General features: G+C 33.4%; 3 protein-coding genes and 1 non-coding gene across 4 annotated transcripts; 2 read left to right on the forward strand and 2 right to left on the reverse strand.

Moving 5' to 3' along the window:
* Window positions 1–2,500: 2,500 nt before the first annotated feature.
* Window positions 2,501–24,161, forward strand: LOC110697052 (tripeptidyl-peptidase 2-like). Its single transcript, XM_021874387.1, has 34 exons — window positions 2,501–2,882; window positions 4,000–4,078; window positions 4,409–4,482; window positions 5,381–5,490; window positions 5,596–5,676; window positions 6,245–6,331; window positions 6,472–6,614; window positions 7,981–8,131; window positions 8,209–8,331; window positions 8,684–8,767; window positions 8,918–9,105; window positions 9,249–9,423; window positions 9,517–9,638; window positions 9,728–9,807; window positions 10,992–11,050; window positions 11,447–11,601; window positions 12,383–12,561; window positions 14,593–14,705; window positions 14,801–14,971; window positions 15,886–16,014; window positions 16,103–16,203; window positions 16,293–16,410; window positions 16,701–16,780; window positions 16,926–16,998; window positions 17,142–17,227; window positions 17,312–17,363; window positions 17,439–17,573; window positions 17,711–17,782; window positions 17,868–17,960; window positions 18,099–18,194; window positions 20,418–20,516; window positions 20,859–20,951; window positions 21,160–21,342; window positions 23,740–24,161. The coding sequence occupies exons 1-34, from the start codon at window positions 2,531–2,533 to the stop codon at window positions 23,896–23,898; spliced, it is 4,095 nt and encodes a 1,364-aa protein (XP_021730079.1). The 5' UTR covers window positions 2,501–2,530; the 3' UTR covers window positions 23,899–24,161.
* A 558-nt stretch (window positions 24,162–24,719) lies between these two features.
* LOC110697402 (cytokinin hydroxylase-like) lies at window positions 24,720–28,314 on the reverse strand. The gene is made up of 4 exons (XM_021874778.1): window positions 27,615–28,314; window positions 26,782–27,014; window positions 26,049–26,666; window positions 24,720–25,258 (listed from the first exon to the last, which is right to left on the reverse strand). Exons 1-4 carry the CDS (start codon window positions 27,898–27,900, stop codon window positions 24,830–24,832), a joined length of 1,566 nt encoding a protein of 521 aa, XP_021730470.1. The 5' UTR covers window positions 27,901–28,314; the 3' UTR covers window positions 24,720–24,829.
* Window positions 28,315–62,521: 34,207 nt separating this feature from the next.
* LOC110697053 (DNA-directed RNA polymerase III subunit RPC3-like) lies at window positions 62,522–71,596 on the reverse strand. Its single transcript, XM_021874388.1, has 14 exons — window positions 71,449–71,596; window positions 71,189–71,336; window positions 69,809–69,927; window positions 69,623–69,710; window positions 69,165–69,304; window positions 68,137–68,289; window positions 67,959–68,069; window positions 67,630–67,723; window positions 66,272–66,406; window positions 66,123–66,160; window positions 65,938–66,027; window positions 64,759–64,842; window positions 63,618–63,767; window positions 62,522–63,192 (listed from the first exon to the last, which is right to left on the reverse strand). Exons 1-14 carry the CDS (start codon window positions 71,521–71,523, stop codon window positions 63,052–63,054), a joined length of 1,566 nt encoding a protein of 521 aa, XP_021730080.1. The 5' UTR covers window positions 71,524–71,596; the 3' UTR covers window positions 62,522–63,051.
* A 73-nt stretch (window positions 71,597–71,669) lies between these two features.
* On the forward strand, window positions 71,670–71,741 carry TRNAC-GCA. The gene has a single exon. It is a non-coding gene; the product is annotated as a tRNA-Cys (tRNA).
* The last annotated feature ends 348 nt before the right edge of the window (window positions 71,742–72,089 follow it).

The raw sequence follows: 72,089 nt of genomic DNA on the forward strand, positions 1-72,089 counted from the left end.
GGGTGATCAGTAGATAGTATTTCAGTGACACAGTTGGTGCGGGCCTTTGCAGGTGACTAGGGTAAAGCCACACAAGTGCTCACTTGATTTGGTACCTCGTAGCATCCAACCACATTTCTTCTTGCACCGCAAATGAAGGACACTCTCATTTGATGTCACTATGGTGTAGAATTGATTCCTCTGTATGGAATACATTTTCACCATTTCTTGAAGCATTTTCTTACTTTCAAAATACATCCCTTTCTCAAATTCTCCCCCGGGAACAAACGATGTATGGCTACCCGATTCGGCCCAATACTGATCAACTTTATAGTTCTCGTTTACCTGACTGAACCAAGGTACGGGAGTTCTAACCAGGGGCTCGCCAACTTCCATGTGTGCAGGGTCAACATCCATATTCTGAAGTCCATCTTCCTCCTCTCCGCTTTTGGCCTCATCATTTGTATACACATCATACACAGACAATTCGTTATTCACAATAGTTTCAAGATGATTTGGCACAAGTTGAGACGACGATGCTTGAACATCATCTTGCATAGGCGAATAACTATGCAATTGCACTGATGAAGGTGTGACGGTGTTTTATGTTGAAGGCCCAGCTTGGCCGGTCATTGCCACATATGCCCCCCCCATGTACAGGTGAAGCTATATGAGAACTAAACGGCATGTGAAATTGATCGTCATGCAGTATTTGACTGAAAGATCCCATCTCATATTCAGTTGATGGAATGTCGTGTGTGGGCACTTGGAAGGGCTATGCGTTGTAACCGGAAATATATGTAGATTGTTGTTCTCGCCGAGTACTTTGTTGGGTACATAGGGCACCATTTCTACATATATCTCAGTGGGAACACCCTTCATTGCAACAACGCTCCTCAAAGCTTTCAAATGTTTATTCGTAGAAACAGGTAACACTTGAACCCCATTGCCGGTCTCAAACCTCATTTTAATGTTTAGTTCAACATTCCTTGGGTTTGAACCAATACTACTCTGAACCTCGTTCATCAAATCATTGAAAGTCATGTTCGGTTCAAGTGTTAGTGGTTCCATATTTCCTCCACTATACTCGACACGGGGTCCATCGAACAAAATTTCACCTCCCCACCGGCATAACAAAATACATTTTGTGCAACCATATTCTACACAACAACCAAAACACATTACACTTAAAGGCACTAAATCATCCCTAAATCTCCATAATTAAACAACAATATACATACTTTTCAAAATAACACAACTTAGAAGCCCTAAATCAACATTAATAAACACCAATGTAGGTTATCATAATCACTCAAAAATCAACAATTATCAACCATTATCAACAATTATCAACATTATCAACAATTATCTACACTAACAATTCAACATTTCCAACAATTTTCTACACTAACAATTGAACAATACCAACAATTATGAACATTAACAATTCAACATAATCAACAATAACAATTCAACATTATCAACACTAACAATTCAACATTATTAAGATTTTAACCACAATTCCGAAAACAAAAAAACCATTAAAAAAACCCTAGATTTTAAAAAGCAAAGAAAGAGAGCGCAAGTACCAAAATCGGGGTGATGTGGGCTACTCGGGGCTGTCGGCGGCCGGTGGTTGGCAGGCGGTGGTCGGAGGGTGGCGACGGCGGATGGGGGGATTTGGGTTGCTTGATAGAGTTTTAGTGAGAGAGAGATTGGGTTAGGGGATTGAAATGAGGGAATGTGAGGAAGAACAGGGGAATGAGAGGATGAAGATGCTGCTTCTGTGCAGCGATAAAAACGCTGCCTGAGGCAGCGTTTCATTAAACAGGTAAAACGCTGCCTCGGATAGCGTTTTACCTTATTTTAATTTTTTTTTTCCACAATTCCAGCTTAACAAGTTACGAATTTTTTAGCGTTTACCTTATTTAATTTTTTTTTTCACAATTCCAGCTTAACAGGTTACATATTTTTCTTAAAAAAAAAGTCAAAAGGTAAAACGCTGTCCTAGATAGCGTTTTACCCTAGAAGCTTAGTTTGGTAAATAGTTTTGCCACGCAACCAATTTGCAAAATTCTTTTAAAATTAGACTTAATTTGGGGAAAAATCCCTTTATTCTTGCGAGAATTGGAGTAGTACCCTTTTAATTTTTGTATAAATTCTTTAGTTCCAGCTAAAATTCAAAGATCCAATAGTTTTTGAACCTTGTGAACTCAAATCGTGAATGGCTACAAGAAAAAAAAAAATAAAAAAAAAAAAAAAAATCAAACATCCATTTGCCTTACACGAAGGATACGTGTTGGAAAACCATCAAACCCAAAAGCCCAAAAAGACCATTTCAGATTACACATGACATGACACACACAAAAGGACAAATTAATAATTTCACACATCTCAAGACCAAAAAAACTCCATCCAAAACAAAAAAGAAAAATTCCCAAAAACATCTCATTGGCTAAAGCGGTGTTTACCACCATCCACCACCTGTCACCACCCTCAAAACCACTACTGACCACCCCACCAAAATTACCAAACAACCCTTCCACCATAAATGCAAAATCAATCATGGCTGACTTGTACTCCCACTATTTTCACCACTACTACTCGTAGTAAACTACCACAAACTCCTCCTTCCTTACAATCTCCACCATTTTCAAAATCAAAACCCAGAAAATCGAGAAATTTAGGAGAGAGAAAATTGAATCACAGTAGAATTTTTAGGGCAATGCCTGCTTCTTGTTCGTCCTCCATTGAAGCAGCCTCTGGTGGCAATCTTCGTAATTTTAAGCATACTCAGGCCTCTTTTCTTGCTTCTCTCATGCCCAAACGTGAGATCGCCGCCGATAAGTTTCTCGACGCTAATCCTCACTACGACGGTCGCGGCGTCCTTATTGCTGTTTTCGGTATTTCTTCTTCTATTTTCTCTCTCTTTTGTTTTCCGATTGAATTTGTGATGCATGAAGATTTGATTATACGAAGTACTTGATTATCAATGATGATTGATCATGTCATTTGATTTATAATAAATTTATTTGGTTGCTTTTTAGTGAAATGATGATTTATTTTTTTCGGATTGCTGAAACATGAAATTATTAAATTTTTTGTTGCAGAAAGTTTATTATGATTTGGAAAAGGAAAATAATTGAAATTCTATTGCTAATTATTGTATTACTTTCACATTAAGAGTGTGTTCGGTTCGCTGCATTTTCACTTATGTGAACTTATTTGATCTTACTTGAACTAATCCGAAGTTATTAGAACTTGTATTTTTTGTAAATTGAAATTGGCGAACTAATTTCACCTAATCAACCCAATTTGTATTTTTTTTTTGTTGATATAAGTGGAAGTACAGGGCCTGAATAATAGGATTAAGCTCAAGTTTATTAACTATGATCACAACTCTCTCGCAATTAAGGATATGTGATGAATTTACTATGAATACAACTATTATTGTTGAACCATTCTTACACTGTACATGTCATTCAGTTAAGTAGGAGGCATTTGGAAAGTTTAATTATAAGCCATTGCAAATCTAAAAAGGAGATGAAGTAACTTTTTTGGATATCCCAAAATAGTATTCCTTCGTCTCTGTTTAAAAGCTCTAGTTAGATGTCATTTCTAGGAAACTAACTAGAAATATCAGGTGTGTCCTTAATTATTTGTGCAATTCTTAAGAGTAAGCATCTTATTATGAACCTATGGACCAAACCTTGTGAAAAATGTACTATATTGTTTTAAATTGATATGAATAGTATGGGACTTCCAAATAGAAATGTAGCTTATTAAATTGGGATGGAAGGAGTATATTTGACTTAATTCTTGGATGGACTATCTGTGAAGTTTGTGGTGGTTTTGTTTTTTTATTACATGACATTCCATAGCTTTCCTATCATGATGCAAATTGAGTAATTGCCAAATTATGCTTATTGGTGTAGGTTTGTAGTCAGGAGTTATAATTGATTTATCTGCTTGATTACCGCCATTTTCATTTATTGATATTGAATGATTGTCTATGATTAGATTCGGGGGTGGATCCGGCTGCTGCTGGTTTACAAGTAACTTCAGATGGGAAGCCAAAAGTTCTAGATGTCCTTGACTGGTATATCTAAAATCTCATAATGTGAATGAGGATATATTTATTGTGATTTTTTTTTTCTCTCTTTCGTTTCACTTTTTGCTCTTTGTGACTTTCTAATACAACTAAATTTAGGGCAGTAAATGAGAGGCAAAGGTTGGGACTGTTGCCAATATTTGAGAATTTGAGTGCTATGTATTTAGTTGATTTCATTTGTTGTGGTGATTTTATTCTTAAATATTCATCAGGTTTTTATTATATTTAAAAAAAATTACAAAAAAAAAAGATGATAATTTGCATTTTTCTTTTTGGAATCTAGCTAATGAAATGTACATTTTCTTTACATAATTTTAGTACTGGTAGCGGGGATGTTGACACATCAACTGTGGTGAAGGCTGACGCAGATGGCTGTATTTGCGGAGCTTCAGGTTGGCTATTTGGTTCTGATTGGCTATTTTGCAATACTATCAAATAGGTTCTGATTGGCTAATATGCATAATTCATTCACTCTATTTTATGTACTGGTTAAATAACATATTTGTGGAATTGTGGATTGTAGTCATTGTACAAACGTGTTTTAATCCTAGTGTGTTCTGTATGTACACGTGCACTTGTGTGTGTTGAAGAAAAGAAACCACATTGTCATTCTGATCAGACATAGCATTAGCTCAATTTCTCTACGTGACATTTGCCTTGTGGATTTTTGATGGACAATGCATCCTTTTATTTTTTGGACGGATTTTTATTGACTTCAAAGTTGTGAACAACACTCAAGATATTTTGGGGCACAAGACATTGTGCTTTGATCATGTGATAATGGTGCAAGTACATGAGCTTATAGCATTTTCTTAATCTTGTAGAAAGTATACAAATTAGTTTTGTGATGCAATGATATTTTTTGCTTGTGGATTGATTTGAAACTTCAATATCTTTGATTCTAGTTTCCACATCATTTAAATGGATACATCGATGTTGATTATCATCAATTTATTTTCTGTTCTAGAATTTATAGATTTTTCAATCATCAGGAATTCTCAGCCTTATTTTTTTTTAAATTCTTTTTCATCATCCTAGTTATCCCCTCCTTTTTCCAGCCGGTAATCATGTATCCTTAAGTTTATCTCAAAGTGGGTTAATTATCAATTATATAAAGCTATTGAGTGACTACAGTATATCATAGGCTTCACAATGTCACATTATTCCGTTGCTACCTTGAACTGTCCCACACCCAGCAAGGATGGGTTATCTGTTGAAGTCTTTGGATTCAAGTAGTTTCTTTTATGATGAAATATTCAATTTCTTTCTTCTGGGTGAAAATATAAATAGGAGCACCATTGGTTGTGAATTCCTCGTGGAAGAATCCTTCTGGGGAGTGGCATGTGGGTTATAAACTGGTTTACGAGCTATTTACTAAAGATCTGACATCCCGTCTGAAGGTAATTGCCTATTGGAACCCTTTCCCAATTTTTTTGGACTGATAAAGTTTTTATTTTTCTGACTGCAAAGAGCATTTATTCTAAAAGCATTTCTGTTGTGGACAGAAAGAGAGAAGGAAAAAATGGGATGAATTAAATCAGGAAGCAATCTCTGATGCAGTAGAGAAACTCTCAGAATTTGACCAGGTTCTTTCGTGAGACATGCTTTATTCTTGAAAGAGGATTGGTCTGTAGTTGTTGCACCCTGCGTATGTTTCTCTTTATCTTAACAGGGCTGTAGTTTGTGGAGGCTCTTATTTTTGTATCAAAGATGATATACAGCTGTCCATTACTTCAATTGGCACTTAGTGAATGTCCCCCTCCCCCCAAAAAAAAAGAAAAAAAGAAAAAGAAATTTTGCACGGCGTTTGCCTAGTTCCATTTCCTTCCATAGAAAATCATTTTGTGTTTCTGTCATTTTACTTCCGTACGCTTTGATTTTTGGATACTGATTTATTTCATACGTTAGAAATCAAGTTTAAATCAATAAATTAAGAATATTCTAAAATCCATTTGGGAATTCTCACAGCTATCTATATTTGCTTCCAAAAGCTTTTGTGACATTATGAAGCCTATGATAAACTGTAGTCAATCAGCTATATAAATTTCATTTACTGAGATGCGTTTAGTTCTTCTGTGTTTTCATCCTCTTCTCTATTGCAAGTTTGAGTTTGGAGTTTGTGTGTAAGTTAGCTGCTCAAAGCTCTTACTGCAGAAACATACTAAGGTGGAAGATCCACACCTAAAAAGGTTGCGTGAAGACCTCCAGAACAGGGTAGACTTACTACAAAAGCAAGCTAATGTAAGTATAAGGTCTCTTACTTTTGTGTGTGTGTGTGTGTGTGTGTGTGTTTTTTTTTTTTTTTTTTTTATAATTTTATTTATTTTATTATGATTTTCAAACATGACATTTTTGTTTTAACTTGACATATATGTGTCCAGAGCTACGATGACAAAGGACCTGTTATTGATGCTGTCGTATGGAATGATGGGGAGTTATGGAGGGTTGCTCTTGACACTCAAAATCTTGAGGATGAACCAGGCAAGGGGAAACTCGCAGATTTTGTTCCCCTCACTAACTACAGGTAGCCATATAATTAGTCTTCTAACTACCACATCCAGGATTTAAAAGATCTCCTGTTATATTGTATTCTTTTCCTATAAAGAAAAAAATAATTATCACAAAAGAAGAGAGTGTAAAATACTGGCCCTTTTTATTGGTTAGTTTGCTATCAAGAATTTAGAGTCTGGACTTATATTTTGACTTATTAACCAACACATATCCTTCCGTTGTGCTTTATCTTTTATCCTCAGTTATGTAAGTGTCTGATTCCTTTTTATATGCTGTCTCCTTTCTGGGTTGTGTAGATTCCGCTTATTGTTTGTTGCGTTGACGTTATTGACAATTTGCTAGTAGTTGCTCTATTCAATGCTCAGTATTGGGGACTTTGGGGAGTTTTTTGAAGGTCACAATAACACTCGAAGCCAATCTAGTATTTTGATGTATGAGCTATCAATTAGGAAAGGGCACATGTATGCATAAGTTGCCCAATAATGCGTTCTCACTTAACTCGTTGTGTTTGGTAGCTGATTTACTTATTTGTCCCTTTGGCATGTGATTCAACCCCCAAATTTTCCTCCAATAGGTAGCTGAATTAGACTTTCCTTATGATCACATTGTTGTTTTGCTACCATCCGAAACACACAGGACGTTTTTATAATAGTGGGTTTCAAGTTTTCAACCACAAATCAATTACAACCAACACATGTCCATTGTCTTTCTAGCATATATTTTCCTCATGGCATCATGAGACATTTCATAGGAGGTTGTGCATCCTAAGACTATATAAAATCTATTATGCTTAAATGCGTGATATCTTAGGGCTTTCGAAAAGGGAGGTTTTCCTTGTTAGTACAAGCTGTATATGTAGTAGTAGTAGTAGTAGTAGTAGTAGTAGTAGTAGTAGCATAAAATCTGGTAAATATCATTAGGTGTTACATGTGCATTCGCTTGAGAATCATAACTTCCTTGTTTCGTTTAGCTACTAATGTATTTAAGCATCATCTTGGCTTGCAGTCCCAAGTTTTAGCTTTCTTCATAAATTATGCTTTTAAGACTCAAGTGGGGTTGTTCTGATATGATTGTTACATCTTAGCCCCTTTATGGGCTCCTAAAAAATTCTTTGCAATAACACTTATCATAGCATCATCTTATGATTGTTCATGTGTGTTCTAATCAAATTAAGAGGGCAAGGAGTCTTCTAATAGAAAACTGATAAAAAAAAAGTATCTTGCCCCAAGTCTGGAATTTTTTTTTGTAGAAAAACACACATTGAAGAAGCAAAAACTACTGCTCTATCCTGCTAAAGTGCTAAACCTCCAACCCTGAAAAATATCATCATTCTTATAGCTATCAAAGTTTATATCTCTATGTTGCTGATGATATGACAGGATTGAAAGGAAATATGGCATATTCAGCAAACTAGATGCTTGTTCATTTGTGACTAATGTGTTTGAAGAAGGGAATGTTTTAAGCATTGTAACTGATTGCTCCCCTCATGGAACTCATGTTGCTGGGATTGCCACTGCTTATCATCCCCAGGTTGTGTCCTTTTTCTATCTCATTAGTATCACTTGCATTTCACCATCTAATAGTGATGGGAAATTTGGCTACTATAGGAGCCCTTGTTAAGCGGAGTTGCACCTGGAGCTCAGATAATTTCCTGTAAAATTGGTGACGCTCGCTTAGGTTCAATGGAGACAGGGACAGGTTTAACCCGAGCTCTAATTGCAGCTGTGGAGGTGAGCTTTTGAAAAAGGAGATCTATAGCTTGTGTTCTGCATTTTTGATAAAAAAAATATAATGAGTAGCTAGATTAATTTCTTGTGACTTTTCTAGCTTATTCATTTGATGGATAAATTGTTCTTATTATAATTGCACACTATTGTATTCCCTTTTCATTTTTTGGGTGGATCAAGAGAGTACTCTGGGAGAAGTATAATTAAATCCTGGGTTTGTATTGTTTCTATTTCACGTAGAGGTGGGGACTCTCTTTAAAATTATGAGTTACTTAGCCGTTTCTTTCTGGATGTAAATTTGTGCTGCATTTAATCTTTTGATGTTATCAATGACTTTCCATTTGGTTCCTTGCAGCATAAATGTGATCTTATCAACATGAGCTATGGTGAAGCTTCTTTACTGCCAGATTATGGTCGCTTTGTCGATCTAGTTAATGAGGTTATTTTACTACCTATTGCTATTTGATACTATGTTTTTCCAATTCGTCTGTTCTTTATTAAGAATTTCAGCTGCCATTAATCAACATATATCTCTGACATTTATATTCTCTCTTCTGATGACATGTGATGCCCTTCTTTGCTAATCTAGGCTGTCAACAAGCATCACTTGGTATTTATCAGTAGTGCTGGAAATGAGGGGCCAGCTTTGAGCACTGTAGGAGCACCTGGGGGAACCACATCAAGCATAATTGGAATTGGTGCTTATGTTTCTCCTGCAATGGCAGCTGGAGCTCATTGTGTTGTTGAACCTCCGAATGAAGGGCTGGAGTACACATGGTATGATCCAGTGATTACATGCACTTTTGCTAAAATAGCTGTAATAGTATTGTGTCTGATGTCAACAACATGAATGATCTGTAATTGTTCGGACATGTTGTAATTGAAGTATTAAAAGGTGTGATTGGATGAATGTGATCCAGGTCTAGTCGAGGGCCAACTGCAGATGGAGATCTTGGTGTGTCTGTAAGTGCTCCAGGAGGGGCTGTTGCTCCTGTTCCAACATGGACCCTTCAGTGCCGAATGCTCATGAATGGAACATCAATGTCATCTCCTTGTGCTTGCGGTGGAGTTGCATTACTCATTAGCGCAATGAAGGTTCCTAGCACACATTAGTTAGCTTACTAGTCATTTTGTGAGGGTTTGTTTACCACTTTACTGATTTCTCCTTGAATATTCTGCTGTCTTCAGGCCGAGAGTGTTCACGTTAGTCCATATGATGTGAGGAGGGCTATTGAAAATACATGCGCTCCCATAAGTAGTTCGCCAGAGGAGAGACTAACCACAGGGATGGGGCTTATGCAAGTTGACAAGTCAGTGTCTCCAGCGTATATCTGTGATTTTTATCAACTAAGTTAATGGTATAAACTCTAATATGTATTACAAATCTATATTTCTTCAGGGCATTGGAATATGTTAGACAATTGAGTGACATTCCCTCTGTTTGGTACGAAGTTAAAGTCAATTTATCTGGAAAGTCAAGTAAGTCTCCTTATTGTTTCTTCCCAAATTTTCGCTCCTTAAAGAATTTGTGAATTAATCTATCCCACATTTCAAATGATTGTGATAAGTTATATTAGATATGTGACATTTACTTATCTTCAATTATTTTATTCATTAATCTGGCAATTATTTAACAATCTTGAGATTAATTTATTGACTTCTAAGGTCTAAAATTTTATGAAAAAGTTTAATATGTATGAAAGCTAAAACTAGAAATTACAAGTTTATCCAAATCGTGGAAGGTCTGGTGTATAAGACATGGTTTGAGGTTATCTCCTTGTCCAATCAAAGTTTGACTTGGGTTGTTTTCTTGAGTTTAAAAGCTCCCTTTTTTAATTAATTGTATTACATGTATATATATAGCTGTTAGACCGACTTTTGCTGATTAGGGTTGAGTTTCTTTTGCTCCCACCTACAATACATGCCTGCTTCATTCTTGTCACAAATTACAATGTATTCTTTTGTCTTTTTCCGCTGTATGCTTGGCACCACTGATTGCATCACCACGTTCACCAGTTCACCACTCCTTGACAATGCACACTCTCTTTTAGGGGCCATGATGCCTTGACAAGCACAATACAAGTCCTTGAATGATGTGCCTACAATTATTAATGTGACTCCGACCAAACTTTGGAAGAAGAAGAGTGTTTGATTCATTGTTGTATGGTTATTTCTCTCTTTCTGGTGCTAAATATATCTAGGTGCCTTCCATTGAGTTATCAAAAGTTTATTTTATGCATATGATTAGTTTTGGAAGTTTATTTTCTTTGTCACTGATACCACTTGACAAACCATGCCAGCTCTTCATTTCCGTGTAATACTAATGCACCTGCCTACTAATTAGCATGTATGACACTTGCACTTGACAGATTACACTTTATTTGTAATTTTTAACTGTTAACTACTTTTCGGGTTTTGTCATTTTTATGGCTACTTCTGTGCTGGTTAAGTGTAATATTCACTTTACTTCAGTTTGTACCAAAAGCCTAAGTTCACCTTTTTGGACTGAAGCATAACTAGGATAAGTGGTGGGATATATTTATGTTTGCAGTGACTAAAGCATGGCTGGGTACTGTGATTGGCCTTTTGTGATGCTAAACTTTTGATATCTGTACCATTTGGCTGTCCTTCACTTCTTATGCATTATCCACATTTTCTTGCAGCACCCACATATCGAGGTATCTACTTGAGAGAGGCTAGTGCTTGCCAACAGGCTGCAGAGGTGAGCAAAAATGAATGGGAGTTGTAGTTTGATGGACTTTTTAATTGACATGATCATCACTCTGGTATATGTTATATTCTTCACCACCTAGCATGAATCTTGCCTTTGGCAGGTCTAATGCTATTATCAGTTTAGTTTCATATTGGGTTTAAAATCTGCAATATCCAGATATGCCAGGCATGAGATGCAATGAGATGCCAACTTCATTGCCTGGGATGCAGTGAGGACAATGTGGCACATCCCTCTTCTTCTTTAGTTCTAATGCATCCCAGTGGAATAGACTTTTCCTAGCTAGCTTGGATTATTCCAAATGTATTGGCATGTTTCAGACTTATAATCTATACAGTTAATTTGTATATGCTTCAAACTTAGAATCTAATACCGCGCTCTTAACAGTGGACAGTTCAAGTTGCTCCAAAATTTCACGAGGATGCGAATAAGTTAGATGATTTAGTTCCCTTTGAGGAGTGTATTGAGTTGCATTCCAGCGACACTACCGTTGTCAGGGCTCCAGAGTATCTTTTCCTAACTCATAATGGGCGTAGTTTCAAGTTAGTGTCTACCTTCATCCTTGGATCCCCCCCCACCCCCACTCCCCCCCCCCCCCCGGGTTTCTTTTTATCCTCTTCTTTCACTTCAGTTTCCGTCAACTCTGTTTTGTTATTATAGTGATTTCCCCCCTTCCCTTCTATTGTATCTATGCATTATAAACATTTAGAGTTTCTGAGACATACCTCGCTCTGTTATTAATATGAGCTTAAGTTATATTTTGCATTAGTATATGTTTGTAGGTCAAGACTTGAAGAACTTTTGGACAAGAAAGTGTTTGGTTTAGAAATAGAGGTTTTGAAAAGAGTTCTAGAGTAGTATTCATTTAGAGGTTTTCTTCAAGTTGATGTTGATTGAAAAATGTCACGCTTTTATTGGAAGAATCAGCCATTGAAATTGCACGGTTGGGTTATTTTAGCTAAATTGATTTGAATTTTAAAAGAGCTGCTTTACCTCTTTTATGGTTATCTAGCCTCTCTCTCTGTGTGTGTGTGTAAGTGTGAGAGCTATTAGTCAATTGTTTAGCTAAATGATTTGAAATTTCAAATAGAGCTGTGTTTTTTTTTTGGTTTGTGGGGGCAGGGGTTGACAGTTGACTTTCTGTGTAACATAATGAAAGGCTAAGTTACAGAATGAGCTCCTTGCCCTTCAAATTTCTTGTGGAGTCTTTTGTTTCTATTGTTATCTGCCAGCTCATCTTTATTTACACTTAAGCTTTATGCATTTGTTTTCAGTGTGATTCTACAACTATGTTTGTAAGCTGGAATATCCTTTTTCCTACAGTGTAATTGTTGATCCCACAAATCTTGAAAGTGGGTTACATTATTATGAAGTCTATGGAATTGATAGCAAAGCACCTTGGCGTGGGCCTCTTTTCAGAATTCCAGTGACTATTACAAAGCCTATGGCTGTGATGAATAGTCCACCATTGATTTCTTTTGCAGGCATGCAATTTTGTCCAGGTATCGTTCTTTCTTCATTCTCATTTTCCCTGCCCATCCATGGTTACTTGTCAAAATTCTCTCTCTTGTGCTAGTGCTTGAGCTGTTCAAACTCTATTTTCCTGTGGTATCAGCATTGATTTGTTGAAGTCGATTGGCTGCATCTTACGGATGTACAATATAGAATCTGAACAAAAGTTTTTTTTTTGTTTATGTTTTTTTTTTTTTTTTTTTTTTTTTCTTATAAACTCGAATGTATTCTTAGTACAACCAGGTGCAGGTTTTGCTGCTTTATCACGAAAGTAATCTAGACGACCAGTTGTAGCCAATTATGTGTTCATATCTTGTAATCTCATGTTGTGATCTGGTTTGGGTTTCATTGTATAAGAAAGCTATCCTAAGCTGCACCAAAGATACCGAGTTGATATTAGCTGGCATAAGCAACATGGTAAACCCTTGGCATAAATAGGCGCGCTGTTGACCCTTTTCATAGGTTGTAAGTAAAGGGGAGTTATGGTACTAAGTTTGTATGATTTAATTATTACCAATTTAGGGTAAAGTTGCATTACCATTGATAGCTTGAGGCTTATCTTGCAAAATAACATTAACTAGATGACAATAACATCATAAACATTAGAATAATCCCAAGATCATCTAAATAAGAACTTGAATGACATTTTGGATGTTATCATTATTGCAATAATCTGGATGCAGGATCAACTAGGTTTGATATTGAGTCAAACAAGCTAGCAAGTTACTTGTGAATAGTTGTGAACAGGATTGAATTGAGTTTTTAATTGAAAATGAATTGAGTCGAACTTGACTAGTTGTTTTAACAAAGCTTGACTTGCCTTGTTGTCTTCCCTTGCCAACTATTATCGCTTAGTTGCTCAATCTACACCATAAACTTATAAGAGGCTGCTAAATTTAAGAAATTCTGATAACCAATTCTGTTTCCTTATAAGCAGGTTATCTTTGAGTGAATATTTCATTTTTGTAAAGGGAGATTGAAGTGTTGTCTTTCCCCCTTTGCTTAGATGGGTTGAATGATTTGTGGAAGGTGCTTGAGAGGATTCAATTGTGTATCATCCCTCTAACCCAATGTATTGCTTCTTCAATTTTTGTGGATGTCCCGAAGTTAGTTGATGCCTGTAAATGATTGCCATTGAGCTCACTGAGCCTGCCTCTTGTATTGACTATGTACTTTAAACTATAAGTTAATTCATGTGTTTGTGAATCCCTTATAGTTGCCTTCTTATATAGTCGGTCGTGAGTTAGGGGCTAGAATATTGAGATAGAGGAAGTATTTGATTAGAGGGACAAGTATGAGGTGCAAAGACTTGTGGTAGGATGCTTAGTTGGGATATTGAGGAAAGTAGGCTTCAAAATTGAGTTATATCACATCAAGTTGGGATTGTTTTCTGTTTGCTGTGATTTTGAATGAGTTTGTTAGAATAATCTTGGGCAATGTACCTGTTACCAATTGTGTGTATTTACCTTAAAATCTTAAGCAACAACTTCACACTAAGGGCCATATGTTGGAGGACTTCTGTAGGCTTCAGATTGTATTATGACAAAGACCAAGTATCCGCGAGTGAGTACTGTGGTTTTTAATGTGTTGCATACTTCATGGGAGTACCAAAAAAAATATTCACTGAAAAGGACTGCATTATCATGAAGAGTGTTCACCACTTAAGCAGGTGCTGGCATATACAGGAGTTTCATTAACATAGAGGTGGCAAAGATGTCTATTTCTGTTACTACTAGATTTTCTTTATCTTCTTTTTTTATATACTATCTGGAGTCTTTTGACTAGTGTCTGCTTTATGACATGGTTGAATGTACATCTTGCTCTTCCTAGACTTAGCAGTAGCTCTCATGTAGGTGGTGATTCGCTGATTTCCATTGTATGTTAATACTCCATATCTTTCTTGATGGAAATATAATTTGGTGGGTGCAACTATTTGTCCCTTCTACATGTACATGAAGCTTTTCAAACACTTCTGCATCCTTTTAACTCTTTATTTGTATTTTCTTTTCACATTTCGCTAGGTCATATAGAGCGGAAATATATTGAAGTACCACATGGTGCTACGTGGATTGAGGCAACTATGCGTACATCTGGATTTGATACATCTCGTAGATTTTTTGTTGATGCTGTACAGGTTTGGAGAAATGGTGTCCGAACTATTTGGTCAGTGTCCTTTTTCAGAATCCAAAAACCTATTTGTGATCTATATCTGGTTCAATGTGTTTGCAGCTTTCTCCCTTGAAAAGATATATGAAAACAGAGAGTGTGGTCACATTCTCATCTCCATCAGCTCAGACATTTTCCTTTGCTGTAGAGGGTGGCAAGACAATTGAATTGGCTATAGCTCAATTTTGGTCTAGTGGAACAGGAAGTCAGGAATTAACAACTGTGGACTTTGAGGTATAACTATTATTCTTATCTATGCAAGTACTATAGTATTTATGTTTAAAATTTCTTCCTGGACCTTGGCATTCATTCTCAAGATTATACCTTGATTATTGCCTGTGAGTACATTATGTCAACAAGTCAAGTTGTAATCATTTTTGTGATGTATTATCGATTTTGATCATATGGAATATGCAGTACTACCAGAGATTGATTATGTGCTTGAAACAGTCAACTCCACCAGAGTACCCTCACTCTTCCTACCCTCATCTCATGTTTATGAAAGAGATAGATTGACCATCTCCAAATAAAGTACTTCCAGCAAAATTAATTCATACCAATCGCCTAAGTTTGTTCTTAGTTGTTCCCAAGACAAGATAACCCAAATTTCAAGGCTTTGTTTGGTTAACAGTGGATTGATCACTGATATCTTCTAATTATTGTGTTTGGTAGTGAGCGGTTTCAAACTGTGGATTGGCTCCAAAATGCTGATTTGAAACCACTGGTTAGAGCAGCACTTTCAATTAGTGTTTGAACTTTGAGAATTAAAAAGACAATTTTACCCCTTCCTCCAACTTGGCTACTACCCTGATTCTCGCTACTCCTCTCGCTATTCTCCTTATCCTCCATCTATAATTTATCCTCCTTTTTTATCTAAATAAAAAACTTATGGTAGTGTATTCCTCAAACCTTTTGTTTCTGGTGAACTCCATGAAACTTGAAAGATTGCTCACCAAAAATGAGGGGAACAGTATTCTCTACCTCCGTCAGAATTTCGTATCAAGAATATGCATGCATGTGACATTTCTCAATTTGATAATCCAAGTTTTGCTCATTAAAAAAAAAAAAAATAAATAAATAAATAAATATGAGTTATGTCTTAGTATTATCATCCTGGATAACACTTTTCTGTTGATGCAAATGTGCAGATTGCATTTCATGGTTTCAAAATAAAAAATGAGGAAATAGTTCTTGGTGGGAGTGAAGCTCCCACAAGAATAGATGTTGGAAGTCTGCTATCGTCTGAGAAACTTGTCCCCTCAGCTACTCTAAAAAAGGTAAAGATTGTCAAAGGCGTGGAGAACTAGAGACAGAGGTTAGTGATAATTGATTTCAAATGTGATTTTATTTGTTTGTAATATGCAGGTTAGAATTCCATTACGACCAGTGGCGACAAAACTTCGATCTCTCCCAACAAATCGGGACAGGTTGCCATCGGGGAAGCAAATATTAGCTCTTACATTAACGTGGGTTTTACATCAGTTTATACACACCATTACCTGTTTTTATTGGATTGATGTTTTTGTCTAGTAACTGTGCCTTTTTTGCTCCACAGCTATAAGTTTAAACTCGAGGATGGAGCTGAGATAAAGCCTTATATCCCTTTGCTCAACAATCGCGTATACGATACAAAGTTTGAGTCTCAATTTTATATGATCTCAGATGCGAACAAGGTCAGCATTCTTGTTGTGTGTCAGTTTGCTATGTTTTTATCTTTTGTCTTTACTAGAATATCACGTTTTTTTTTTTTGGTTCCTGATATAAATGTAAGTGTTGCTAACATAAAAACCTTGATTTCGGTACTGTATTATTTTACTACTTGAAGCTAAATTATGGTTCGGTTGATGATCATTTACGAAGTGTATTTTTATATCAATGCCCATTGGCTTTGCTTCAAATCTCTGGACATTTGTCTTGTTTACCCAACATTCACTCCCCTTTCATGTGGTCTTTATGTGGCTAGCGTATTTATGCCTGGGGTGATGTCTATCCAGAAGCTGCAAGTGTGCCAAAGGGTGAATTGACCTTGCAATTATTTTTAAGGTAAAGAGTTGGTGTTCATTTTTGGGCTGCAATTATTATTTGAAATTTTTGGTCATAAACTTTTGATTTTTGAGCTGAAATCATTTTGACATTATAATATCTTCAGTGTGTATTTGTCGCTCATGTCGTTTTTGTTCTTGCTCAGGCATGACAACGTACAACTATTGGAGAAAATGAAGACTCTGGTCATTTTTATTGAGAGGACTTTGGAGAGCAAGGTAATATTGTTTTTTCTGTCTCTTCTTTTTGGAGCCCTTTTTCTAGGCATTCTAGCATCAATAGTCTGGTACCATGCGGTGCTTGCCATCTTAAAGAGTTCTTATGTCTGAGATGCTTGCTTCTGTTTTCTATTTTGATTCAGGAAGTCATCCAATTAAGCTTTTATTCTCAACCTGATGGCCATGTTACAGGAAGTGATAACTTTCAGTCTTCAATCTTGGTTCCAGGGTATGCTTTCTCATTTGAGATAATATTTTCCCAGTAACCATCTTGGATTAGGTTCCTTTATCTTTTTTGCTACCGTGTTTACAGATCAGAAGAAGCTTTTTATGTTGGTCCTCCATCCAAGGACAAACTTCCGAAGGTATTCTTAAAGTTGTGACTTTGTAGCTTGTACCGTTATAATCTACTGGATTTGCTCATAGCTTAGTTGCTGCAGAATTGTCCTGAGGGATCATTGCTGGTTGGGGCAATATCGTATGGAAGAGTATCTTCTTCCAAGGAGAAAAACGGAGGAGACCCTGAAAAGAATCCTGTTCCTTATCAGATATACTATGTGGTTCCTCCCAATAAGGTTTGTTAACTATGCTTATATATTTTAAATTATGTAATTTTTTGTATGTATTTTATTTTATGTGGTGTAATACCGAATAAATTCTCATATTAAGTCTAACTTGGTCTCTTAACTTTACTGTACTTACTCTCTGACAGACTGGTGAAGATAAAGGCTCAGATCTTTCTATATCAACTAGCAAGAAAATTGCTGAGCGGATTGAAGAAGAGGTATCTATGTAAAATAATTATGTCTATACATGATACTCACTGATACTTTTTAAACTATTGCTTACTTCAGCTTTCAAATTATTAGGTTAGAGATGCAAAGATAAAAGTTTTAACAAGCCTGAAGCTGCATAGTGCTGAAGAACGTGTGGAATGGAAAAAATTGTCCATATCATTGAAGGTAAAATCTACTGATTGCTGTCTATGTAGATATGAGTTTAGGAATATCGGGAGTTTTCTCATTATGATGCTTCTCAAAGGTGTGGTTGTCTTGGTCTTTGTTAATATAAAATGTTATATGGTGTCTGTTGTTTGGCAGTCTGAATATCCAAAGTACACTCCATTACTTGCTAAGATCTTGGAGGGTATCCTTTCTCAAGATAACATTGAGGACAAATGTTGCCATTTGGAAGAGGTAAATTTTTGTGTTTGACTTGGCTTCTGTTTTGAATGCTCGTTTTTCCATCCAAGGTTTTTACTAAACTGTGTCATAAAATTGTAGTACTCTTTTCATCCCTTAATAAGGCCCATGTTGTTGTTCAATTTTAAGGAATTGAGTAAATACCATGATTTTACATCTCTGTCATCTTTATGTTATTTTTTTTGGAACTGCTATGTTATCATTAAATTTAATACTCCGTATAAGAAAGTTTAAATTTCAAGTTGCTAAATCTAGAAAATTGTCTATCATTTTGGGATTAACTAAACTACGAAAGTAGCCTATTATTTAGGGGTGGTGTGACTGTGTGAGTAACGTTGATTTGCAGAAAGCTCTTGCTTTGATTGTGGGTGTTTTGGAAAAGGTTTCTCTATCAATCTAGAGTAGTTGAGGAACTGTTTGTGCTCATTTGAGTATCCTTAAGTGCTGCCTAGATGCATTATAGGGATTTGTTTATACTCCTACATTGATAGTGTACTTCCATCTTTAAATATTTTTTCTTACCCTTTCGCTGTTATTGTTAGGTAATAAAGTAAAGTTAATCAACCACTCATTAATTACGATACTAAATACTTACTCTGTTCCCCTAATATTTGCAACAATTACTGTTTTAGGAAGTTCCACAAATATTGCAACATTACCATATTTGCACATGCTTTCTCTCTCTCTCTCTCTCCTCGTCACATGGGTCCTTGTCTTTATTTTTCTCTATATCTCTCCTCATCTTAAATTCCGTGTCTTGCCCCTATGTTGCAATATTAGGGGAACGGAGGAAGTATTTGGGAAAATTTATCATAGACAATCACTTTGGACTGGACGGGGTATCCATTAGTTCACGTAAGATGGGATGCTGAGGGGGGGGGGGGGTACTAAGATGAGAGAAAAATACTATCAGGGGTATAACAATTGGAGCCCCCTCCACCACCACCCCCCACCCACAATTATGAAAAGAATGATGATTTGGTGATAAAATGATATAAAATAATGATACAAGTATTGGGGATGAGATAAGTTCTATAAGAGAATAAAATTTATTGGGTGCTTAGCCCCATGCCCCCATCCTTTATGGAGAAGGTTAAGCATTGGGGACGGGAGAGATTGTCTATTGTGTATTCTCTTAGAGGAAGCTGAACATGTATATTTGAAATATTAAAAGGTTTCTGCAAGCAAACTTTTGGTGTAGGTTGCCATTCAAAGGGTATCCGACTATTTTATGACAATTTTGTGGTTTTAATTTTTGGAAGTTATCCATGATCTATGTAGACATTGGAATAAAGATTTTTTTCCTGATAGGGGGTGCTCGTAATGTTGCTGTATCTTTAAGATAAAAGATAACCAATCTATTGGTATGGCTTTCCAGCACTCTCTAGTTTACATAACTATAAAGGAAATTTGAATTTTGAGGACCAATAAAAGTGTCGTTTCCGTTTTCTTTCTGAAAAGGGTTGCTGAAGTTAGCTCTTCACTGAGCATTCTGTCAAATATGAATTTTGGATAACCAACTATCCAAAAGATAATCAACAATGGATCCATTGAATTCAATGGATTAAATTATTTTTCTTCCTCGGTTATTTTTTTTTTATTTTTTTTTATTTTAATATTGCATCACTTGCCTTTGGAGAAGTTTCACAAATATTGTACCATACCCATTTTAGGAAAATATTTGTGTTCACAATGCAAATACTCAATATATCCTTACTTGCTAACACTTGTTTATTTAGTTTAGGCTTGCAATCACATGGGCAGTTTTGTATTTTCCCTTTCTCTCTCTTCCTTTTCCCAACTACCCAAAATCATGTGCCCTTCTCCCATGGTGCAATATTAATAAAACGGAGTAGGTAACAATTCTAAGAAAGTAAAGGGATCATTAATCTAGCTTTTTAAAAAATGTATGATGGAATTTCATAATTTTCTCTTGCTGAGAACACCCTTTGGAAATTTCACCCGGTCCCATAACTATCCATAATATTAACATGGAAATGTTAGAATCAATATTTATCTCCATAATTCATCAGTAGTTGATAAGTTGGCTTTCAGGTCAAGTGTTATGCATTGTGACAAATGATTCTCATACCTAAATTCCTTTTGCATTCTAGATCTTCCGTATCCTAGGCAACATTGTTGTATAACTTTTAGCTTACTACATAGTGCTTTGTGGCTCTTAAATATTGCTTGACCATCTTTGAGCTGCTATTGTAGGTTATTAAAGCAGCTGATGAGGTTATTGATAGCATTGACAGAGACGAGCTGGCCAAATATCTTTCACAGAAAATTGTTCCTGAAGATGAAGAAGAAGAGGTATGCTGTGTTGAAATTGTCAATTGTAAATATGAAAGCATAATATAATAGTTATTAAATATTGTGATGTTGTAGCCAATGGATTTTCATGGGACTTTGTCCCTAAAAACATTGTAAATCATTATTGGGATCACCCACACAGCCTATTAGTTTTCTTTTTAGCTGGTTGTCCCCCAGTTCCTATCATTTCTAATGTTGAAGCACTTGCATGCATTTCTTATGCTTTGGTTCTGACTTATATGTTACCTCATTCCTTTCTACGTGGTGCATTTATATTGGCTCTATGCATTTTGGTTACCCCCATCATGTGAAGTGTTGGTAATATGCTGTTACATGTTTCAGAAAAACAAGAAGCAAATGGAGACAACACGAGACCAGTTAGCCGAGGCACTTTACCAGAAAGGATTAGCTTTATCGGAAATTGAATCATTGAAGGTCAAATATTTCTCCATTTTGTTCCTTCAACTGTGCTTTAAATGCCTTCATAAACATATAACAAATTTTCTTTGTTAAATTCAACTAAATTTCTTTGTTGAATTCAACTTCATAGTTTGTAATTGGCTGCACTTTTGTTGGTTATCAAAATTCAAATTTCCTTTTGTAATAGCTATATAATCTAGAGGGTGCTTATCTGAGCTTGCAGGCGGAAAGAAAAGCAGAGGATTTAGCTAGTGATCAAGTCGGAGCTCCTCCAGAAGCCCATCAAAATTCATTTGAAGCAACATACAAGGAGTTAAGAAAATGGGCTGATGTAAAGTCATCTAAATATGGAACTCTCTCAGTGATTCGAGAAAGGCGTGCCAAAAGGCTGGGAACAGCTCTGAAGGTTCGATTTTTAATCTTGCTGATTTGATCAAAGATATGCTTAATATCCGTTCTCATTGGTTGTATATGTGTCAGTTTTGACCTGACTGAAATAGACCTAATCTTAACCCAATTAACACAAAATTAATAGGACTTAGGCTCCGTTGCCCTCACCTTTCTTTCACTTATTTCAGGAAAAATAAGTTTTGATGATAAGTTTGGTGCTAATAGCTTAGATAAATAAAGTTTAGGGATAATGATTTAAGTTTGTAGCTATTAAGGGTTATAATTACCCAAGTTCAAATCACTAAGTAAATTTCAATTAGTTCAAATAAAGGTGAAGAGAACACATTTTAATAAGGATTGATTTTGCAATAATCTTAACTGAACTATGATTGAACCAATATTATCACAATCCGAACAAGATGTGGACCAAATTGATCTTCTGTTGATCATAAGAACTTGTCTTCCATGTCTTCACACTGAACTATTTCTAATCGTCAAAATCTAACACTCCAACAACTCATAGCTCAATTGGATTGAAGGAGTCAATACCCATAATGTTAAAATTTGTAGTAACATATTTTTGCTGTGACTGAAAGGTCAAGACCCTAATATCTCATCAACTAATTCAAAGAGAAACATTTTGAGGGTTATAATTACCCAAGTTCAAATCACTAAGTAAATTTCAATTAGTTCAAATAAAGGTGAAGAGAACACATTTTAATAAGGATTGATTTTGCAATAATCTTAACTGAACTATGATTGAACCAATATTATCACAATCCGAACAAGATGTGGACCAAATTGATCTTCTGTTGATCATAAGAACTTGTCTTCCATGTCTTCACACTGAACTATTTCTAATCTTCAAAATCTAACACTCCAACAACTCATAGCTCAATTGGATTGAAGGAGTCAATACCCATAATGTTAAAATTTGTAGTAACATATTTTTGCTGTGACTGAAAGGTCAAGACCCTAATATCTCATCAACTAATTCAAAGAGAAACATTTTGAGGATACTGGATCACCTCATTTGAGACTGCTGTCGGATATTAGTTTCCTTTTTTGTCCCTTTAAGATAATTTATCTGCTTCAATGCTCAAATAGTCTTAGGAAACTACTCGACTAGCATGATGGCATCACATTTTTAAAAAGGGGTCATTGAACAGGACAGACTGCAGCGATTCTTGTGGGCAAATCATTGAGCTAGGGATCTAGAGTCTAGAGACTATTCTAATTGTTCACTTGGATTAGTGGTGGCGCACAACTTCCAGGAAGGACAACAGTTACAGCTGACATTCTTGTGTGAGGTGTATATCCCAACCTGCCTTGAGAAATCCTATCCTAATATTACAATAAACAATCCCTGATATATAAAACTGTAACACCCCCAAAATTATTTAATTGTAAATCGAAAACCAAAAGAGTATCAAAGAACTTTTATTATTATAATACTATTACTCCTTATTTAAATTAAAAACACCAATGCTAACCCAATAAACCTACTAGTCACAATTTAATCAAAGCAATACTACAATTTCCAATCATAAGGAACTGGCTTTTATTTTCTAATGACTAATAATTTCCTAATAACTACAGCTAAACACAAGTAGTATAATTTCAAGCATCATTTTCTCCCTTGCTACTCTGAGCTTCATCTTCATCCTCCAAGTTATAATCATAATGTTGTTTTGCTCATCATTGCTCTCTCGAGGGATCCATTCCCCCTTGTAACAGTACTTGTTATTTGGTTCTCCATCAATGTATAGGTCACTATACTTTCTTTAGCTCCGCAAATGGTCCTCTCCCATGCAGACTGCAGAGTAAATAAAAGGATTTGCGATCGCCTCTCTGGAGTTTACTCCTAATTACCCTCATCTTTTAAAACATCTAAAATCCATCAATTCTTGGCAAGACATGGGTTTACTTGATCATACAATTATTTAATTACCCTCAAACAGAAACCTAATCCATTTCATTCTTATTCTACAAACCCTTAGAGCACAGATCATTAGGCACCTTCTTGTAACTCCAAATTGATGGATTAATATTGAATATCGACCCTCATGGATTATGGTCACATGTCACCACCAAAGCTAAGCATCAGCTAAAGAGAAAGAGCATAAATATATGAAATTTGGCAGTCACTGAGATGGGAGTTTGAAGATCTCGATTGGAAACTTGCAGAAGGATAGTCAAATTATTTGGTGCAGATGCCCGCTGGAAAGGCTTCTGCTCATTGGCAGTAGCCACCTGTAGGGTATGGGGTTTTTGGTGGACAGTTTTACCTCTGGTTAACAGTGCTATGTTTTCATTTATAAAAATGATAATGTGCTTGAAAAAAAAAAATTCAATTTCTGAAATTATAATTCCAATAGTTAATATACTTGTGGTTGTCATTGTGGTGCATCAGGTGTTGAATGACATCATCAATGAAGACGGGCAACCTTCAAAGAAGAAATTGTATGATCTTAAGCTCTCCTTGATTGAAGAGATTGGATGGGAACACATAGCTTCATATGAGCGACAGTGGATGCATGTCCGTTTCCCATCAAGGTTGCCTCTCTTCTAAGGTTGTTTAAAACCGGGCAACATGTTGCTCTCTTTACCAATTTCAACAATCCACTATTGCCACAATTAATACAATTGTGAAGCAATTGTAGGTTTAGGGTTTGTGGAGTAAGGAGTCTGCTTGCTATTGTACTCTTCAAGTAGTTCTTTCAAGGGGATTTTTAGGGGGTTTTGGGGCTGAATTTCTATATAAGAATTTGAATTTGTAATAAAAGTTACATTCCTTTCAGTAATGCATGCTTATTGAATCTTTGTTGTGGTTTAGGCGGCTTATTTTTTGTTGTTGCTCCTAATCTAGAGATCAAACTCTTTTGCGCTGCATCTTTCAGTCTGAAACGATCCACTCGGAACACCTTTTGAATTCCTCAAAGGAACCTCAGTTGCTGCAAGCATGCACCATTTTGAATTTGAATTTCATTTGCTCGCGGTCTTTATACAATGTTCCTGTGATATGGGCCATATGGCACACTTTTTCTACGATGTCAAGGGACCGTCCCAAGAAAACCCCTCTTGGAAACCCTTGTTCAAGAGTATGAAATTGGTTAACACGCCAAGAGAGACAACAATTTGCCTCCTGATAACGTATGAATCCGTAACCTTTACGGGACTTGTGAACTCCCATGTCATACTCATTGGCGATATAAGATGTTATCGATCATCGCTACATAAGAAAATAAGACAACTATTCCTGAGAATTAGTAAGTTTGTTGCATGCAATATGTTTGGGCTAGTGTGAAATTTGTTGGGCAAATCTAAACTCTAAATGACCATATATAAAATCGAGCACAAGCGCCTGAGACTACTCAACTTTCTAAACTTAGCTAGATTTCCCAGATTACTAATTGTATTCCTATTATATTTTTCAGCATTATATATATATGTTGTACAACACTTTCTTATGTGAGCTATTTCTATTGAAGTTGAATACATAATTACAGAGGTTTTACAATAAGAGGCACCCCAGAACCAGGTCTAAACGAGAAAAAATAAGTAGGGCTATGATGATATGATGGTGCAACTGTAAACGAAAATCGACGAAGAATCAAGGACATTACTATCTTGTACTCCATAAGTGCATAGTTCTTGCCAATGCACATCCTTCCTCCAAATCCAAAGGGCATGTAACCCATCTTGTGCTTGCATCCGCCATACAACGAGTCTCCATCAAATCTCTCCGGTTTAAACTCGTTAACATCGTCTCCCCAAAGAGCTCGGTCGTGGTGCATTCCAACGACGTCAATCCATATGTTGGTGCCATTAGGGATTAGTACATTGCCTACTTGAATGTCACTTCTTGCTTGTCTTTGCGCATTTGGTGATGAGGGGTATAATCGTAATACTTCATTAAACACCCATCCCATCTGAAATATACCACAAATTTAATTAGAATTGACATGTCCAAGTAATATCTAAAGGAAATAAAGTGACAATTATCTCAACTATTTTACTGTTCGACATCCGGACGGTTATGACATTGCGGCGCTAAATGACAACAATTATGATGATAAAAAAATTCACTTTAGTTGGTGGTCAAATCTTTGATTCTTTGGACCATTATGGTTTCTCATTGACAAATTTCCCCCCTCCTCTTATCTCATTTTTTTCCCTTTTTTGGGAACATATTTTGTTTTCAATTTATTAGTTATATATCCTTTTTAAGAAACAAAAAAATGGTTGTATGACTTATATCCCCATGGAATGAGCAAAATTTAACAAGGTGCGTTCGGGTTCAAAATAAATAGATATATCGTAGATTTTTTTAATACTTCGAACAATTTTGATAATCTATTACTTCTTTTTTACTGGAACAAGAGAAGTAAATGTGATTATAATCATATGCTCTAATGCCATATGATAGTAAATTTTAACTTTGTCATTTGGTCGGTTAAGGACCAACACCAAGTAGCACAATATTATAATCACATGTACGTATGTGCTCTATATTAGGAACTCTAAGAACAAGACTTTTTCAATTGGAGGATTAAAACAAGAAAAATGAAAAAACAATTGAGAAAATAAGGTACGGTGCATGTTTTGTTGTTTAAACATAAAGTATATAAGAACATGTATAAATATGCATGCATTGATAATGTTAGATAGTATTTAGCATACGAAAAACATAATCATGTGTTATAGTGTCAAATCTCTTACCTTCTTGAGTCCAGCAAGCATGGTGAAGTCAATGTTATCATTCTCTCCAATCACTTCTTTAATTTCCTCTCTTAATTCATCTTGCCATTTTGGATACATTGCTAATAGCATCAATGTCCATGTCATTGCTAATGCAACTGTCTCGTGCCCTCCAAAGAAGAACGTTTTACACTCGTCGATTAGTTCCCTAATTGTCAATTTTCTCACAAATTGCCCATCAACTTGATCCTCCCCCTCGAGTAATAACCCTAGTAGATCATGTTGAGGTTCCACACCAATAACCTTTTTTCTTGCGTTTATAATGGATAAAAGAATGTCATCGATCTCTTGCCCTAGCCTCCTAGCCTCTAAGGTTTGTCCCATGGTCAACAACTGGCCGTAAGGGACTCCAACATAACGCGTGTGTTTAAACAAACTAATCTGCATCGCTCTTAGTTTTTCAAGCAACACATTTCCCAATCCACTACTAATTCCAAAATTAGTTTTGGCAATTATCTCTCCGGCTAATATTGTGACTTCTTTCTCCATGTCAAGTTCAACCTTGCTTGTGTCAGCAAGGAGAGTAGTCCATTGACTTATCATCTTGGTTGTCGATTCCACCATTGAATTTGCCATTCCCTACATTTATATTATTAATCACTCCATACAAATTAATAAACCATACGCGATCCTATAATAATAACTTTAATTATTTTTTCAAAAATTGAGCAAAAGGCCATAAAATTTTACATACCTTCAAGTTGGTGGAAGAAAAAGCCGGAGTAATAATATGTCTATGACGAACCCAAGTATTACCCTCAATCATATTAAGACCATATTCACCAAACATGGGAATTCTATCACTTTTGAAAACTGTAGGTTTTCCCCAATTCTTGGCTAATACTTTTCCTGACATTTGCTTCAAAAACTCAGGGTCTGCTACGTATAAAAATGGTTCAACTCCCATCCAATAAACATACACTTTACCTGCAAATCAACCATACATTATTTCATTAATTAGTTTATTAATCATTATAAACATACACTTGCATGTTTGATGCTCTTTTATGCCAATCATCATCAATATTATATTATTTATACATGAAGGAATATTATAATGTTGATTATGACATCTACATGCAAAATTATTCGGACTGTATTGGAGTAATTTAATAATATATACGATAAAGGAACTCTTTGGATTTTATCTGGTGTCGAACTTTTAGAAAATACTACCTAATATAGTAAATTAAAAAACAAAAAATAGGATACTCCGAAAAAGAATGGCTTAATACAGGAGATATATGTAGTGTTTTTATTTTTTTAGAAGTTCACCCATTTATACACAAAACAACATCTTTTATACATCCTATTTACTTTTTTTTAGGGCTATTCATTTATCTGATTTACAATGATCGAATATAGTTCTTCCTCCAATCCGTTCACTTTTACTTACAATGTGAGATTTTTGGTCAAATTGTTGCAATTAAAAGTGAACAAAGAAACTATTTTGACCCATTTGCTATAATACCCATGATACTAGTAGTGATTAGTGAACCCAAAAAAAAAAAAAAAAAATATGCTTACCGTACAATTTTTGCCATTGAGAGAAATATGGAAGAGAAGATGAATGGATGTCATGGGATATAGTATCCGATGACGAAGACAAAGACAAAGGCGAAGATAAAGATTTAGCTTTGATGATCATCTCCTTCATATCACCTAAGTTTCCTAGTGGAAACTTAGGTGTTGGTCCTCCCAACCCATTCTTTCGCAGCTTTCGCTGCGAAAGAATGGGTGAAAGAAAACAAGCATTAAACAATTTCCATAACAAGAAGAAGATTAAAAATCCGCATAAAAGATTAAGACTCATTTTCGCTTTCTTCCTTTTTTTCTTTTCTTTTTTTTTTCCTCTGGTTTTTAAGTTTCTCTCTAGAGTTGTGAAAATATTTATGATGAGTATGACGAAGTAGGGAAGAGGTATTTATAGAAGTGTAGAAAAGAAAAAGAGAAAAAGCCAAAAAGAAATATTAAAATAAAGGAAAAAAGAAAAGTTTAAGATGATTATAGCACTATTTTAATTAGTTTGACCTTTTGAAATGTCATAGTTGAAACTCGTCCTTGAATAGAATTATTTTTCATTTTTTAGAATAGAATAATAAAGGCAATGAGAACCGCGGTTGCTAATAGCAATAATTTCATGGTACGAAGAATTAAATACTCGTAGTAAGATTAATAATAATGATAATAATAAAATTTTCATAGTTGTAATGAGAATGAGGGCTTTCATTTTACCTTTTCATGTTCAAATCGTGTGGCCTTGACGTTCTTCTTCCATAGTTTGTATGTTCTAATTATGCATGGGATTATGGCAAACTCCACAAAATAATGTTTTTTTTTTTTTTTTGGTTGGGGGGGTTTATATTAATACTATTCACACAATTTACATTGATCGTCGTTCGTGAATTATATAAAAGTATAGCACATAGATGATTAGGCCATTGTTAACCAAGTTCCAAAGCACCCACCATTTCGATTCGGAGAGACGGTTAGGCTGTCGTCACTAATTATCAACTGTTTCAGTTGTCGATAAATAGCGACGGCCATTGTAAATGTTGCTTAGCGACACGTAACTTTAATTTAACATTAGTTTGTAAATCTACTCGAGCGATATCTCAAATTATCAATAAATTACATAACCCTTTAGCGATGGCTAGCGATATGATTGGTAATTTATTTAGTGATTGGATATCAATTTTACCAACCACTTAAAGCAGTCGATCCAATAAAAATGTGTTTTCATATTGTGTAGTCGTTTGTGACATTGTTAGATTCGTTTGAGTATGTATTTTTAAAATATCAACTTTTTTTTTTTTTTAATTTTACGAATTGAAGATTAGACATATAAATACTCAATGTTATGTACTATCTCCATTTCATATTATTTGCAACGATTTGGCAAAAAGTATGAGTAAAAAATGTCTAATCGTTACAAATAATATGAAACGGATGTAGTTTTACTCTTCCCAAATACTTCGTATAATTTTTGTAGATGAAACTATATTTATCGTATTTCTGCTAAGATAACTTTAAACAAGTTAAGGATAATTGAATTTTTATTTTATTTTATTTTATTTTATTTTATTTTAATTTTTGATGAGAGGATAATAGAAACTTATATGCTCCTTGTTTTCAAAAGTTGTTTAGTTGATTGACACGTAAATACATGTGAAGTTTGATTTTCCGAAGAAAAGGATACATATTGACTTGTTTGGTTAACAAATTTACCACAAAATAGAGGATATATTTAATCTTCATTACCATTCCCATTTCCCATTGTTAGAAATTTAGAGTGTATGTGGAGAACCCTCTCTAATGGGGCCGCGCCCGCGGTAGTGGGGAGAGCCGCACCCGCGGTGGTGGGGAGAGCCCTCTCCAAGCTCGCGGCCAGCCATCTCCAGAAACTGAGGGTGAATCTTGCACCACCCTGTTCGCGCCCGCGGCTCAGGCTGCCGCGCCCGCGGCACTAGCCATCGCGCCCACGGCCCTTCGAAGGTTGCAGTTTTTCTTTCGCTCCTTTTATTGTAAAATAAACGAAGGAAGTTGGGCAATGAGAGGATAATCAGTTTTCTCTCTCTCCCCAAGCATTCTCCATATTTTCTCTGAGAAATCTTGCAAACTTTTCATTGAAAAACACTTGAAATTTAGCCAAATTTGTGAATTAGTCATCTATATTTCGATTCTTAGTGCAAAGAACGAATTGATGTCTTTTGTATCTCAAAGAGGATTTCCGGATTGAACCCAAACACCGTTGTGGGGGAAATTAACCTCTTTAAGAAAGTGTATACACGCCTAAGACAGAGTATCAAGGTTTGAGACTCAAGTGGTTATCAATATTCTCATGTTTATGTTCATTTTCAAAGGCTTGAAATTAAGACAAGTTTAGCATCTTTCACACTAGTGTTATCTCTGTAATTTCTGTAATTTATTGATATTTTAGTGCTTGGTTCGTAATACTTTAATTAGTATTTGATTGTTGTATAGTTTGGTTGAAATTATACACTGTTTTAAGTTTTGTACCCACAAACTTAAATAATTCATTATTGTTGAATTACTGTAAAACCTAAAACCCATATCCAATAAACTAATCCCTAGCATTTTCGAAGAGATAAATTTTCGTAGGTGTTGAATATTCTTGAAATTGCTATACTCCATAGAACACGTACTCGTACTAGTTAGTTACGTATTATGGTAACAATGTCACTGCCACGAGCCCACGAGGATCTCTACACTTTCCAATCAATTACAAGTTACAACCCCTACCAACCACACAATTTTGTTGAATTTGTCACTTACTGTAGCTTTTTCACCAACTTTGAGTTTTGCCTTGGCATAATATGCGCACTCCCTCTGTTCCTAGTATTTTGTCTCATTTGACTTTTTATGGTCTTCAAAATTCGTTTTAAAATAGTTTTATCTTTATTTTTATACGTGTAAAAATTATAAAAATTAAATATTAAAAAATACACAATAAATCAAATTTAATTATAACTCATATGATTATATTATCTTTTGTAGTTTAAAAGTATTTATGGTCAAAGACTTTAAAATTTGATCAATATTTTTGTTGAGGGACAAAAAATTAGAGATAGAGAGACTACTCTGCAGTAAAGACATGACAGAGTTGAAGTTAAATTTTGTCATATTGATTGATTTTAATTGGGACAAGCATGTTTCCCATGAATAAATTAATACAATGCAAGATTGATTATTACCAACATTAGAAATACTTATTCAACGATCAGTTTTCAAAATTAATATGATAAAAGTATTACATGCATTACTATTATTAAAATTATTTTACTACATCTACAAAGCATCATACTTTCTCCATCTCTAATAGAATGCTCGATTGGGATTTTACACAATTTCTTAGGCTGTAGTTGGGTCACTTGGGTAGTTGGGTGAGTTAATATATATAGTGATTGTTAGGCCTTAGAATAATAAATTGGCTGAATTGTGCTGAACTAATATAAACTGAAAATAAGGCTATATTTAATTTAATTTATTCTTACTTATTTCATCTAAATGAATTTATATTTTCTAATTTGATTTGAAATACTTCCTCTGTTTCAATAATATTGCAACAATGAGACTTTTGTACTATCATCACTCTTGTTTGACCATATAATATGATTTATATGTTAAACAAAATATAGTCATGTGGAATATTGTTAGATTCATCATCTCATAAAATACTTTCACAATATCAACTTTTTATAATTTTTACTCTTATACAATTATAGATATTTAAAATATAAAATATATTTCAAGATGTGTAATTTTGTCCTTGTTGCAATATAGTTGAAACAAATGAATTAATTAAGATGAATAAGATCCTAAAATAAAGTAAACTAATTAAACATAGTAAGTCTAAAAAGAATAGGACTTAGTGGACTACGTCCCTACTCGGTGGATATTTGCACCTTTTGCATGTCTATTAAGTGGGGTTCTGCAACTCAATTCAATTTGATTGAGTTGATACATGTAACTACAATGAGAGGTTTAATTAAGATTAGATAGTGTGGGTATCACCCAATCTGAATAGATGTGTAATAATAATGGTTAAACAATGTGAGCGCGAGTAAAGTTGTAGCCTTGTGGGGATTACAGAAATAAAAACTAACTAGTGGGGAATGGGGGTTTATGCTGCATATATATATCAAACCTGAGTAGATATACTTTTTGTTATTTAGAGAACTACAAGGGCGGGTGATGGAAATCGATTTTAAAAGATGAGGGAAGCTCTAACCACTTGAGTAATCCCTCATTCTTTCTGAGTAAATATACTTGTATGTAATTATGATAGTTAAATGTTAGTAAAAGTAATGAGCATATACTTTGTACAAGTATTAGTTAGAAAATTTTATATTTGCAAAATGATATTTCTATTTTTATGGTCAAATTTCATAAACTTTGACAAAAATTCATTAATATATTTAAGAAATATGGTAATGTGAAATATCGTGTCGCTATCTTAGATTCGACTTAATGTGTTATTTTGTATTATCAACTTTAATTTTTTTTATTAATTATTATGTAAAAGATATATTAATGGTCAAAAATATTATGTCCCATATTATACTTCCTGTTTTCCTATTTTGGAGAACCAAAATGTTGTTCCTATTTCTATTTTTGGATAGAATGTAAAGAGATTATACCTTATTTTTTTTAACTTTATTCATTGTACTTCTTAAATTATCCATAAATTTTCCACTTGTTTTGTACTTTTTACCACTTTCTCTCTCTAATTTTTGTGTATAATTGTATTTTTCACCTTTTTTTATGTACTTCATTCACTATCCCCTCTCTAACTTTTGTCTATAATTGTACTTTGCACTTTTTTTATGTACTTCATCCACTTTTCCGATCCTCTCATTTCTTAAATACCGTGAAAAAACACAAATATGAACTTATATTGAGACGGAGGGAGTATATTTATTTTTAAGATTGGTTGAAGTATAAATTTGTAAACTTAGCTTGAATATCGAAACTGAAAAAAAATTGCCGTGTAGTAATAAAAGAGCCCTCTATTTAGAGGCTGATTTATATTAATGCATGGCCCTTTGTAACAATTGACTCACAAATGAATACGCACTTTTTTTTTTTTTACCTTATCAGTTACTCGTATGATCGTATCACCCAACTTTGTTCATAGTGGATCTGCTAACATGACGCACCCAAATACTTGTGATAAATGCATGAAAGTAAGCATGCACTATGCCTCAGCGTCATATACTGATATGACTCCAATGCTCCTAGCAGAAAAATTAAACTGTTCGAAATATTATACCACAAAGACTTCATATATTAAATCCTTACATTTTATGTTCACTTTTAGTTGAAAGTCAAAATGTTGTAATTAAAAGCGAACAGAAAAGGTTTTTTTTTTTTAAAAAGAAAAAAAAATACTCGTATATGATATTCACAACAGAAAGTTGATAATAAAAAGCTATAACATATACTTCCTCAGTTTTTTTTTTTACTTGATCCACTTTGACTTTTACAATATTTACCGTCTCTTCTTTGACTGCCTTTTGTAAATTATATGTAAAGAAAAACATATTTATGTGGGATGTTGTTAGTTTCGTCTCAATAAGTATTATCATAATATATAATTTTTACTTATGGAGAATTAAAATTATTGAACGTTAAAATTTTGCATTAATAAATGAAACAGGTCAGGTCAAGTAAAAAAAACGGAGAAAGTATATGACAATAGGATGGAGTATATTGGATGGTATGCATGGATATCGGATATCGGATAATGAGTCACTTACGGAGTAATAAAAAAAAAACGGATGGAGTATAAAATATGTGGCGAAATACTGGATACTAGTGAGTCGTTGTATGATGTCCGCGTACGAATGACTGGAGTATGTATTTTTAACTTGAAACCATCAGAGACTTGGACGGTATGCATGGTCAAACTACATTTTTTTTTTTCATTTTCTGGATATACGCGGTGAGATTGTTTGCTATTTTTGCGGCACTTCATTATTTTTTTCAACTAAAGTCAATAGGCCCATAATTATTGAAGTCTAGTACATACTGAAGGATGCATAAATTAATTACGTAGTATTAGTATTATTCAAAAAAAAAATTACGTAGTATTAATATACTGATGCAAGCCTTTCAAAAAAAAAAAAGTATACTGATGCATACTGTTTTAAATTACACTTATACTAGTCCCTTACAAATTGATTTGATGAGTTACTTCTTTGGTTTTTTTAATACTTTCGTAACAACTAAATCCGTTTTAAATAAATCCTTACGAGTACTTCATATTGATATTCACTATCCCTAAGCATTGTCCTCAAACTCCTCATTTAAACAAGTGTTTGGTGTTTATTTATCAATTTATAATATTAACATCATACTTCCTCCGTTTTCTTTTACTTGCAATACAGCCTTTAGATACGCAGTTTAAGGAGGTGATTAGTAAAGGTTAACAAACGCATTTTTCACAATAATTTTAGAACTAGGATTAGAGAAGGGGTAGGTACAATGTGTAAAAATTATTTTGATTAATGTGGTCGTTTATTTTATATAATATCGACCTCAAACTGTGTGTCACAAAGCTATGTTGCAAGTATTTAAAAACGGAAAAAGTAATTTTTTATGATATTATATACATTTACGTATTTCAAATGTATTTTAATTGACAGTACAAGTCAATACAACACTTTCTTTTTACATAATCAATAATATATTTTTCTTAGTTCGTTATATTCTAGGGTTTGTAATTTTTGGTCAAACACTTATATGAGCCGCGCTATGATTAAGCAACTAAAAAGAAAATAAAAATAAATCCAGCACCTTGCAGGATACAATTACATCTTAGACGAATCAAGCAGCCCAATTAGAATTGAAGTAACCAATAATGCACCCATGTTTACCAAATATCTCAATGTACTTGTAAGACCAAATATATGCAAACCAAATATGGAGTAACTAATAATGCAAGGAGAGGTAGCTAGAACGTGATCACTTTTTATTTCTTGTTTGGTTTAAATGAGTCATATAGACAATACAAGATGCAGTATGAGCTGAGAGTGAGAAGATTTGAACTTGCGACTTATCATACACAAATAATTAGTTTTACCATTTTTAACCATTAATTCAATGTCTCATTGGTAAACAATAAACATGATTATTCTATATATAACCGAAATCACTACTCCATATTACATACCAATATACCATATTACGTACCATGGTATCTTTTTTGCAGCCTCGTGTGTCATGTGTACATATTCATGCAATGTATCTAAATTAAATGTATGTGATCTATTATCCTAATTCCTAATTGGTGGAATTGAGATTTCCTGGCTGGACAATGAGTGCTATAATGCTATTGGGTGGAGTAGTAGATCATGGATTTCCTACGTTGTCCTTGACTCCTTGCATACATAAATGTGGCACATTCTTAAGCTAGGTTGCACGAAACTAGGAAATTGATTTTTGTTTTAATAATTCAAAAAAAAAAAAAAAACCTTCTTATGATGTATATTAACAAGTAATTTAACAGTTCTATAAGGACTATAGCTAAGTCTAAATGGGGCACTTAAATGATATGGTGAACTAATAACAAGATGACAATGTCGCATACAAGTACAAAATTTGGTAGCTCCACAATGGCAAATCATTTATGTATAAAATTAGTGTTTTTACGACGGTCGTTTGAAATGTGACTACCATATTATTTTAATGATAAATAATATAATCGGTTCATTTTTTTTTCACACTATAATATAGACACAATTAGTCTTTTAATAACTACAATGCAAATATAATTTTTGAAAATTTTAATCCAACATAAAATAAATATCTTTCGAGAAACTATAAAATAAGAATAAAAATTAGGAAAAATTGTCAAAAGTAATACAACCTTTGACCCATTCTTCTTTAATAATACAACCTTTTGATTATTTTGTAATAATACAACCTTTAGGGAGTGTTCATTTTAACAAGATAAAATCGAATTTTCGGTGGGTTTTAAGGTGGGAGAAGGGGAGGGGATATTCCCTCCTTCCCCATCCCCATCCCCATCACCAAAAACTCATCCTCTCCCCTTTCCTAACCTTAAAATTCACCGAAAATTCGATTTTGTCTTGTTAAAAATTAACACCCTTAAAGGTTATATTAATACAAAATAATGGTTGTATTATTAAAAAAGAACCGGCCAAAGGTTGTATTATTTTTGGACTATTTTATACCAAAAATAAAGAAAAAAAATTTATTATTGGATAAAAGTATGTCAATTATGAATTATATAATCATTAAAACATTATGATAGTCATATTTCAAACGAATATAAAATTTTCAGTAAAGTTATTTCCAGGTATTAAAAGCTGTAAAATGAGTTTTTAGGGAAATGGGATGGTAAGGTATTGGATATCACGTCTTGATTGACATGTGACAATCAGGGTTTTGTTGTTGAACGCTTGATCAAACTTTATGTTAATGACTAAAATCACCAGGTATCAAATAATCAATGGATTGCATGTAAATAAATACATGCAAGTTTTTATTAAGAGTGAAAATGAAACACGAAGATGTATATATCTATGAAACTAAAGCCTCTCAGGAGTCAACAACGTAATAGATAATTTGAGAGTGGGGGGAAACGTAAGGGGACGGATCCTCACCCTCAAAATTTTCCCAGTGGTACGTAATTGAGCTCCCAATCTTAAGGCTGGAAGACTCTTTTTATACTGTAAAGCCAACACTTTATTGGTATATATATTATTAACCAATTACATACTAATACTATTACTATTACGACGAAGTATTATAGAGAAAAAAAAAAGTTAGCAAAATTGAAGATAATTTTTGTGTGAGTTGATGATAGCTACTAGCTAGTGCTATTTACACTTTTTTGTAAATATAAAACAAAAAGTTAATACTCATAACATTCATTGTACTAGTAATATTTTGGTTGTTTTAACACGTTAGAAAATGTTGCCGAAAATCCATAGTTTGGAACTTTGGATTGCTACATTGATGTCGATGATATGATATGAGGCCGAAGATGAATGCATGTGTCACCGCAAAAGTGTTACAAACTCAAACTCGTAATAATAATTTTTTTCCTAAAAAAGAATGATAAAAATTGAACTCATAATAAAGCTAACACATCCATTTCAATATTAAAGGAAAGATTTTGTGCCACCGTCTTCACCTCCCAATACAATACCTTTTAAAGTTTGTGTTTTAGTACGAGTAGGAGATTAGTATGTTGGCTTGGCTAACCCCCCTTCGGCACCTCCCATTCAAAGGGTCACCATCTTCCCATATTGTCCGTCTCTCTCTTCCAATCATAACGTTTGACGTACACTATTTTGACTTTTTTGTTTGACATGTATATATATATACTTAGCTTCTTGTTTTAATTTATATGTATGATATTAGATTTAAATATTTGGTCCACACAATTCAATTTATATTGAATAATACACAATACGTAAGCCATTTTTACTACACAAATCTACATACACAATCTATAGAATTCGATATAAATTGGTTTATGACACTAGCTAGTCAAATAAAATTGAATAATGTAATACACAAGCTAAGTAAGCTTTTATTTTGTTTCAAAAAAAAAAAAAAAAAAAAAAGGTAAGCTTTTATTTCAAATTTTGACATATAAATCTATACAAGTTAGATAATACGAAGGAATCCTATTCTCCCCATCTTTATTTCAAGAAAAATAAATTCAGAAATTTATGTTGATTTTTTTTACATAAGCTTAAAAAATACAAATTACTTCCTCCGTTTCAAAATAATTGATATACTTAGGCTTTTTTTTTACAACTATTCATGTATTAACTTTACTATGATCTTTTACTAATGTATTATTAAAAATATATATATACAGCATGTCATATGTAGTTAAATAGATATTGATCTAAAATTTCATAATATCAGTTTTTTTTTTTTGTATAATTTTTTTAATAATGTTTAATTATTTATATTTACGGTCAAATTAGAGCTCTAGAAAACTTGCCATATTTGATTGCGTCAATTGTAATGAAACAGAGGGAGTAATAATATATATTATTTTTTAGAAAAAGAATTAATATTGAAGAGTAGAGGTCGATGTAGCTGCCAAGTGAAAAGCTAAGTATGCTATTTCTTTGTCACTCAATCTTGTGGATGTTACACCATGAGATTCCTTGCCATGTTCCATTTACAAGCTGGTACTTCACGATCCCTCGATTTCCATCATTCTATAAAATTGCTCCGAAGAATTTAAGTTTTTTATATGTATATAAAGTTACTACAATATAAATATGGAGTATACCGTAAATGGGGAAAGTCATGATATATAATTATATTATAAGTTAGTTTTACGTGGTTAACTATACTATCAGTTGATGGTATGACTATTTTAGAATTTAAGAAGTAATGAAATATCTGACGATGATCAAAAGGAGTTACCCTAATGGATAAGGGGTATTATTCCGCCATTTTAAAAAATGGGGTGATTTTCATAAACAAATGATAATATATTTCTTTTACTAGAAAAATAAAAAGGAGATTAGTTAGATGAACAAGTGGCGCTATTTGTATAAATAAATAAAGGTTATTCTTATAAACAAATCTATAAATAATACTAAAATAACAACCGCTGACATCATCCCTTCCCCTAAGTGTACACATGTCAAGTTGTGATTGTGAATTTTCCCGCCTAAAACATATGTGATGTCATCAATTTTTTTTTATTTTATATTTTTGTTATATGATAAAACAAGATTAGTACCCGTGCGTTGCACGATCGTGATAAGTATTTTATAATTAATCCATCGTTCTTTTATAAGTATATATATTTTGTTGTTGATAAATTTTTATTTTAATTATTTTTTTTTTGTAAAAAATATTATGAAATATAAAAAAAACATGTACACAATCCTTTTTTTTTAAATGGTTATTTTTAATGATACATCATAACATTCATTATGTTATTACAGATATATTAAAATAATATTTAGACAATATATATTTATTGCTGCATTATCTATTGAGTATATATGTTAAGAGTGAAAGCTAAAGAAATAATATCTATATCCATTAAATATTGTTGTATTGGAAATATCCAAAAGTAGTATAGAGTTAATATTGATGTAAAAATGATGACATCATATTTAAGTTTGGAGGGAAATTTTTTAATGAGAGTTTGACACATAAGACAATTTAGGAAATTGATGACATTAATATGTTTTGTTTTAGCAATAGTTAATAGATTTTGGTTAGATATTTCACTCCGATCTATTTCTATATTTTTGTTATTAATACTCCAATTACTACCCTTTTTTTAAATGCATTTATGTAATTTCAGTTTTTTTCTTTGTAATTTGAAATTTTAGTATATTAATTAATATTTAAACTTAGTCGAATAACTTCGCAACTGTGACAATATACCAATTTTTATTTGTTAAAATTGAGCATCGCACGAGACTAATCTAGTATGTCTAGTAACTAATTAACCACGTAGCAGACTTATTACTAGAAATTATATATGTGTGCCTGTCATGAAGAAGAGTATAAATTTATTTTATTTTATTTTATTTTATTTGTATTTTTGACAAGGAGTTATCAATTAATTTGAGCCTCTGCAATTGGAGAAAAATAATTAGGTTTGAGAGCAAAAGTGGGAGAGAGAGGAAAAGACCTTATTGGATGACCAAGGTCTTCCACTCATCCCCCATCATATAAGCCATGACATGCATGCACTATAGAAAAAACGGATCATCGATAAATGGATAAAAAAAGGTAATGGGTTTGACGACCCTTTTTATTTTTATTTTTTTTACAAGTGCGCGTTTTAGACGTAGGTCTAGAGTGTAGTAAATAGTGATATGCCGTTTTAGATGTCAATATCATGGAGTTCTTTACAATGAACTTCCCATTCCTTATTTATGGAACTACCTATGATTCATTCTAGAGATATTACTCGATCTAAAAAATAATTATTGAATTCTTATCCAATAAATAAATAAATTAATAGTACTATTTCGTCTAGTGAATAAAGTTTAATACTCCATGTAATAGTAATTTGGCTTAAAAAGTTCAAATCGAAAAATATCATACTAATATTGAGTTAAAAGTGAGTTTATAACGGCCAATAATTAAGAGGAAAACATAGCTTGAAGATAAAAATGTCACAATCATTTTGTAACGTGAACATCTGCTTTTGACACGAGGTATATAGTGAAAGAGAGTAACATATACACGGGATAATATTGGTTGGGAAAGAGTTTGATGAGCTTAATACTTGTATAGCATATCAAAGGTGTGAGATGAGCAATTATGCTTTTATTATTTAATGATTTATTGAATTAGAATTAAGAAAATATACGAGACAGGTCAAAAATGATAGTGTGCGTACAATAGTTGGAGATTTAGAAGTGAAAGAGGTATAAAGATAGTGAAGTATACATTAATCAGACTTGAAAAATACCCATGTTATAATGATAGTCATCCTTAAAAGATAAAATACAAGTTTCTCAATATGAGAAACATTGTATGTTTCTCAAAAGGACATTTTTGTCTTTTGGTAAAAAAGTACCCACTGCTCTCAACCTCTCTCCCCTCAACCATGAACTTTGAGTAGTTTTCAACAATGAAAATTGAATATTTCGTTAACAATGGAAGGAACAATTTCAAACAATGGCATGAACAATTTCAAACAATGGAAAAATCCTACCATTTGGGGTTAACCATACCCTTAATTTATATATTTTTCTTAAGATTTTTCGTTAAATTCAGCGGCGAAGCCGCCGGAGATGGTGGTGTTATGTTTGAGGTTTGTTGTGGTATTGGTGGTGTCGAGAATGGAGTTGGTTATGGTGATGGGGTTCGTTTTCCATGGATGATTCGAAAGGTTGAAGAAGGAAGGATGAAAATGGAAGGAGGAGGAAAAAGATGACTCAGCAAGAAAAAATAATAAAATATTAAAAAAAATTCCATTATTTACGTATTTGTCATTTTGAGAAACATAAATGTTTCTCATCTTGAGAAACTGGGGCAAGCTCTCCTTAAAATGTCTATTATTATACTAATTTTTATTGGCTGATTTTTTTTTATTTATCTTTTATGTCAAAATTAATTATAAATATTTTTCATATTTTTAAATTTTTTTAAATTTTTTATTATTAATTTATTGAAATATTTTTTGTTTTCAATAATAATAAAAACTAGATTTTGAAAATTAATTAGGAAAATTATAAAATTATTTCAAAATTAGTTAATGAATTTTTAAAATTAGATAATTATTATTTTTTAAATAAATCAAAATTAGCCAATAAAAATTAGTATAATGATATTCATTTTAAAGATGATTGCTATATTTTATTTTATTTTATTGAATAAAGATTGATTCATAGGTAAAAAGTCATATGACATCTACAAAGAGATTTAAATTTAATAAATATGTGAAAATTGAATCAAATAAAAGCTTCCTTTCAGCAGAGCTATGATCGTTGTTGCAAATCGTACATTCTTCATATCCTCTTTTATATCATTATGATTTACAGCCTTTGTCGACGAGGGGGTCTATCGATCTGTTGTAGTCGTGAAGAAAATCTCCGTTTGATTCATCTGATTATAATCGAAGAATTAACCTCTTTTTCAGTCCCGCACAAATCTTTACTCGTGAAACAATTTGTACCAAACTTAACTCGAAAGACAAAAACAAAACTAGAACAAAGCCCACCATAGGGGCACTTTCTACATTCAAATCCAATATAGGGGTACTTACTACCTTCAAATAGTGTAGATTTATTGAACTCAATAACAAAAATATAAAGAAACTAAAGGAAAAGGGTCAAAAATAGCCAAATTTTCGGAAAAGGTTGACTAGTTTCGGCCTATAAAACACATTTTTATACAGAACTTTAGAGAGAAAAAATAGCGAGGAGACGGCTAGGTTTCTTTTTATTTTTGATTATTTTAAAGATGACTATTATAGAATCATCCTAATGTTATAATATTTGCATAAATATGCATATAAAAACCTGAAAATGGATATATGCTAGAATAATAATATTGATTGACACATTTGTTGTGCACTCTAAATTTAAATCATTTTAGCAATTATTTTAATGCGTGCAATGATCTTTTAGTATAGGGTTGCAAATGTGGGGATATCAATGGACGCTAACTCGATTTGGATTTCATTGATGGATCTAAATTAATGTTATAGGTTTCGAAGCGGATGAATTCAGGTTCTTACGTTATTATGTAATCTGTGAAATTAAATAGAATCAATAGAGTTATACACTGTTATAAATGTAAAATTATGTTCTTATTAAAAATAAAATTTTGGTGTTAACCATCTTGATATTAATATGGATCTGGATCTGGATTTTTAAACAAATCTGGATTCAATAAGCTAGATCTGTTTCATCCAATCATTGACTTTCTATTAATGGTCATAATAATATAGATTGTAACAAATCGTTTGTAGCATCTAAAATAAATTGAAAATAGTATAAAAACCATAAAAGTCATATCAAAATATTACAAATTATTATTTTTTTTTAAAATATTATGTTCGTTACATATTATGTGTAACTTTTGAATTTTTTTTATTTCGTATATCTTATAAGTAATAGCTAAAAATTGCACATAATATATAACAGGTAGTAAGTGTCTATCCACAACTAGCTTCGTCATAACTAGCTTCGTCGTAATGCAGCCACTAAAGTGTTCTAGGAGTTCTATACATACGTTAGGAATTGTGAAACATACATGTATCACTATCACTTAAACCTAGTATAGACCCACATTAATATCGTTGATAGAAACTTCTTAGAACAATATATATGCATCCACGTAAGCAAATCCAACTAAATGTAAACTGTACAAATCAGTCATCAGATCAACAACTAAAGCATGCTTATCAATTATATATAATCATCATATACTTGTACAGTTACATATTTTTTGTAAGATCTTTTATATTAATATTATTGACTGAATGAAGCTATGTTTAGGTCGGAAGATCTAGCTAGGTATCAAAAATGTACTTTTTGGAGAATTACCAGAATCTTTTTTAATTTGCTTCTTCAACTTTTTATTAATATAAGACGAAATTCACAGCATCACATTTCAAATTAAAATTCAAATGGCCGGTGATTAAGATAGATAACTTAAATAAGTGGAAATTATTAAAGCTTTGTTCTTGCTAGCTGTTATAATTTGTGTGTAATATAAGTTAGCTATATTCTATTAATCTTTACGTTTGTTTATTGTGTGTCTCGTGGAGTAATAAACTCCACTAGAATTGGATGGTTGAACAAAGAAGGGAGGCAATGGTACCATCCATGAATATATATACTTTGAACAATATTATGGTTTTTTCTTAGGATACAAAAGCCCAAACATGTTGATATATGATTTCGACATTTTTATGATTAAATTAGGATTTTATATATGTTATTAGGTCACATACACTTTTTCTTATTAATAGTAAAATCAATTCATTAACTATATACAGTACGACTTCTACAAAAAGAATCTTGCGCCAAAATTGTGATTGCTAAATATATAAAGGTCTACATATATATGCCTCGTGCATTTTGCTTGAATGTAAAACATTTTCGAAGAGTCGCCCTGGCCTAATTTGGTGGATTTTGTACACACGAAGATTACTTCCTTGTGATTTATTATTGGACTTTTTCTGAAAAACTACCTTTTATACATTAAATTTTGTGAAAAACTACCTTATAAAAAAATTGTTGTAAGAAACTACCTTATAAAAACTAAATGTTGTAAGTTGCTACCATGTGCTCAATTTAACAATGAAAGAGAAGGAGAATTAGGGGTTATAAGAGGACTATGGAGAAATTGGGTGGAAAAAGGAGAAAAAATAATTGAAAATGGATTATTAAACGTCTCTTATTCAATGCAATAATTCGGCAAAAGGTAGCTTTTTACAACATTAATTCTTTTAAAAGGTAGTTTTTTTTACAACATCTATTGTTTAAAAGGTAGTTTCCTACAACATTTTTTTAATAAGGTAGTTTTTCACAAAAACTGACTTGTATAAGGTAGTTCTTCACAAAAAGTCCTTCATTATTTGATTGCATTACAAAAAAAAAAAAAAAAAAGGAATTTTTGCTATTGTGATCTTGCATAGTTATCTATGAACCAAATTTCTTCATAATAATCCATCAAAGAGAAATGAACTGTTAACACAAACAAACAACGAGTCCAATGCAAGATAGGAGAATAAACAGAAGTCAAACTGTGTTCATAATGTGTAGATTTATTATGTTAGACAATGTGGGGTGTTGAAATTCAACATTAATCATGTGTCATTCTTAGCATTTAATATTGTCGATCTCAAAAAAAAAAAAAAAAAAAATCAATCTTAGATAATAAAAGGTTTGTTTCAGGATTTTTGGAGTCCCTGGGGAGAGTTACAATTCCAAGAATGCGCGTCGATCGGCTATACCTGCAAAACTACGAAACTCCAATTGGGTGGAGTTGCGCCTCCAACGATCAAGTTAGAACGCGTATGAGGAGTATAGTGCGGAATGTAAAGGATTTTTCTCTCTGATTCAAAGATAATTCTGCAACTAATATTGCTCGATTTTTGTGTCTGTATTTATGAATTTTTCTGAATCTTGGAGAGTTTTTGTGGATATTTGTGAATGAATAATAAATGAGGATTTTCCTCTATTTATAGGGCAAGGGGATCAGTTCCCCCTTTAGGGTTAAGGTGCCACGTGTCAGCCAAGGATTGGATCCCGTTGGGCCTTTCTGAGGCTAACACGTGTCAGCATGCTATTGGACCACGTGGCATGGGTAATTTTTATCCTAAACAAGATTCATCTTAAAAGTATTTGACCTAAATCTAGATCTATATATGTGCTACATTGCTACCATACTAAATAGGTATGTAATACGAAGTATATGTTCATATGATTGGCTTTTATTACGAAGTATATTCTATTAAATAATAATAATAATAATACAAAATATATACAACAAGATCTTTTTTACTTCCTTCGTTAATGGTTATTTGCAACAAATGTACTTTTTGCGGAGGCCTAGGCAAAACTTTTAAGGCATGACTATTGAAAAATAAGGGCACTTGGTTAAATATTAATCCTAATTAAAAATAAATAAATAAATAAATAAACAAAAGCATATCACCACCAAAACCACCAATAACCACCAGAACCACCAAACCCATCGACACTCAGAACCCAAAACACCACCAAAACCCAACCACGAACCCAACCTTCACCACCGAAACCCTACCACGAACCCAACATACCACCCACGAGCCCAGCAAACCACCGTGAACACAGCAAACCACCCACGAACCCAGAAAACCATTGTGAACACAACAAACCACCACGAATACAGAAAAACTCGGCAAACCACCACGAACCTAGCCAAAACCACCACGAACGAGCCAAAACCACCACGAACCCAACAAACCAACACGAACCCAATAAACCACCATGAAACCCAAATAAATCGAAACCCCACGAAACTCACGCCACCCCCAAACCAGATCTGAAACCTATCCCCACGAAACTCGCGTCACCCCCACGAACTCGAACCCACGAACCAGACGAACCCAAATCCACGAAGTCGGAGCCACGACCAGACGAATCCAAACCCAAATTGCAATAGGAGAGAGAAGGGGGAAGATGAACCAAAATGTAGGATTTTTGATGAAGATGAATGATTTTTGATGATGATGAATGAAAATGTTAGGGAGATGAATGATTTTGATGAAGATGAATGATTTTTTGGTGAAAATGATTAGAATAATCAGATTTATTAGGTAAAAAGTTAAATTAGGTTAGTGATTTAATTAGATGTCTAAGTTGTTTAAGTAAGGGTAATATGGGCATTTTGTTGGCAAAAAGTTACTAAAAGTGGAAAGAAAAAAATTGTTGCACATAATAGATAGCAACCGAAAATGGCAAATGTTACAGATAACTGTTAATAGAGGTAATATATATATAACAGGTATTGTATTAAGGGTTGTACTAAGAGTGTGTTTTATTCATCTGATTTCACTTATTTGAACTTATTTTAGTTGTAATTTGAACTTGGATAACCCTTATCCGAACTTGTTTTTCTGTACTGAACTTATCTTAACTTAACTGAACTTATCTAAACTTATTAATTTGAAATAAGTGAAAATAAGGTAAATAGAATAGGCCTCTTTAATGTCAAAAATAAAAGTCTATGTTTAACTTCATGTTCTGATGTGTGTTCAAACACAGCAAGAATGTTTTACAAAAATCTCATGTAGTGCATATTTAGTAAATTAGAAGTTCGACTCCTTATCATTTTACCAGATAACCCCTTTTTTTAAAAAAAAAAAAAAAAAAAGATTTTACCAGGTAACTTTATAATAGTTGCTACCATCATGATTTCAAAGAACGCGTACCTTATGAAAAAGACCTTAAGGAATTCTTTGAGCTAATGAATTAGAGAGATCCACGCACACATATTAAACAAATCTCATTTTCAAACAATCCTAATTAATAATGAGCTAAGGTAGGTAAGTCTACATAAAGTATTCAAAAAAGTTCCTTCAAACAAAAAAAAAATAATAATAAAAAATAAAAATAATTAAGTGTTGGAAACCAAAATCTGGCTTATTTGAAGGTCTAAACTCAATAACGGTTCAAACTTTGGTGAAATCCTTAAAGTTGAAACCTAAGTTAGTCAAGAAATGGACCAATTAATTCCATAACTATCATAACTAAATTGTAAGTATTTGATATAAGTTGTTGAATTGCCTTCAGTAAACTGGCCTGGGCATAAGGACGGTAGCTCATAAGCTCATTAGTTTGGCCCTTTTTACTTTTTTTTATTTTTTTATTTTTATTTTTTTTTGGGTGGTGAATTTGGCGGCTAAAGTGAGCCCAATTTTGTCATTCATTGGTTCATGTTACTTTGGAATTTTAAGAATGATTTCACATACATATGGTACACAAACATAAAATAGGGGGAAACATGAGATATTGAGAGAGGATAAACGTGTATTCTACTTGTATTTTTCATATCATGGATATATATATATATATATATATATATATATATATATATATATATATATATATATATATATATATAATACAATTAATAGGGTTTGCTTGGAGAATAATAAACCCCAAATCTAAAAAGTTCCGGAATGATACAAGAGTATAATGGGCATCCACAAATATATTTCATAACACTCCCCCTTGGATGTCTATTATCGAAGACTGTGTCTCGTTAAAACTTTATTAGGAAAAACCCTGTGGGATAAAAACCTAATGAAGGAAAAAGAGTACAACATCCTTCGTAATACGCTCGAGATGCTGCCTCATTAAAAACCTTATCAGGAAAACCCAATGTGGGACAAAAGCATGGTCAAGGGAAAAAGAGTGCAACTCGTATTTTCTCCCCCTGATAAATACATAACTTGAGATCTACTAGTGTCGCATCAATGAATCCAATATGTTGGATATCTTCTCATATGTAGTAAAATATCACTCGTTGATCTTCGATCATCCTAAATTCAAATTGCATCTTCAAGTCTTTACGTGAACATGTGAAGTGTCTTCATTTCACCATACATGTGTTTATCTCTAATATCATTATTTCAAATCTCTATTTAATAGTTGATTTAAAGGTTAAACTTATGCAGTTATGACTTCTTCTGGAAGTCGTTAATAATAAATATTGATGATCATTGTTTGATCAAACTTTCATTAATAATAATTTGATGACAAAACTTGATATTATTAATGTTGTTCTTCAATCTCATATGAATTATAATATAACACATGTAATTATATACGCTAATCATGGTTCTTCTGGACCATAAGAAAACATTATCACGCAAAAGTATTCCATTGATATTCTTTAGACGTTTCATAATTGACATGATAGCTCTCTTGCAAATACAAATAGAATATCTCATTAACTCTCATATGCTCAAACTTCAGGTTGAGATGTCAATGATGTAGTTACATAGACTTTTCAAGAGTTTGATAATAATTGCAATATTCAAGATATAAACTTTGTAGGGTTGGATATTTAAATACGTCGTATATAAGTTCTTGAGGAACTCTTCTTACATGATTCACAACGTGCAATTAAATCAGTGTCATCAATAATTTCATCACAATTATAAGCTCGTTGAAATATAAATATCTCTTTCTAATTTTTCATCAAAGTTTAAAGTTGTAAATATGTATTACTATACTTTGAATGAACATTCACATACACCACAGTTATTTTAAGAAACTAATGCATGCAATATGAGATATAGAAACATGATAACATATTAAACAAAATATACAATGAGTAATGCATCTAACAATTTCCTACACATGCAATAAATAATCCATTAACCTATGACTCACACATGCACATGAACATAAGACTCAAAATGATACAAGACACTGTACAGTGTGGATTTAAAAATCCATATTTCATTGGACTTCTTGTCCATAATAAATTTTTGATCATTTTACGTTGACATCAAAATGGACATATATATTTCAGATCCCTTATTCACTAGTCAATTCTATCATGTATATGCATATTATTTATCGGTTCCATAGTATACCGGTATTATAAAATTCAGTAAGACATAATTTCGCATGCTAATTTACTATGATATCTGAATACATCTCCAATTGGTACCATTATAACCTTTTTCATATCATAGGCCATCAATTATAATTCTCAGATATCTATATATGCCACTTCTATTTGGGGTATTTCATACATTATGGTATTTATATACTATTACACTGTTAAAAGTGTTAACTGCACTATCTTGCCACATATCATATTTTAATTTGGAACCGGTCATACAACCTACACTTCAGGTGTAGTGATTCAAGTATAATTGACAAGATTTTATCTCAATGTATACACATAATTTAATGTGACCAAAATTATTTTCAACGCTATGCAACCTGAGTCATAACTGAATACAAATCAAATCATAAATGTGCAACATATCTTGATTATATATAGACAAAAGTTGGGAAGTAACTTTTCAAACTACCATTATAGGGATCATCAATTTATTTATTTATTTTTATTTTTCCAACTTTTGCTAATTCATCTCCCCCTAAATTGGTAAAATATCTCGTTTATAGGGGCGTTTAATTCTATACCAACTTAGTATACAAATTTGCATTAAAATTCATTTCATTGGGAGGATCACAATAAAAAATAATCTCTAAAAAGATTTGTATTAAACAAGATTTATCTCTTCTGGAGAACAATTTCAATGAAGAATCATTTCTTCATTAACTTTACATTGCATATATATTTATTATTACATTTTCCATAATATGTTATCTTCTGGAGATCAATGTCAAAGGGAAGACATGTGTTATGCAGTTGTACATTTTTCCTTCTTCTCCTATTTCTTATGTGCTGACATATAATAGCCCCAATGAAAAGAATTGGTATCCAAGCATAAATCACTTGCTTGCTTTTAATTCTACTAGGTGGTGATCTTCTGGATCTTTGAAGACTCAAATAGTGTATTTGATGAGCTTCTTGTCACCTAACACTTGACAATAATATATAAGTTATACTGGTGAACTTCTGATCACCTATTACTCTTTCATATATATAAAAATCAAAACCTATTAACTCTTGAAACTTTCATCAACACAAATTGTTATAGCTCAATCTCAATGTTATGTCTTGTCATTCAATTCATTTCATATATCTAACATTGAGAGAGTGTCAGCACATTATCAAATGAAACTTCAGGTTTTCATAACAGGTAATTATTACACTACAAGAAAAAAGCTTATTTCCGTCGGAAAAACCGGAAAATCCGTCGGAAACTGCCTTTCCGTCGGAAATTTGGGGTATTCCGAGGGAAATTCCGTCGGAAAAGTGTTTTCGACGGAATTTCCAACGGAATAAATTCCGTCGTAGCAGAATTTGACTTTCAACGTAAGTCCGTCGGAAAATTCCGACCGTTGGAATATACCTTTTCCGACGGAAATTTCCATCGGAATCTACTTCCTTCCGACGGAATTTTCCGTCGGAAATTTTATTAAAAAAAACAAAAAAAAAAACAGCCACCACTAGCACCAAAACAGCCACCACCTACCGCACCTCAACCACTTGATTTCAACCCCCCTCCACCTAGTCCCCACCACCATAACCACCCCTTCCATTTTTGACCACCAGTACCCACCCCAACCCCACAAACCCACCACCACCAGCCACCACGAAACACCCCGAAACTACCACACAACCCCACCACCACCAGCCACAACGAAACACCCCGAAACCCACCCCTTATCCTTCCCAGACCCACCCCACCCTGACCAGACACACCCCACCCCACCCCATCCCTGGCCAGACACACCCCACCCTAACCCTAACCCTAACCAAACAGAACCCACCCCACTACCAACCAAACCCACCCCACCGTAACCCACATCAAACAGAACCCACCCCACCACCAACCAAACCCACCCCACCCTAACCCACACCAAACAGAACCCACCCCACCACCAACCAAACCCACCCCACCCTAACCCACACCAAACAGAACCCACCCCACCACCAACCAAACCCACACCAAACCGAACCCACCCCACCACCAACCAAACCCACCCCACCCTAACCCACACCAAACCGAACCCACCCCACCTAACTCTAACCAAATCGAACTCACCCCACTACCAACCAAACCCACCCCACCACCAACCAAACCCAACCACCACCAATCAAAACCAAATCGTAAAAAAAAAATCGTACAAAATCGCAAAAAATCGCACAAAAAATCGAAATCGAAACAAAATTGAAAAAATAATTAATAAAATTACATATAATCGTAAAATTAATAACTAATTAACATAATTAATCGTAAAATAATTATAAAATTACATACAAATTTACATTACATTACAAAATTGAAAAATAATTAATAAAACTGTTGTTGTTGTTGAGGTTGTTGTTGTTCTTCACGTTGTTGTTGTTGTTCACGATTGTTTTTGTTGTTGTTCACATTGTTGTCGTTGTTGTTGTTGAAGTTGTTGTTGTTGACGAAAAGAGGAGGGAGAATGAAGGAGAAAGGAAGGAGAAAAGAAGGAAGGAGGAAGGAGAAAGGGGCGAGGAAGGAGAAGGAAGAGAAGGAGGAGAGGAGGAAGGAACGAAGAAGAAGGAGAAGGAAGGGAGAATGACGAAGAAGCAGAGAAGAGGAAAGAGGGGAGGAGAGAGAAAGAGAAAAGAGGCGGTGAAGGAGAGAGAGAAAAGTTAGGGTTTTTTTTTTTATAATAATACATTCCGACGGAAACCCCTAATATTCCAAAAAAAATTATTTTTTTTCTTTTATTTTTTCCGACGGAATTTTTTCCCTCGGAATTCACAGATCCGACGGAATATTCCGTCGGAAATTCCGTCAGAAGCTGTGAATTCCGAGGGAAAAAAATCCGTCGGAATATTTCCGAGGGATTTTCCGACAGAATTTACCTTTACCGACGGAAATTTCCGATAGACCAAAATTCCGTCGGAAATGTTGAAATTTCCGACGGAATTTATGTCCGTCGAAACGTTTCTGTCGGAAATTGGCCTATTTCTTGTAGTGTTAAACCCGGATGGCCTAATTTAATTATCACATCCAATCACTTCTCTAAATTTGAACTCTGGTTAGTTTTCCAACAATAGTGATCATGTTATTAAACTTACTTTATGCATGGCCATGAATATGATGTGATATTTGAACACCAACATGTGTTTCTTTATACCATTGGCAAGACAATCAACTAAAATTTTATCCAATAATTAATCATAATCTGCTGGAGTTTTGACTATAATCTTGATAATGTTAATCTTGTTGGACATTTCATACTCTTCAAGAATCTTTTATATAATCATGAAACATATGTGTTTTACTAAAAGTGATTTCTTATGGAATGTAATGGGATTTATCACTTCCTCAAATTTGTCATTGTCATCAATAGTGGTGTCTTTTCTTTTCGAAGATACTTAATTATCTTTAGAACCTATTGATCTATCACACTTCAGGCGTGCTATAGGTTCATCAGCAATTGATGTTGTCCTTCTAGGACATCAATTTTAAATTGCAGCATTTACAACTAGTATATGATCAATGACATTTAATTATATCCATCTTCAAGATAGTATCATTTTAAAATATTAAATTAACATGTGGCCATTTCTATGAAATAATCGTTGATATTTAAGCTAATGTATGTACCAAACTGACCATAATGTATCTTATTATCTAGTGCAAAGATTACATAAAATAATGTAATAAATATTATCTCCCCCTAATCTTTGCATATAGGGGTATGAAATTAATCCAACAACCTTTAAACCTTTTCTACCTTTTAAGATATAAATTCTTTTAGCAATGCATGTATCAAGCATAATAAAATTATTCTTATAAACTCTTACTCGTAAACCTTGCCCAATTATATTAACTTCTTATAAGTATGGGCATATATATATATATATATATATATATATATATATATATATATATATATATATATATAATAAGTTGCTCACAATATCATGATTAATTTCTTGAATTCATAACACTATAGCTTGTTCAAATATATAGATATTCTTATGAATTTTTAAATGGATTATAATCAATATAATTCATACAAACAAGCTTGTTACCTATTTAATCTATAAATTCTCATTCACTTCTGGGATTGAGTAAATCTAGTAATTTATAAATTAAATCATCAATTCTAACCCAGATATGAATATCCAAAATAAAAAAAAAAAATTGTGTATTCTTTCTCTTGACATTCTATTTATAGAATTACACATCAATTAATGGAGGTTATGACATCATGCAAATATTAGCAATCACTCATAAGGGTAATTAGAAACAATGCTACATATCATCAAAGAACCAAATCATACTCATAAATTTTAGTTCTGGATAATGATGTCAAATATCTTTAAATTAAACAAATATTCATGTGATCAATAACAGTATATCATCACCCAAATTCAAGTAATCTCACTCATAAAGTACCGGCATATTACGATCATCGTCAAAGACTTCATTAAATTCCCATAAAAAAAATTTAGGCCACAAAGTTTAATTCATATTCATCAAATTCATTAATTTAATCAAAGTTAGGCTCCTTGAGCAGCTAGCTAGCTTAGATAGAGTTATCACCCAATATGTACTTTCCGTAACAAATCAAAATTTGTTCAACTTTCCTTAGGAGTGAACTTAATATACCTATATACCAAATGCATGTCATCTATAATATGGAGTATAAGATATAAACATAGCATGACAAGTAAAATTAATAAATACGGATTTAGGAATAGCTTAAATAGATATATTCAAAATAAGTCATATCACGAGTAATTGAAATTTTCTTAGATTATTATTAGTGAACAAATGACATACACATAACAAAATATAAAAACATATGATAAGGCTAATTAATGATAGCTCTAAAAATAAGGGGGCGAAATCATGAAATAGATAAATTATAGTGGCATAATTATCCATTTAATCAATGAACGATTATTATTTAATTGAAATATCTACTAGTATAATATATAGCATTTCATAATTGTTATAAAGTCCCTAGCATTTTCAAGAACCATAGCCTCTTCAAAACAGATTGAAGGAAATTAATTTCGTGGAGATTGTATTATCAAAACTAGAATATATACATAATACAAGCTATGAAGTTAGGCAGAATATCCTAACTGAATCCCTTAACAAGTGAGATAAACTGTGACTAAGCAAACCTAACTAATTGTTAACAGTATGATACAAATACAATGACTCAAGATAATTACAAGTAATATGATACATATAGAATATATGATAAGTATATTCTAACACAGCTTAAAATCTTTGCTATCATTTATCACATATGGAATTATAACGTTTTTATAGTATGCAATTAGCAATACATTTGTAAGGAACTATATAAGGCAGAAGACAATTATTTTGGATACAGCTAGGAGACCCAACACCATAAATGAATCATCACGTGATTGTTTAAGTAAAATCAAGAGTGGTCAAGGTTTGATCGTTTTATTGTACCGGCTACTTTGATTTCTTGTACGCCAGACCGTAACTTAATAGCATAATTTGATATTGAAAATATACAAAATAATTAATATACAGTGTATATAAAGAAATAATAACATGATGCTCAGGCATCAAGTCAAGAGATGCCATCCACAAAGATCTTTAAGAAATTTTAGTCCGTAGAGAAATTATAAAGATTTATATAAAGGTGTATAGCATACGAAAGAAATTAATGAACGATTAATTAATCACTCAAAGGTAGTAAGTTATAAAGAAATTAGAGAGGATCTAATAATACATATATCAAACTATTATATAAAATCGCAGACTTCGTAATTATACAATTACAAATTTACAATTATGGATCCTAAAACTTATAACCTGAAAAGGAATTTAATTCATTAAACGCCAAACTCATAAGTAATGGTAATTGATATAACCATACAAATCATTAATCAAACAATAAGGAAGTAAATTATTGTAAATTAAAGATTTAATTTGTAACATTATCGGTCGGCGTAAAGAATTGACTCAAAATATAATTGATATTGATTAATAAAATCACAAAAAATTAAATCCTATGACGCAAGATTTTAGTGGGTAATTGGGTTAAACAGACCACATAGTATCAATATATAAGGCCAATAATTATGTTATTTATTTAATCAATCACGAAGTAAGCGAGTATTGATTTTATTTTATTCAATTCAACTAACCAAATAGATAATAGAACTATGCAAAGAACGTGTAAATAATAGTGACTTTATTAATACAAATTATAGAACTCAAATAATCAATACAAGTTAGGCAGATTTAATCATAGTGCATCAAAATTTCTCATACGAAATATCGGTTGTCGTGAAATATAGCACATTCAATCCAGCTGAATGCATATTTATATATCTACACCGATTTAGAAAAACTAATTAATAACTAAGCATAATATGAAGTATATGCATACCTTTGTTAATCCTTGAGATATGACTATAATCAAACGTGCAAGGCTCTCGTATTGGCTTTCTTGGTTATAGTGTTAATCGTATTGTATGCTCAATTGGCTAGAGATTTGGTGCTGATAACGTGTTGTGAAATAGGGAGAAACATGAGATATTGAGAGAGGATTAACGTGTATTCTACTTGTATTTTTCATATCATGGAGGTATACATACATACATATATATATATATAGTACAATTAATAGAGTTTGCTTGGAGAATAATAAACCCTAAAGTCTAAAAAGTTCCGAAATGATACAAGAGTATAATGGCAATTCACAAATATATTTCATAACACAAATTAAATTAAAAAGTGATTTGATATGCATTAATACTTTCTCTATCTAAATTGCTTTAGTTATTTTTAATGGATGTCCTATTTATATAAGCTGGATAATAACAAAACAAGAACTCCACATGCTAAAAGTGTAAAAGGTATTCCGTTGTTTTTTAATTTTTATTTATTTATTTATTTTTTTTTATTTTTTTTATGAAACAATCTTAGTGAAGTGAAACTATTCTAAAAAGCCGAAAAGTTTAATTTGGGTAGCATTACCTATTAACAAATTCAATCTAATATTACCTATGTGGGCCACATTGTGTAATATAATTTTTTTTTATTAAAAGGTAGAATAAGGTGAATTAATCAAGGCCCAAACCAGTTATATTATCATATCTATGATCATTTAAAAGATTATAAGTGCATATATATACTTGTCAATTTGTCATGACGTTCCTAAAAGATTGCTATTTTCTTTTAATTTTTTGTTGTTGCTCTGGTGCCCACCGTGCTGCCTCAAATGAACTAAAGTTAATTATTTAGACTTTGATTTCCTTGTTTGGTTTTATTGCCAGAGAAGCTCCCTCACCTTTGAATTTGGTTTGCGCCGAGTGCAAAAGTCATATTTCCTCCAGTTTAAAATACTGCAATATTCAATTCATGTTGTAGAGTAATTTTATTTAACCATTCAATTTTACTTATAATTCAAAGTAAGAGTTAGTAAGTAAATTGTTGTATGATTAGATACATAGTATTTCTTAATCTACAAATTTTATAAAACACTGTCTTTTTTTTGTTGTTGTTGTTGTAAAATTATCAACAAATGTGAATTTTAAAGTGCTTCAATTATTTTAATTTAGGAGGATTATTTATTTGTGGTATTGTACTTTGAAATTGGGTAATTGAGTGAATAATTATATAACATCGTTGTTTAATGGTTTTAATTAAACAAAAGACAATAAAGTCTTACGGACATATCTCTGTAAGAGATTTATAAATTTAGAAGTACTTAAAACTCCAATGGTTTTTTAATTTAAGGATTTTTAATACTTTAATCACCACATTTTGTTTACTTGACATTGATATACTTACTACTACTAATTCAATTCAGAGGGATCATTTCATAAATCTAATTTCCACCAATACTCTATTCTTTTGCCAATATTCTAAAAGGATTTGATGTGATTTCTTTTATGTTAAACTTTATTCTTCTTTGATTGGGAATTTATGTAGTAATATATACATGGTACTTCAATTCATAGAAACTAGAAAGCTGATAGCTTTAAAAATAGTAAATTGTAAGTATTCCACTCGTAAAAGTCATGCAATACCGAATTATTGTAAATTTGCCAGAATTTCACTACAACTATCATATTGTAGATTTGTGGGTCGCTCTCGATCTTTTCAATGATTAATACACAATTGAACATCAATGCCAACTTTTAATTGATATGCATATCTTAGGACTTTATAGGAATAATCAATCTGAAGTGGAACAAAGTCTACAACTCTATATGGTAGAACCATTGAACTTTGGGGCAAACATAAACTTTTGGATTTAAAGGTAGAATCATTGATTATTATTTTTCTTTATTATAAACACCAACTAATTTATTCTCTATAGATAATGATACATATATAATAATTCCATAGACTTTTATGCTCGTAAATCGCAATATATCTATTATTCCCGTGCGAAAGTAAGAGTGAGGGATAATTCAAGTGGTTAAAACTTTCCTCTCATCACTTGCCCAAACACAAAAAAAAAACAAAAAAAAAAAAAAAAAAAAAGAAAAGAAAAACCTACCCGTGCGAAAGTTGCAATAACAACTGATACACAAAACACAATTGATAAGATTAGAAAACAAATGCTTTTAATTGATGCAATAATTTTGGGAGTTTATTGGTGAGTCTGAGTGGAGTCTTAACTCAAGACTTACATACAATTAAGATTGTATTTTTTGCAATTAAAAGATGTAAGACTATAGGTAGTCTTGAGATGAGTCATCTTAAGACTCTACAAATTGAATAATCTAGTTTTTATGCTAATAGGTAACAATTTTATTAATAATGAATGACTAATGAGTACTCTAAGACACATCCCTTTCTTTGGGCTAAAATTAGGTTTGTATTAATAAATTTTCAAAAAAAAATCAGTGATAGTCTAAGCTCAATATTAGATTATTATATTATATTATATGTGTTAGATATTATAGTTATGATAATATTTGTCGTAGATTAGGATAATAATTGCATAAATTTTGTATCCTTATCGTACTAGGTTTACGATATTTGTAAAACTCTATATATATTGATTAATGGTACACACTCCAAATTGAGGAGTTTTCCCGAAATCTAACATGGTATCACAACTTAGGTTTTAGATCCAAATTTTTTATTTTTCCAATTTTTTTGTTTTTAATTTGGGAACTTAGCTTAGCTTCTGCATTCTTCTTTGGTTAATTAATTAACCAAATTCTTTACAGCTTGTTCCTTCCACCATACTTTTCTGTCATTTTGTCTACTAGTAAGCATTTGTCTTTGGCAATCAGTGCTTATAATCGTATTTTCTTACCAAAGCAGCCATGACTAAGGACAGTGACCACCCACCACCTCCTCCATCGACGGAGTTTCACCCGGCTCTCTCTGTCAATAACATCAAGAACGCAATTCCTTTGATTCTTGATCGGGAAAAGGTACAATATTCTAATTGGGTGGAGTTGTTTGAAGTTCATTGCCACGCTTTTAACGTTCTTGATCATATCGATCCGAACACCCCAAGACCGTCTGATATTTCTGAATCCCTATGGCTGCGTCTTGACTCCATTGTTAAACAATGGATATATGGCACTAGTTCAGTTGATCTCTTGGAAACCGTCTTATGTCGTGGAGACTCTGCTCAAAAAATTTGGAAGAAGTTGGAAGACCTATTCCAAGATAACAAGAACACAAGAGCTGTTTACCTTGAAAACCAATTCAATTCCCTTCACTTGTCTAATTTTTCGGACGTTTCTTCCTACTGTCAGCAGCTAAAGAACTTGAAGGATCAATTGGCCGCGGTGGACCAGCCGGTGTCGGAGCAAAAACTTGTTATTCGCCTCGTATCGGGGGCTTGTTCACACCGATTTTGATACGGTAGCTACAATCATCCAACAAACTGAACCCCTTCCGTGCAAGGTCACGACTGCTCCTTGAGGAGTCAAGACGTGCGAATGACCAAGGCAGCCAAGCTACCTCCTTCGTGGCGCAAAGCTTGAGTGCCCCTGCAAACTCCGCCGCATAGCAGTCGAACCAGCCACAACAGAATCATTGCTCCGGTGGCATCCTCGGACCTGGGGGTGGTGTCCGCGGGACCGGCCGTGGTCGGGGTAAGCGGCGTAAGAACAACCAACAACAGCAACAAATCTCTAATGCTCCTAATCCCCAACAAAAGTGGGTTTCATCTCAATCCCAATAATGGGGCCCAATGCAGCAGCCTCAACACCATGTCCATATCCTCAGCAAGCAAGACCAATTGGGCAGCCACCAAGGCCCAATCCAGGGGTCCAATATTATCCCCAACAGGCCGATGCAATGCAATACCCAATTTATCAAGCTGCTCCTTCATCCTTCGGGCCGCCTATGACACCAACTGAATTGGGTAATTCGTTTGCAACTATGACACTACTGCAAGACAACTCATGGTTCGTGGATTTAGGTGCGACTTCACATGACTAATAATTCAGGTACTCTCATGCCCTTGTTTAATTTGAGCACTAATAATCATACTTTAGTTGGTAATGATAGTCACATTCCAGTAACAGGTTATGGTCACACTACTTTGCCTTACTCAAAACACCCTTTAGCATTACGTGATGTTTTATTAGCACCTCAAATCGTTAAAAATCTTATCTCTGATTGAAAATTCACCTGAGATAACTCTGTGTCTATTGAATTTGATCCTTTTGGTTTTTCTGTGAAGGATCTACGTACGGGGAAAATAATAACGAGATGCAATAGTTCGGGGGATTATATCCAGTGACCACAACCACCAATCCATCTACATGTCTTGCCACTTCACTCACTGCTGCTGCCTCACCCTTTTGGCATGATCGTCTAGGACATCCAGGAGATTCAGCTTTAAGCTTTCTAGATTTAATCACTTGTACTAAGGAGCATGACTATTTTTTGTGTTTTATGTTAATTAGGAAAACATGTTCGTTTAACCTTTTATGATTCAAATAGTACTACTTCTACTGCTTTTGAGATAATACATGCCGTTTTGTGGACCTCTCCTATACGTAGTACTAATGGTCATAAATATTATTTGGTGTTATTGGATGAATTTACTCATTTTGTATGGATTATCCCACTTAAATTCAAATTCCAAGCTTTCCAATCTTTTTTGAATTTTAGACAACATGTTGCCACTCAATTCGAACGACCCATAAAATCATTTCAAAGTGATCATGGTAGGGAGTTTGACAATGATCCGTTCAAATTGTTTTGTGTCACTAATGGATTAGTCTTTCGTTTTTCTTGACCACACACCTCATCCCAAAATGGGAGTTTGACGATTCGTTCTTTAAACAATGTATCTCGCACTCTTCTCATTCATGCCTCACTTCCGCTTTCCTATTGGGTCCATTCCCTTGAAACGGCAACCTACCTTCTTAGCATCTTACCCACAAAAGCTCTTTCACATAGTACTCCCGCTCAAGCTTTGTTTCGGGTAACACCCTCTTATGATCATATTCGGGTTTTTGGTTGTCTATGTTTTCCTAATTTATCGGCTACGACCCCTCACAAGTTAGCTCCAAGGTCCACCCCGTGTGTTTTTTTGGGATATCCGGCAAATCATAGGGGTTACAAGTGTCTTGACTACCTTTCAACAATCAAGATCATTATTTCTCGACATGTAACGTTTGATGAGTCTCAATTTCCTTTTCGAAATCGAAATCAATTTCGAAATTCTGATTACACTTTTCTTGAAGCCACATACCCAAGCTCGCTCCTCTCTCCCTTGTGGCCACATCCCTCTCATCACGTGGGCCAGCCCACCCCACATGAAATCCCCTTTATATGCGGATCAGTCCATACAGCAAGACCCCCGAGGCCCCTCCTCTCCTACCACAGCCCACCTGCGGACTGATATGCCTCCATCACCAAATCAACCCATTTTCCCCCTACCTTCCAGCCCACAATCTAATACTACTCCTTCTAGATATCAGTTTGCGGACATTTTCACGAAAGGCTTACCACGGGAGTTATTTTTGGATTTTAGATCCAGTCTTAGCGTACGACCTCCTCTCGCTATGACTGCGGGGATGTGATAGATATTATAGTTATGATAATATTTGTCGCAGATTAGGATAATAATTGTATATATTTTGTATCCTTATCGTACTAGGTTTACGATATTTGTAAAACTTTATATATATTGATCAATGGTACACACTCCAAATTGAGGAGTTTTCCCGAAATCTAACAATATGGTCGAAATCCTTTGATTTAACTATTTAAGTAGCTAAGAAGATCAAAAACGCCGAATTGTGTAATTGCCAATAATTAGAATCCTAATTATTTAAAGCGGCTTGTATAGCATTCACACAGTATAAGAGATATGATTAGTGGTATATCTATATCCTATCTATACCTACCTCTAGACCTCTAGCTAGTACCATAGATATCTTCATTTATGACAATGTAGAATTATGATTACTCCGTATTAGAGAGGGACACATTGTTTGTCAAGGGCTAGCACTTTAGTGTTTCCATAGTCGTTTTTAATTAACTAAAGTAAGTGTGAGAGTAGTGGTAAAAATGTCAAATTTTATACCTAATGGTAGGGCCAAAACTAACCAAAAATTCCATTCATAACCGATCTGATAATCATAATGGTTCAGGTTTTCGATACGATTTTTAGTTATCGGGCATAATTATTGGGTATCATTTTAAAATTAACGGTAACCCGATGCGATCCGATAAGCAATTTTTTTTTTCCCTACTTAAATCTATTTCTCCAAAATCTAAACTCTTACTTTACTTAATAATCCCTTTATAATATGAATGATTAGTAATATTATTAATAATTTGGCCAAGATCATGTAGTATTATTGTTAATTAGTGTTGAATGATATCATAATAACTATATTATTAAGTTAAAACTATCATTATTAAGTATTTTATTAGGTACCCGATAATTGATCCGAATATCCGGGTACTTGAACTTATCGGTTCGGTTTATAGATATCACTTTTAGTAATATTGGTTGTCGGTTATCCGAATCGTTAGTGTTAACGGTACGGGTATTTGATCCATGCTCACCCCTAGCTAGCTAATGGATAGGGCAATTTCAATCAATAATGAAAGGTACAATCAGTTATCATATTTGCTCATTTGCACAAAATTGCTTATTTGTAAGGAATCGTTGTGGCATTAATAAGCAAAAAATAAAATAGTAGAGAGAGATGATGTTGATCTAAGTTGGTCTCCCAAATCGCAAAAATTACAAAAATATAAGGTATAAACAATTGTATAATACATGAGTTGAATAAAATGGAGTAGGACCATTATAGTATTTCTTTAATCAAAACAACAAAAATTATCTCATATTTAATTGTAACTTTATAGTTTTACATATTTACATAATTCTAGAGGATTTGGATCCATTGGAGCTACAGTTATGTTGTGTATTAAGGATTCATAAAGTTAAAATTTTCTATATGCGTTTTAACTTGATATTTTATTGTTAAATATTGCACGTGCTCTATAACCCTATGTTGCTTAAAAAGTCTTGGATGTTTGGGTAGACCGATGAACAAACGGTAAGTCTAGTGTAGGGCTTCAAATGAATTACTTAGCTTGTGATCTAATTTAGTCACAACGTGGACTAAACCGTACCCACTTGTAAATAAACCCCTATATTTTTTTTCCCTCTCAAATAAAGGTAAACCTCAAATCGTTTTTATCTTCATAGTCAAAGATACAAATCTCTAGCGCTTTCTTCATTATTGTTTTTTTTTTTTTATAAAAACAAAAAATCAGAATAAGTAGTTTTTATTTTCCTGTAATTAGTTTTTTTAATAATCATGACTTCAATTAATATGACGTATATCATGACTTTTAATAACAAAAAAAAACAAAAAAACTATTATTGTGATACCAAACGAGCCCTAATATTTGACTTGACTCATCGCTTTATGTGCATAGATTCATCGGTAAACTATTAGATACTACCTCCATCCCTTTCAATTTTAGTTTCAAAATTTGGAATAAAATAAAATGAGCCGTTTCCGACCTGGAAAGCCTTGTTGCGTCACTTTCAGTTTCAGCCCATTTGTGGATAAAAGTTCAGCCAACTAAAATACTGCGGACGAGAAAAGAAAGTGTCATCACTGTCATGTGATAATACTGTATTAGCTTTATATTATTAAGTTTATTAATCCTAGAAATTCCCCTTTTTTTTTTTTTTCATAATCATCCACATGCCACTTCTTAAATCCTTGAAAGGTAAGAAAATTGAGCACGGAATATCAAAAATATTTACGGCTAAAGAAATCAATAAAATCAAACTTTATATTCAAGTACAATTGTTTCAATCGCTGCCATAGATTCATTGTTAAGCTCTTACAAAACGATCATAATCTACTCCCTCATTTTGAATATCATAATCAAATACAACCTTATGTTTCAATATAATAATCAAATACGAAGTACATCATGTTAATAGGAAATGTAAATAGTTACTTTAGAAAGTACAAATTGAAACAAAACCAACAAGTTCCCCCCAGATGATAAGTAATCCCCCTTTAATCTGGAAATGAAGCAAACACATTAGGACCAATGGATTATAATTATTGCATTAATATCACTTTATAGATTCTTATAATATAAGTAGTTATATTTATTTCTGAAAGACTAGAGAGCTCTAAGTACAGTACAGATCTAGATAGCTATAATGGAGAACTGATTGCATACATTCAAGAAAGAGAACCTTTATGAATAAAGGAAGAAGGGGGGAGGAGGGCGTTGAAAATGAAGAAGAAACCACCTTTTGCACTACAAATCGAATTGAAGTTACAAAAGTTGATCAACAACTGGTCAATTGTCACCGCTGTTGCCTATTATAGCCTTAAGAGTCAGGACAGCTCACAGCAGGAAGTCGTGAAAGAGCATAACAGCATCATCTAGCTTCATTAAAGACGAGTCCAGCAGAATCCTCACATTTCGCAGACGCCTTCTCCTCTCCTTCACCTCAGGTGGGGGATTTTCTATGCTCAAGTTTTGGATCTGGAGAAGAAAATAAAACATGATCAAGCAAAATCAAGATATGAAAAATAAAAATCTGTTCAGTAGTGACATCACTGACATGACTATCTTGATGAACAAAGAAGCAACACAAAAAACAGAGAGCACATGGATATATGACATGTAACTTATTTGAAAGACTTCACAAAATTTTACTTGGGAATAATCTAAAATAAGTCAATCAGCCAGGTGCATTACTGCAGGAATTAAGACCTTCTGTGAGTTATTTGAGGAGTTGCTTGGGGAGCTAAAATTACCGTGTAAGATAGGGGGGGTGGGGGGAGGGAATCTAGTCCTACAGAGCGGCCAAGACTGGTAGGGCAATAATTAAAGTACGAGAAGTGAACAGAAAACAACATTACATCTTATACAGCCCAATAGAATGCCAAGTAAAATCATTATACTACCTCTCGCTCTTGATCGACTTCATGAGCGTATCGTAAACATAGATTAAGTGCAGCATGGTACAGCTCATCCAAAATTTGATGCCAAAGATTGTCTTTCTTCACACTCCACAAAAAGAAGTCTGCCTGTCTTGGACCTCCAGTAGTTACTTTCTGCAAAAATATATGTTGAGGCATGACTTACAGCCTACAGATATCCTGAGCATAAAGCTGCTTTATAGGAAATGAAATCTAATTACATAATTAACGGCACACACACACACACACACACACACACAAAAATCATTACACCCAAAATTAAACAAAAAAAGAGGTTAGAATACCACAGCCCAGAGCCGTACCATTATAATATGAAATTTTTTATAAAAAAAAACATCTACTGGCATTAGGTAACACGAACATTGTATAACAAGATCTAATTATGTGGAATATTTACATCAATTAATGTCTTAAGTAGGCAAAAAAGATCAACCAAAGGGGTCCCAGATCTAACCAAAGAGATCGATATTAAACTGGTTACAATTCTAGTATAAGAAGCTAATCTTTGTAACAAATTCAAGAATAAGAATAAATTAAACTTTTCACCTGAAGACTTTCGTGGCACACAAATTAACAGAAAAATAAGTATTGTTTTGTGGAGTCTTTATCATTATACTGACAGGGAGGAAGTGTTTGATTGTGAGCATGAGTTGTTTCTTGAATTCACCAGTTAGGTGATGGGAACTGGGAAGTAAGGAGGAAGAAAGGAAAAAGAAGAAAATCGATGACCAATGTCGGATAATAAGTTGATGACCGGATTCTGGCATTAGGTACCTTCTTGCATAAATCAAATATCATAATAATAGTTTTGGTGCCACTTTTAAAACAAAAATTTGTCTCGCAAAAAGTGATATATATAAGATTGTTTCTGACAGGTTTTCCTAAATAGTAAGTAATAAAGGCCTTCAGTAATGCAACTGTAGGATATTATAGACCATTTGTTGGTAACAAACACAAAGATCCAGAGCACAGTCCTTTAGCTACAGTATATTTTGCTTTCATATCATCAAATTCATCAAGAACAACTGCATAAAATAATAATCAGACGAAAATCATTCACATATGAAAGACAACCAAGATGATTATCCAATGAAAATGAAGGTACCTCCATTTGTATGTAATTATCCTTCCAAAGCTTATACAAAGTCTGTGGTGTATTCTTCTTATCCACAAAGGTTCGTTCTGAAATCTGCACGAACAGGTAAGAACTAAGCAAATGTATCAAAAATGACAAGCCCAGATTTCAAGCAACAATATTTTATGCCCAAATCTAATGTCATGTGATGAGAAGAATTTTGAAATTGAACTTGGCCTAGCTTTCAATTTATCTCAGAGGCATAAGATCTCTAGTCATTTCTATCAACAAAATCAGTCAACGACAAATCCTCAATTCTATACATGAATCCCATAAACTATTAAATCCAAGAGCCACTTCAGTCTTCGTCTCTCCAACGACTAAACCAGATCTAACAACTTGGCACAAGCTGATTAAAAAGCTGGACTAAACTATATCCCTCATCTTGTATTTACCTAATAAGTGAAGTCCAGTCTGACCAATATGGTAAAAAGTAGCTGCCTAAATCACACCCAGCTACACCCATAATTTCCAAAAGCATATTCTTAAGTAGTTTACTTTCCACTTGAAGCAATTAAGCTTGGGCAGATAGTTTAATTGCCAAACAGACCAACATATTCCCAGAGTCCCTGTGTTTCACTCTGACTTCCCTAGCATTCCTAGTCGACATAACAAAACCAACAGAAGAAAAAAAAAGAGAGAGAGGCAGGGGGGGGGGGTTTGAAATAGGTAATTTACAGGTTTTGGTTTTAATGAGCAATGGTCACACTTGCATGTGGGCATTATTTAAGAGAGGAAATTCACAGACAATTGCAGGACACTTGAAAAGACAATATAAGGCAACAAAATGAAATTCTTTAGCACAATGGAAAACACAACAAAATGAAGAAAGGAAAACGGACAAATAATCTCATAGCCATCACTTCTTTCCAAAAGCTTTTCAAGTACAAAAAAATGCAGTTACACCATTTTTAGTCTTGAAAGTGAAGAATATATAATAAAATATGATAAATTAAAAATTGTATTAAATCAAGCTAATAAATTAATTTCAGCTTATAATATCAGACAGACTATTCTCTGGATTTATACTGGGGATAGATATGATATTCAATTCTACCTTTAGCATAGATAGCAAACATAATTTGAGTTTTTTAAGAAACAGATAGCACAAGAAACACTTGCACAAACCACACTTTAACCACTAATTACCTTATCAGTATCCAGTGGACGACCATTTGTTAGCGACCTGAACATTCTAAAAGCTTCTATTCCATACCGCCTTTTCACAATACACTCTACCTGTTCAAATATTGATACAGAACTATATAAATAGATTCATGTTTTGAATAAAACTTCTAAAAGAAACCTATCTGTAGAAAGGCAAGCCAGCTGACCTCTTCTAACTGAGCTTTCTTAATTATGTCTTTCATATCTGCAAAAAATACACTTTAATATTCAAGTATGGAATTAATGCACAAATGCCTTCAAGTATTTAGAATAAAGGGATGGAAAAGAGTAACTGTAAATACAGAAGAATACTTACTAATCTTGTACACATCGTTTGTTTCAGAACAAAAGTCAAGTTGTTCAAGAGAGCATCTAAGATGCTCCAAGTTCATAGTGAGACCTTCTTTGCTCTTAATAACCTCTTCAAAAATTGAATCAAGAGACAATGACACTGCCAAAAAAAGAGTTTCCAATAAATCATAGCAGATGGCCAGTGAGAAACTACAGCAATAATGACACAGGAATAAGAAAGCATCATAAACAGACGACAGATGGAGATTTTGCCTCTTCACTAACAAAGCAACAGCAAAATAGAAAAGGGAGAATTATCACAATAATTTCACTCAAACTGGAAAAATCACAATGAGAAGGGAAAAAAAGACCTAATGTCAGACAGCTCAAAAAAACCCATATAGCTATCTACAGAGGAAAAATAGGAAGCTAATTGTAGAAATACAAGATAGTACATAAGCATTTATAATAACAACATGTAGCAAAAACCCCCCAAAAAAGCTTCACTGGTAGAAATTTACAGGCAAACACCAACAGTTCGATTAAAAGCAAAGTATGTACTCGGCAATCTATTCAGCTAACATACATCCTCTCTGAGGAACGAGTACTCTTCCATTATATATTAGACATTGGTAAAAATAGCAAACAGTCACATAAAGGTCTAGGCTGCGAGACCCTTTTTGGGGTTACAGTGGAGGAGGGAGATCCCAATCCATGAGAAAGGAACAGTAACATTCATCAGGTTTCACAAGTAACAACTAATAGAAACAATGTTGATCTTGGAAAATTAAAAAGAAGTCAAGATGTATGCAACCTCACCAAGCCCCCTCTCATCCATCATATCTAGCAGAGATTGCTTCGAAAGACTCACAGTCAACCAGCCATTTTAGAAAGTAGAAAGTAGTATACATTTGTTAGATCAAGGAAAAGCCGCAGGCCATAGCATCAAGTAGCATATAGATTATAGAGTAACAACCTTCACCAAAATAGCATTGGCATTCCTTTGGATCAAGTTCTAGCACATTATTCTCAACAACAATAAAACCTTAGTCCAAAAATGATTTGGGGTCGGCTAACATTAATCGTCATAAGGGAAAAAAAAAATTATGCAAGAAGTTGCAACAGACTTTGGCAATTTCGACTTTAAAAGCAGGCAAGAAGGTCAACACCACACAGTTTACAATCAAGTCCATGACTAAGAAAGAGCATCTAGCTGGCTCCTAATTTCTTGAAAAAAGAAAATACAGAAGTAACGTGTCTTCGTTTTGCTCACCAAAATGCTTCTGGCTATTCTAAGCATCAATTCATTCAGAAAAAGGGGGGGACAAACACTTTCAGCTTTTTTCAGCAAAAGAATTAGATCTATATAGATAAGATGATTACCAGAACTATCTGTACACTTAGTCCCTTCCAACATGGATTTCAAAATCACAGCTGCAACATTGTCATACTCTGCTCTGACATGCTCAACGCAGGCCTTGAGTAGAATGAAAAAGGAAAAGAGAATGTCAAGAAGCATACATGCAAGTGATGTCAGACACTATCATTACCATCCAGGTATTCAATGTTGTACACAAGAAGGCAACAACATCACCATTCCAATATATATGCAACTTTACCTAGAAACTAATCAAGAGTACTAGAGTAGTGAATTTCTACTTGACATGAGGCAATAGAAATAGTAGAAAATAAAATAGGACAAAAGAAAACACCTTTATCTTCAAACGATTAATAAATTCATCAAAATTCACTCGCCAGACTGGTTCCTTCTTGCCCCCCATAATATCAAGCTCACTATCCCACTCCAGACTATCTTGCTTCCGCTGCAAAAGTAATGATGCATCAGTCTATGTTAACTGCAGGTAATTAATCAAATATAACCAAATCAACCTTCTCTCCAACTTTCAGGCCTGAAATTTTACTCTCGCTTTTTTCTTCATCAGAATCAACTCCTTGGTCATATGTGATGGAAAATCTTTCGGCATCCATGGGAATTGCAGCAGCCAAAGCACGTTCTTCCAGGGTCACTTCTTTCCTAACAGCCTGTTATAAAGACAATAGAGGGTCACTCAAGGTCACAGTTCAAAAGCAACCTGTCAAAAAGGGGAAAGGAAATAAATTTTATAAATACAACTAAGAGTCCTTAGACTAAGCTAAGAGGATTTTCCAACATAACCTTGACTTGAACAATCACATACGACATAAGAGGGAAAACATATTGGATAGCTATGCGACAAGTACAATGTGGAAGCATGAAAGCATCCTAGCTAAAGTTAATACTTCGTATAAGATAACAAAATTTTTGAGACTGCTTAAACCAGAAAAAGAGAAGCAAGAATTTGATTATAATTATGATGACAGCATAAAGTCAAAATTAATGAGCAGTCGAAATTGCGTAAGAGAAACCAAATCCCTTCGTAAAGTCCAGTTTCCCAGAGGACCACATAGAAGTACAGAACTAGTTACTTAGTTTCACAGAGTGAGAGAGATTGCATTCTAGAATATTCAGCAATAAACTCTCTTCAGTGATGAGCAATAAGCTTACCACTGCTTCCACTATCCAGATTTGTGAACATAGAATTATAAAATTAAAACAACAATATTTTACTTGTTTAATCATATTTTGCAACAATGATCTCAAGTTTGCGATGTACACAACATCAACATAACTATAGAAGCATGTATATCAGTATATACAATAATAGGCCATATATTGTCTTTCAAAATCAAATGCACGAAACAGTATTACAATCAGACCAGATAGGATTCTGTACTCAAAATTCCAGTTAAGGAATGACAAAGTCATGTGCACATTAGAGTCAAAAGGAGCATTAATAACAAATGAGAAATCAAATTGCAGTAAGAGAGAATAAAAAGGGATAAAACAACTGCAGCAAAATGCTTCTTGAGGATGCTACCTTATTTCTGCCACCTCCTTTCTTAGCAGGAGTTTCTCCCTCAGTTGGTAAAGATATTAAAGGCTCTGGAGCAGGGCACCGTTCCACAAAACGACAACGAACAAGTTTAGTGAAGCTTTCTTGGTGAGTATCTCTACTTCCTGATCGAAAACAAGAAGAGAATAAATGATAATCCACTCACTAACATTGCAGTAATATACGTTCAAGTACTAGCATTTAAAAGTAATCGGATTCATGACTCCTAATTTTCAGACTACATTGATGAGTATGATTCACATTTTTTATCATATCCCTTTTAGACTGAACTACGTTCTATATTTACAAGGTCCTATCCTTTTGCACTTATCGACACACACATAAATTAAATTAGCATAAAGTTAACATCCGAAAAACTCACATCAATTTCTCATAATTCTATTCCATAGAAAAATCAACAAAAAAAACCATGCACAACTAACCTTCACTTGAACTAGCCAATGCTCTATCTATAATTTGCGTGAAAGTAAGTCTGCCATGCTGCAGCAACCCTTCAAGAATATCTGAACCCTACAAGAATTGGTGCACCGTGAGCTTTGGTCAATAAGCTTGCACAAAGCACAGCAAGAATCAAATAAAAGTGAAACATATAGTACAAAGTCACTGACTTTTGTATCCTGCTCTTTTGAGACTATACTCATGAACTTTGGAAACCTCAAACGATGAATGATGTTATTGAACAATGCCATGTACTGAGTCACTACCACTGTAGTATCCCTGCCACCACCTAGCAACATCAAATACATAATAGCAACCAACGTAAGTAACATAGAAGTTGGTGATAGGCAACATCAAATTACAAACATAAAAATACAGCCACAAGACAGAAACAAATACAGAGAACTAAGTGAGTACTTAATGCTCGGATTCCAAAAATTTTGCAAAAAATCCCCAAATAGTGGATCAAATGATTAAAGTTCTCCACTATATTATAAAATAAGAAAAATTATTAAACAAGTAATTATTAGATGGCTAGCATAATAGCAGAGTACTAAGAGAAAAGAGGATAACATCATAAGCATAATAGATAACACATACAGAGTAACCAACAATCAACTCAAGTCATCTTCCCCCAAGGCCCAATCTGGGGAGGATAAGATGTCAACAGCCTAACCCTGAAAAGCAAGAATATTTTCTTGACCGAGGAGGGAGAGGGGGTTAGTGTGCTAGACATGACTGATAACCATTACTCCTAACAACAGAAACAAAATATCGTGGCTGCTGTTGTGCACTTCATCATGCTCACACAGTCCACACGAATTCTAAAGCACATGTTTGCACTAATTGGGATCATCGTGATTCAGCTTATTCAAGTTCTCTCTCTGGAAGTCACTTATTTGACAAACAAATATCCTTCTAGAGTTCTACAAATTTCCCTAATCCCTCTCTCAAAAGACTAAAACATCCTCTAATCCAAATTCAATCAACTTTCCTCGCTCCTGACCCAGTCAAGAGATCACCTGCTCAGCTCAGTGACTTTGTTGACAATAACGGTGATTATAGTTCACCTAGCACACATCTTAATCCTGCAATCGTACCTTGACCTGATGCTACGTATTAACGAACGAGTCCTCTCAATTCTGAAAGCTGGCAACAAAACCCAGTTACTGAAAAATCACATCTAGTTTCCAACAAAACTATCGTCCATTCGCCCCAAATAGCACGAAACAAAAAATGATACAATGCACCAAATCCTTTTACAATTCATATCAACAATACAATCATAATAACACCTAATCAATCATCCCAACAAAAAACCTCAACGATTAAAAACCCCTTCCACAGCACTAATCCGAAGCACACTTCAAAATCCAAAAACTAAAACATCACCACAACAACAATGTAATATCCCATTCACAATGCTCATACAGTCATACTCAATTTTCAATTCAAGCATTTAAATTACACAAAATCATTATATAAAATTTAATAATCATAGGTTAAATAATAAATTAGCATCAAATTATAGAAAAAAAAAAAAATCAAACCTTCTTGTTCAAGAGCAAAAGCTTGAACGCAATTATGCTGAATTAAAACCCATAAACATTTCTTAACTTTATCTTGAGGAAGTTCAGTAAATCGAGAAATTAGCGCTTTACTTAGGGTTCCTCTTCGGAGTAAACATTCGCAAATTTTCTGCTCAAATTAAAATTCACCAAAAACATAATTAAAATTAATGTTTAATTACACAGGTAATTAATTATATAACAAAAATGTTGATGAAAGAGGAGAGAGAAAGAGAGTGTACAGATACGAGGTTTCCGAAGTCGGTGGTGATGATGTGGACGGCGAGTTTGATGCCGAACGGAGTTAGCGCCGCCATTGATGACGGTGGTTGTTTCGGTGGTTTTAGTGGGAGTTGTTTTTGGAGTTTTTAAGGTTTAAGAAACGAGGGAGAATTAGAAGGTTGAGTTTACGGTAAGAGATTTAGTTTAATTTATAATGTAAATTAAGTTTTTAAACAACGTCGGGTCTATAGCTCAGTGGTAGAGCTTTTGACTGCAGTTCAAGAGGTCACCGGTTCGAACCCGGTTGGGCCCTTTTATGTCTATTTTTACATTCTTGAAAAATTAAGCTAAATGTCTATTTTTACATTTTTAAAAAATTAAGCTAAATGCAATGTACGATCCGATGTTCGAGATTTTGATAAGTAATAACATTGATTAATGCCCTGGCCTTCGGAGCATGTATATTCTATTAAAGTATATATGTATATATCAACCTAACTAAACATTCTCTTTAGATGATTTGACCTCCATTATCTTAGCTTAAACCTTATAATTCTATTTATACATTTCAAAACGTTAGCCACATTCCGAAAGGGTAACCATTATGTATGCTTTCATGCATAACAAGGGGTATATGAGTAATTACACGTATATATGGGCA

Source organism: Chenopodium quinoa, unplaced genomic scaffold (assembly GCF_001683475.1).
Source record: "Chenopodium quinoa cultivar QQ74 unplaced genomic scaffold, ASM168347v1, whole genome shotgun sequence".
NCBI classification, from domain to species: Eukaryota; Viridiplantae; Streptophyta; class Magnoliopsida; order Caryophyllales; family Amaranthaceae; genus Chenopodium; species Chenopodium quinoa.

Excerpts from the sequence above, each read along its gene's own strand:
- LOC110697402 (XM_021874778.1), bottom strand. The coding sequence starts at position 27,900 with ATGAGTCTTAATCTTTTATGCGGATTTTTAATCTTCTTCTTGTTATGG. Across the intron at positions 26,667-26,781 it reads TTTCTTCCACCAACTTGAAG|GGAATGGCAAATTCAATGGT; the intron begins GTATGTAAAATT and ends ATATAAATGTAG. Across the intron at positions 25,259-26,048 it reads TGCTTGCTGGACTCAAGAAG|ATGGGATGGGTGTTTAATGA; the intron begins GTAAGAGATTTG and ends GGTATATTTCAG.
- LOC110697052 (XM_021874387.1), top strand. The coding sequence starts at position 2,531 with ATGCAAAATCAATCATGGCTGACTTGTACTCCCACTATTTTCACCACT. Across the intron at positions 8,132-8,208 it reads CCACTGCTTATCATCCCCAG|GAGCCCTTGTTAAGCGGAGT; the intron begins GTTGTGTCCTTT and ends TGGCTACTATAG. Across the intron at positions 9,639-9,727 it reads GGGCTTATGCAAGTTGACAA|GGCATTGGAATATGTTAGAC; the intron begins GTCAGTGTCTCC and ends ATATTTCTTCAG.
- LOC110697053 (XM_021874388.1), bottom strand. The coding sequence starts at position 71,523 with ATGGCGGCGCTAACTCCGTTCGGCATCAAACTCGCCGTCCACATCATC. Across the intron at positions 68,290-69,164 it reads AAGGAGGTGGCAGAAATAAG|GCTGTTAGGAAAGAAGTGAC; the intron begins GTAGCATCCTCA and ends TCTTTATAACAG. Across the intron at positions 66,407-67,629 it reads TAAGTGTACAGATAGTTCTG|TGTCATTGTCTCTTGATTCA; the intron begins GTAATCATCTTA and ends TTTTTTTGGCAG.